This window comes from Protopterus annectens, chromosome 2.part1 (genome assembly GCF_019279795.1).
Source record: "Protopterus annectens isolate FY-2018-M chromosome 2.part1, PAN1.0, whole genome shotgun sequence".
Classification (NCBI taxonomy): domain Eukaryota; kingdom Metazoa; phylum Chordata; order Ceratodontiformes; family Protopteridae; genus Protopterus; species Protopterus annectens.
In genome coordinates, this window is record NC_056729.1 from 464,483,160 (window position 1) to 464,555,248 (window position 72,089).

The following is a 72,089-nucleotide window of genomic DNA, read 5'->3' on the forward strand; positions in this document are numbered from 1 at the left end:
CACACACATGCAACATATGGCAGAAGTACTATAGCAGTACACACATGTTCATAGGTTCATACTAGGCTATCTGCCGAGGGCATTTACAAGCCTAGCCCATCGTTTTGTGGCTTCGCCACCCCTTTAGTATGGGGAACTATACCCATTATTTTGCTGTGCCTCTGTCGAGCAGTGACACTGAGGTAATCCCTGGGGTATATCTGCGATCTCCCATCCATTGGTCAAGATTTCTCTTGAACAAGGCCAGCGAGTGCTCTGCCTCACATATACCGTGATTTTGTTCCACAGCATAGGGAGTCTTTGGGTGATGAATCTATCCCTCCAGCACGTCCTATTAATAGCCGTGTCGAGGTTTAAGTCTCCGCCCTTGTGGCTCTGATGGATCTAGATTTTTTGAGGTGAAGCATATTCATCAAATCTGGGTTTGACATGGCCTTGTATGTTAGGCAAAGGTCACCTCTGAGCAAGCGGTGGCGACTGAATAGAACATACATGGACATGCTGGAGGGCATATTCCTAACCGAGAGGCTCCCTTCACTCTGTAATGAGCTCGAACAGTTGAGAATGAACAGTTCATAGGTTCATACTAGGCTATTTGCCCTAGGGCATTGGTAAGCCTAGTAGAATGTGTTTGTCTTTGCCACCCAATTACAAGTTATGCTGCTATGCCCTTGTCCGACTTTAGTATACTGTGCCTCTGTCTAACAGTGACATAGAAGTGATACCTGGGGTACAACTATGATCTCCATCCACTCATCCAGATTCCTATGGAAGAGAGTCAATGAGGGACTCTGCCTAACCAGTAGTGTGAGCTCATTACAGAGTGAAGGGAGCCTCTCGGTTAGGAATATGCCCCTCCAGCATGTCCATGTATGTCAGTGCTGAGGTCCAGCTCTCCTGAGCATGTGGCTGTATGGGACTCTGATTGCCTGAGGTGCATCACGTTCATTACTGCTAGGTAGGACATGGCTGTATATGGCACGCACAGATTGCCTCTGAACAGGCAGTATGCCACTGAGTCCAGCTGGATTCACTTTACCTGGGCAGCATATGACATCTGTGTGAGCCATTGCATCCCCTTGATGATGTACTGTTGTCCTGTACCAGTTGCTGTAGGTGTCTGGTTAGGTACATCCCAAAAGGTGCATTATGCAATTATAGGCCTGATGATGGATGAGTAAAGAGGCACAATGACCTCCCCTGCCATACATGTGAATCAGTCATGATTAGCTGGGCTATATAACATGTCTGTCAATCCACGTTGGCCATGTGGTAGACAAATGACAGACCGCTACCATGTTTCTTCCCCAGGTCCCCAACTTCGTCTTCAGAACTCTATGGCCTATCACCTATGTTGTACTGTGCCACCAATGTGGGCGTGGGAATCTGCATTGAATACTGATACTCCCCTCCCTTGTTCAAGTGTTGGGGCCGACAAGAATGGTAACAGCTATAGCGTGGTAGTACTGGTGTGCTCCTGTGAAACCTGAAACAGGTTCATGTTACTGCACAGATATCGATGTCCAGAATGCTAGGTAGGGTTTTGAGTGCGTGCATCCTTGGGTCTAGGCGTCCAGTGTTGAGTAGCATCACTCTTACTTCCTCATCCTTTGTGATACAAATGGATGTGGGTTTGCCTTATGAGCCTTGCCTAATACAGGCACTATGGGTGTAGCAGGAGGCTCCGCCAAATGTCAATAGGACTGTGGTGACAGGTGCAAGCTGTCCCTAGCAAAACATACCACCCCAAGATGGCAGGCATTGGCACACCTGTGAATGACACCAGTATGTCAGTCAATTGTTGGAAGGGATCATCGTGCCTTGATATTGTGGCATCGTTCTAGGTGAGGGTAGGATGCTACTCAAGGTCAGGGTCAAACTGTCTCGGGCTACGTGCTCAGAGAGCTCTGTAATGTCTCATGTCATGTAGTCCAGGGAGGAATGTGTCAGGCCATTCACAGCAGCATGGACATTGACTGAGTCATACCTGTACCTGCCTTGGGGTTACCTGAGTGTTTGTGTTATGTGGCAGGTCATAGTGCCTGACAGGCTGCACACCGTGACCCTCACCTCGTTAAGCCTGGTGAGCGTGATGTGAGTGTGCCTGATGATAGAGGCACCTAGTACAGGTGTATGAGGTGTGTTGTTAACTGTTAATGGCTGTGAGTGTTCAGCACATTGGCTTTGTGTGATATGTGTTGCACATGTTCGTTTATGTGGTAGTGGTTGCCTGGATGTCTGCTTAGGAGGTCTCTGCTGCATAGGCAGAGCTGTGGTCTGAGCCTACAAGTATGATCATGTGTGATCATGTGTTAGGTCCGCTGTTGTGGTAGGTCTCGTGAGACTGGAAGTGTAGTGAGTGATCCCCTTTGCCACCTGACTGGTTATGGCGGTATTGAGTAGACAGAGCCTAGCCTCCAGTCTGGTATATGGTTGCATCACTCACATGAGTTTGAATTTGTTGTTAGGAGGAGGGTTGTCTGTGTACATGCATCTGTTCTAACATTGTCTCTGGAGTACCACACTCACCAGCTGGACTGGGGAGGAACTGACAACTGACCTCTGGACATGCTAGAATACTATTGTGAACTCTGTAATCACTAATGATTGAAAACAAGGTCCAGTGGGGAGTGAGGGTGTACTGACATTACCTACAACTGCTGACTGATATAAAAGTGTCAGTGAGCAAATGCCAGGTAACCTAAGTGCAATGTGTCACAATTAAGTAAATGCAACAATGACAAGCAGTCACTTGCTGTCATGTGTAACATGGAAATACGTACAGTAAGCAATGCAGATATCAGTAGTGAGTCACAGATGTGTTGAGAAGATGTGTACTATGTGGAAGTAGCATACCAGTGAAATAACAAGCTAACAGATAACAAGCATATAAACAAAGGTAGATCCAGGAGGCCTGGATGTAGTGTTTGCTACAACAAACAAGGTGTAGCAATGTCAGTAAGATACAGCTCAGATATGCAGGCACTATAAACCTGAAACCAGATGTCCCCAGCTATGAATGGCAGAGTACAGCCTATTGTCACACATGAGTGCAGACCACAAACCTCGTTAATGTTAAATAACTGGCCTGAAGGCCAACTGCCCATACCAGAAGTAATACACTTGTACACTGGGCCCACAATCAGCAGTTCCCAACTTCAATGGATGAAAGATATGTGTCCTGCCACCACAGTGCTTGCCACCAACCTCCCTAATGTAAAACAACTGGTCTGAAGGCCAAGTACTTAGTACAAATGACATAGAATGATAGCTACACTGTAATCAGGTTTTAACCAAGCAGTAATAAGTAGAAGTTAACACTCCCTGTATAGAATGTGTACCATGTATTGTTGAGATACTATGCTGATAACCTGTTTGTGTACCTTTCCAGATAGACATGGCACCAAAAGGAATCCTGCCTACTCTGCTGCAGAGGATGGCGTGATCCACCAGAGCCTGGTGCGTGACTATGCCATCCTGTTCTCACGCACCACCCAGAATCAGCAGGAGAGGTCTGCACTGTGGCAAAACCTCGTTAGCAGGATAAATGATGTTGGCATGCATGATAGGACATATGAGCAGGTGAGACATCACTGCAGTGATTTGATAAGAAATGTCCGCCAGCGTGCTGCAGATATCCGCAGGCAACAGGTTGCCACAGGTGGGGGTGGCCACACATCCCCCTCACCAGACAGGAGGGGCTACTGCTAAGTGTTGTGGATCCAGCCCCAGAACAACAGCAACAATCATGCATCCTGATGGAGGTTGGATCCACACAGCAGCAAGACAGCGGCGTGCAGGTAAGATGCCATATTCATTTATTGTTATTACTTTTACATTTGTTGACCCAGATAGTCTAGCTGGATATAAGTTCATTTTCAGTAGAGGCCTGTGGAGAAAAGCTCCACACATAGCGTAATAAAGGCAGACAGACAAGTTGTTAATACAGACAGCCAACATAATAGAATTGTACACCAGCCTGTTAATTAAATCAACATACATGTAAGGAAGTCAAACAGTTTAGAGTCATACACAATGTACCGTTGGTTTCAAAGCAATCCTACCTAAAGCATAATGGTTATGCAATAAGGCAAAAGCCATATACATAATAGTTAGGGCTCAGAAGGGTAGAGAAGTAGAAGGAGTATGACAGATACAATGATATGGAAGAGGCAGGAGTCAAGAAGGAAGTGAGGAAAAGAAGGAAGACAGTCAAGAGGAGGTGGGAGGGATGGGAGAAGTAGGTCAGAGCATAGAAGGACATCAAGGTGAAAGAAACAGGGTAGAAGCTAGTTTCTATGCACAATGAGGGGTTAAAGGTGAAGAGAGGGTAGGGAGAGGGACGTTAGCCTGGACTCCAAGAAGAACAAAGCCAGTGGTTTTGGAAGTACAGTTTGAGTTGGCGTTTGAAGAGAGGTAAGGGTGAGATTAGTGTTAACTCCTGGTATGTACATATGACTGTTCTGTGCGCTGTTACTTCATGCACGCATAAGGTGTGCATGTGGTATGTATCTGTCATCATGATATATATACAGACATGATGTGCAGCTGATGTGTATAAGGGAACTAGTGTACTACTGTACTGTATCATGTGCAAAGCGAATGGCACACATGTGCCCACTGACATTACTCTCTTCACACTTCCAGGTCCCTCCCATCTAGCAATGAGGCAGGCCATACATGCTGGTGAGTCTTTTTAACATTATCTGTAAAACAATTTATAAAACTAGGAAGAGTAGTGTAACTCTGTAGTAGACATGCTGGTGACTGTGTTCACAATAACTGTAATTGACAGGTAGTAAATTGAGTAGTGTAACACGGTACTGATGTGTGTGTTTACTGTGGGGTGTGCATGTGTGCAAGTGTGCCTGTGCCCAAGTGTGCATGTGTGTTAGTGTCCATGAGTGCATGTGTCCATTTCTGAATGTGTGCATTAGTATTGAAGTGCATCTCTTTCAAATATGTATTGAGACTGTAATCTGTGTTCCATGTTTTCCTCCCGTAGGTTCTGGTGCTGCTCTGGTGACCTGCAGCAGGGAACCTGAATCTTGTGCCCCAGGTACTGATGATGATGAAATGTCTGTAATGGTGCAGGAAGGTGTGTCTGGGTCCGCCATTGGTCAGCCAATTGACAGTACACAGCTTTCAACCCGTCAATGCGCACAGTCATCCTGCCGTTACATCCTTTGTCACCATTGTCCCTAGGTGATGGACAGTCAGCAGTGGGCATAGATCAGGGTAATGTGGTACCTGTGGTACATGCATCCCCACAAGGCAGCCATGAGCAGGGGCCTCCAATGGTACCACGCAGACAGTCGCCCATGGGTTCTCGTGGGGGCATCCGTGGCCGTACTGCCATCACGTGCCCAAGGAGGTATGTCAACCTCCACTATGTTTAGAACTGTCATGCAGGCACAGGCACGTATGGAAAGGTACACCAGACAGGGTCTGAGGGAGCTGAGAGCATGTCGCATAGCCATGACAGGCGGCATGCGTGATGTTGCGAATGCTATCCGTAACTTCACAGATGTCGTTGACAGGCGTTGTGGGGGCATAGAACAGCTGCTCCACAACCAGATGTCCATGGGCCAGGGCGATGGTGTGCGTTTGCGGCGTCGGCGTGGCGTATGCCAGCAAGAGCACCAGCTGGCAGTGGCGCGGGCGACAACAGGCCCACTCGCGCGCCTCAAGTGCCAGCACCAGCCCCAGCAATGCTGGGTCTGTGCTGTCATCCAGGCGCCCCAGGAGACCACGTGCACGTGGCTCTGGACAGTCCCAACAGGGAACTGTGTCCAGTCAACACACCCCTGCTTCCGATGACAGTACCCAGTCTGGGTTAGTACGGATCTGACCCGTAGCACCCTGCCAGGCACAGGTACCGTGTCCGTGCCCACAGACACTGATCTGGATGACCTGACAGGTGCAGTCTGTGGCTGTCCACAAAACCCTGTACATGGCAGCCATTATGTGGGACTGTGTGCGTGCTTACACACATGCAGAAACCTAACACCTAGGGCAAACACATACACACACACACTGCACCAACAACGGTCCACCCTGTACTGCTGCCCCTCACAAACACACATACACACACATGTCAATTGGTGTTACCAGTGGCGGCTTGGGCATACCTAACCCACACCCTGTGCATATGATGACACTGTGCCACCTCCTGCATACTACAACATCGGTGCAGGTAAAGGTAAACACGTTGCTGATGCACAGGGTGACTATAGATGTGTATAAGTAGTAACATGTTGGTAACTGTTGACTGTTGCAGTATAATTGTGTGTATATCCCAGCAGTCCTGCTGCAGTAACTGTATGAATGTCCTCAATTGTTATCTGCACCCATACTACTTAACAAAGTGTACCAGCTGCACACCATCACATGCTAACATTGACTATGGCAATGCGCATCTTGTGCTGTTATGTAGATTCAGCTACATGTATCTGTTCTGTCACACATGCATTTATACACACCCTGCTACCCACACACATGCACACGCTCACCTGCCATTCCCATTATTTATCACCCTACATGAGTAGCTGTTGATACATGACAGGTACACATTTCAGAAGTGCACTATGTTGTTTACTACTGGCATCCCCTTCTCTACCTGTACTCACAGGGTGCAGGCAACCTCATCAGTTGGAAGATGTAATGTGCATCAGGTACTGTAGTACCCTGATTGCCACATCAAACATGTTTCCCATACGGAAATGCACACACAGACACATCCCACATCCACACACTTGCCACATTCAGGCTTCAGAACACTATCTAGGTATATTGGGTACATGTGCGTGTTACAGTAGCATGTAACACTATACTGAGTACTGGCAGTTAGTTGTCTGTTGTCATGTTGTCTGTATAGAATAAAAGAATTGTTTGATTATCCTACTCCGTTTTGTGGACATTACTTGAAGAAGTGTTACCTTACATGTGTTATCAGTACCACCACCTTCTGTTTTGTAGTTTTGTTTGTATAGGGTGCTATCAACATCACTGCTTGTTAAGGGTAATGACCACCCTGCAGTGCATAGCCCCATGTGGCAAAAGCCACATCCCACCCCATCATTGTGCACACACACTAACCCCACCAACAGTAAAACACATACTTTCCATTTGCAAGATTCAAACCCATACCTAACTGTGCAATGACAGTAGAAACAGACACATTAGCAGAGTGTGCTATTTGCAGTAGTTGGAGAAATCTTTACTAATGCTGTACTTAGAGGTGCTGACATCATCTGTGTGTAGGAGGAGGGATGTGCACCCTGTAGTGTGTTCTCTCAGTTGGCAACAGTCAGTTAACACTCGCAGCATAGTGCACACACATAAACCACACTCATACTAACACACATACATTCCCTTTGCAGGATTCAAACCCCTACCTAACTACGTTATGACACTGAAGAAAGGCGCATTAGCAGGCGCTATGCAAATTACTGGAGGACTTTACTACAGGTGATATAGTTATACAGTCCTGACATCATCAGTGTTTCAAAGGGGATCTGCATCCTGTGCGATACTGTCACAGTTGCTAATAGGGACATTTCCACACACACACATCGATGTGTTGGAGGTTTGCATATGTGGGGATCCAGAACTCCAGTGTGATTAGTATATGGTTTGATTGCAACAATGAGGATATACTCCCAGTGGTGAGCAGTTTGTACTCATGTTTGTAAAGATCAGCTCTAGTATATCTGCCCCTCTTGTGGGAAGGTTGGTTACCTGTTCCATAGCCAAAGAATGTCTGATCAATGGGAACCTTAGAGCTTGGGTATTGTGGCTTGTGTAATGTTCACAGTCTATGTTTGGGTAGCTGGCATCACCCAGTATGATGGTGTTTGCAGAGTAATCTAAACTCTCCTGTGTCAGCATGAAGGCTGTGTGGGAGTCCTGAGTTTGAGAGGGTGCTGTAAGAGCTCCTCTGTGTCTCTTTCCATGTGGTCCAGGGAGGTGCGTCTCAGGTTGTTTGCACCAGCATGGACAATGTCTGCCTCATAGCTGTACTTGCTGTGGGTGACCTGTGTGCCTGTGTTATGTGGCACATTCTATCACCCAACAGGTAGCTGACTGTGACCCTCACCTTGCTCTGTCTGGAGGCGGCACGTCTGTCAACAGCTCATGTCAAGCAAGTGCACACCCCTCATAAATGATGTGGAAACCTTCAAAGGCCCAAGGCCTGTTGAAAATATGGACCAGACTGCAGATACCTGTATAGAGGCATTCTGTGGACACATTCAGGAATGCATGGATCATGAAGCCACATATGAAAGCATGACCCAATTCTCCAAAGGCAGATGTCCTGGGCGCCGGACACCAGCCATAAACACACTATACAATAGAAGGATGGCGCCACTACATGATACAACAACCTCCCAAAATGTGAAGGCACCACTGATGAGTATTGGAAGACAACTACAGGCACCCATATGATTGTCTAAGGCCATCTTTGAGAGAGGATTCCACAAGCCACTGAGGATAATCACAAGGCTGCCTGTAGTTATGTTAGTAACCTGGGTGGTACTACCCAGATATGCTCAGAGGTCACACAAAATATAAAACACACAGACATTGCCATCATCCTAGTGGACAGGTTCAATGCTGCCTTCTCTCCCCACCACACCAAAGGGCAAATATGTCTCGCAGCACAGTGCTTCCCCCCCTGACATCACAGATGCTCAGGTAAGAGATGCCCTTCCCAAAGCAATAAACACTGCATCAATGGGACCAGACAGTGTCCCAGGCTGTGTCCTACATGAACCACAAGAAGAGCTACACCCAGACATAACACCACTGTTCAATCCCAGCCTTAATACACGATATGTGGCCAGAGAGTGGCATACAGCAACAGTGGTCCCTCAACATTCAGGTGGTGCCGTCACGGATCCTGGACACTACTCGCCCCATATGTCTGACTAGCTTTGTCTGCAAAGCTATGGCAAGGATCATCATGAACCTCACATATCTAGATATTGTGGACCTACAGACATGTCACCATACACAGTTTGGCTTTGTCAATGGCAAATCCTGCCTATCAAACCTGTTTGATTTCTTTGAAACAGTCACCAAGGCCACTGTCAAGGGGTAGGAGGTCCACACAGCCTACCTGGACCTTGCATAAGCCTTGGATACAATAACCCACTTGTGCATTCTAGGGAAGCTCACCAGTGTACATATTAACCCCTATGTCACTATGGGTATTGCACAGTGGCTCAAGGGCAGAACACACATGGTAGAATTGCTGGAGCCATGTCAGCCTCCAACCTGGTACAAGTGGTGTCCCACAAGGCACAGCCCTAGGAGCTGTCATGTTCATTATATATTTGTCATAGGTACAGGCCAACATGGAAGTACTGTGGCTCAGCAAGTCGCAGGTGACTGCAGACCGAACACCATAATCAACTCACCAGCTAACACCGCATCCTCCAAAGGGACTCTTGCAAACACACGACTTGTGCCACAGCCATGGCCTCAGCGTGAATGACAGAAAGAGTATAGTCATCCCCTTTGTCAAACACTAAGTGACCACAATTACCACATATGTGTTAATCCAGTAAGTGCAGACCAAGGAATTATGGACCTTGGGGTGCGCGGGTTGATAGCATTCTACCATTTGACAACAACATGGACAAAGTGGTTAGGTAAGCATGTTATATGGGCCACATCATCATGGGATCCACATGTAGGCCAGGGGAGGACATTGTGCCCTATTACTCATCCCTCATCATGCCCATAATTGACTATGATGAACCTGTCGGCATGCACCTTACCAGACACCTGCAGCAACTGGAGCTACCACATATGTACCTCGACAAGGGGATCAAAGTGCTCAAACAGATGCCACATACTGACTGGTTAAAGTAGCAGCAGCTCTACTCAGTGACATACTGCCTCTTCATAGGCAATCTGTGCCTGACATAGAAGGCCAGGTCATACCCTCACTTAATGGCCATGCTGCATCTCAGAATATCCAGATCCCACCAGGATACACGCTGGAAATACTTGAACCTCAGGAGTGATATACATAGGACATGGTGGAGGGCACATTCACAACTCAGAGGCTCCCTTCATTCCTGATTATTATCCCAATAGAGGTTAGGCAGACTGACTCAGTGACTATCTTCAAGAGCGATATTAATGACTGGATGTGACATTGTAGGGTTACCCTGGGTATCACTTATGTGTCACTGTGAGAAAGAGGCACAGTATACTAACCTTGGAAAAGGGCATAGCAAGACAGATTCACAATGCATGTTGAAAGGCACACACATTCTGGCTAGGTGGATACATGCCCTGGGCAGATATCCCTGTACGAACCTATGGACCTATGTCTCTTTTTCACCATTGGCCCTATGTGCTGTCAATCACCAATGTAATCTCAATACTCGGATAGCATGTGCAAGGTCAGTTGTCAGTCACCTCTATGGTACAGTTGTGGAATATGTGTGTCATGTAGTAATGTCACAGCTGCCACATGTACACAGTCAACCCTATCCCTACCCATTGATGTACATCACATGTATGAGATGGAAACACATGGCCAAACTGTAACAACAACATACAAGTCAGTCAGATGCATGGACACATATGACTCAGTCATTGTCCATGCCACCACAGCTGATGTGGGATGTAAGCTCACTGGGATACATGATAGGGAACATGGAAGGGATCACTGAGCAAGTGACACAGGCTGGTAGACCCCTGACCTTGGTTGGCATCAGACCCTCACCAGGGATTCCGACAAATTACTGAATGCTAATGAATAAGTGTAGCTACAACACCCTAGCTGAATGGTTCTTAGCATGCAGTCACTGCATTGCTATGGAATACTGTCTTACCACTCCCACAACAGGTGAGAACATGCAGCTCCTGTACATCAACAACATGTAGACTTTATGCCCCAGACCAGGTGTGCATCCCTCACTACTAGGCTGATAGCATCTACATCTCACACTGTATATACACATCCCACATGCAGCATCTGCACAGAAGACCACGGTCATAATGTTACCCTGTGCAAATACCATGTATTCACATGTGGCAGGCATCACACATGGTAACTATTGAAAGTCACAGGTACATATGTGTATTTGGCACACACATACATCATGTGTTCATTGCCATAACCGGTGTAATCAATGTCATGCATTATTGTGAGGGACAACCCACACACATGGGCATTCTGTGTGTGCACAACACACATGGCATGTCTGTAATCAAAAGCCATACATAATTGTGATATCGTTTAGAAAGGGGTATGTGCATCCTGTAGTGTGTTTTCCCAGTTGCCAAAAGGGGGATATCAATCATACACACTTACCCCCCTTCACACACACTTGCCACCTGCTAGATTCAAACCCCTACCTGACTATGTTAAGACACTAGAAATGGATGCATTAGCACAGCGCGTTATTTGCATTACTGGGGGATTTCCTTTCCCCTGATATACTTATAGGGTGCTGACATCATCAGAGTTTAGAAAGTGGAATGATCATCCTGTGGTGTGTTTTCCCAGTTGCCAAAAGGGATGTTTCTTTCATACACACTTACCCCCTTCACACACACTTGCCACCTGCTGGATTCAAACCCCTACCTAACTATGTTATGACACTAGAGGCGGACGCATTAGCACAGCGCTATTCGCATTACTGGGGATTTCCTTTCCCTGATATACTTATAGGGTGCTGACATCATCAGAGTTTAGAAAGTGGAATGATCATCCTGTGGTGTGTTTTCCCAGTTGCCAAAGGGATGTTTCTTTCATACACACTTACCCCCTTCACACACACTTGCCACCTGCTGGATTCAAACCCCTACCTAACTATGTTATGACACTAGAGGCGGACGCATTAGCACAGCGCTATTCGCATTACTGGGGATTTCCTTTCCCTGATATACTTATAGGGTGCTGACATCATCAGAGTTTAGAAAGTGGAATGATCATCCTGTGGTGTGTTTTCCCAGTTGCCAAAGGGATGTTTCTTTCATACACACTTACCCCCTTCACACACACTTGCCACCTGCTGGATTCAAACCCCTACCTAACTATGTTATGACACTAGAGGCGGACGCGTGCATTAGCACAGCTATTCGCATTACTGGGGATTTCCTTTCCCTGATATACTTATAGGGTGCTGACATCATCAGAGTTTAGAAAGTGGAATGATCATCCTGTGGTGTGTTTTCCCAGTTGCCAAAAGGGATGTTTCTTTCATACACACTTACCCCCTTCACACACACTTGCCACCTGCTGGATTCAAACCCCTACCTAACTATGTTATGACACTAGAGGCGGACGCATTAGCACAGCTATTCATTACTGGGGATTTCCTTTCCCTGATATACTTATAGGGTGCTGACATCATCAGAGTTTAGAAAGTGGAATGATCATCCTGTGGTGTGTTTTCCCAGTTGCCAAAGGGATGTTTCTTTCATACACACTTACCCCCTTCACACACACTTGCCACCTGCTGGATTCAAACCCTACCTAACTATGTTATGACACTACAGGCGGACACATTAGCGTGGCGCTATTCGGATTACTGAGAGAATCCTTTTCTCCAATATACTTATAGGGTGCTTACATGATCAGTGTCTAGAAAGGGGATGAGCATCCTCTGGTGTGTTTTCACATTTGCTAGGGGTAACATTTGGACCAAGTGTGTGAGCATGCCCAGTTCAGCCTTCCCATGGCATGTTGTGTGAAAGATGTCTCATTTATCTAAGTGTGTGAGCATGCCCAGTGTGGGCTTTACATATGTTGAACTCTGCAGCCCATCACATTTGTGGATGAGTGTGACCTTCAACAAATACCTCCAGTTTATGGTTGTGTGTTCTGTGCCATGTTGTGTAGTTACTGTCCGAATGCTTTTTGTGTGAACAAAACAGGGAGTATACTGTGCCTGCAGGTTTTGCATGGGATACTTTGCACACAATTGTCAACATCCGTTCATACTGACCTAACACTGTAGCACTGTCTAGTGTAGTGTTTCAGTACTTTCACTGTGGTGGTCAGTATCCTGGGCTTTAGTCCTATCACTGCTTTACATTTCCATAGTGTGCACAACAGCCTGGTTAGGGTCCAGTTGTGCACATCTGCACAAAGGCAGTGCCTCTACAGACCCTGTTAATTGCTGCCCCATAAGCTTAACAAGTGTAGTCTGCAAATCTATGGAGAGGATCATAATTGAGCTCATAAACAAAGATATAGGGGACATGCAGACATTGTACCCATCCCATTTTGGCTTGGTCAGGGGCAGATCATGCCTTTTGTACTGGGTTGACATCTTCAAATTGGTCACTTAGGCCATTGTTGGGGAAAGGCAGTCCATACAGCCTACCTTGGCCTTGCAAACACTTTCAACACAATACCCCACTCAGGTATTGTGGAAAACTAACAACTGAAATGTAAACCCATATGTCACAAGATGGGTTGCAAACTGGCTTAAGGACGGGACCCACAGGGTTAGAGTTGCTGGCACTATGTTAGACTCCAGGCTGGTCACAGGTGGTGTCACACAGGGCTCAGTCCTTGGCCCCATTGTTTGTCATGTACTTCCCAGAAGTACAGGCCAACATGGGAGGACTTTGGATGACAATGTTAGCAGATGACTGCACACTGGGCACCATAGTGGACAGTGCATCACACACAGATATCCTTCAGAAGGGACTCACAGTAACTGATAGCTGGTGCCAGGGCCATGGCCTGAAGTCAAAGTGCACAACATGTGTAGACATACCCTTCAGGAAAAGCAAGGTGACCCCAAGCTACCATATAGGTGGCAATCCTCTAAGCACAGAGGAGGTTATCATGGACCTGGGGACCCAGGTTGACAGTCGCCATTCTTCTGAGACTCACATTGCTAAAGTGGCTAGGAAGACCTTCTACATTGCCCACCTGATCAGGATGGGATTCACATCCAGATCTAGTGGGTCATTGTTCCCCTGTACTCTTCACTTATCAGACCGGTGATCGAGTCGAATGCCCTATTCTGGCTGTATCTCACCCAACATCTGCAGCAATTGGAGACACCCTGACTGTCCCCACCTAAAGGATCAAGGAACCCCAACAGCTGTCATATGCTGCCAGATTGAAGACACTCACACTCTATTCACTCACATACCGTCTGCTTAGAGGTGACATGTGCCTGACATGCGAGGCCATGTCCAAACAGAGATTAATGGACATGCTCCACCTCAGACTCAGAAGATCCACCTGAACCACTAGTGCAGGTGACTTACACCTTAGCAGGGATGTATGTTGGACATGTTGGAGGGATGGAGTTATCACTCGGAGACTCCTATGCTGTGGAATACAATCCTGGTCCATTTGAGGCAGAGCACCTTGCTGGCTGTGTTCAAGAGGTATCTTGACCTAATGCTAGTCGGAGAATGTGTTTGTCCATCAACACATTGTAGCGTAGTTGCCATGTCATATGTCTTGTTTAGTATACTGTGCCTCTGTCTACCTGTGACATAACATTGATACCCAGGGTAAACCTCCCATCTCCCATCCACTCATTAGGATTCCTGTTGAGGGGACTCAACCAGTGTCTCTATGGACAACCTGTACTGGTAGTTTACTCATGTGTGGGGTGGCTTCTGTGTTTTGGATAATGCAGTACAGCCTGTCCTATATATGTCAGTGCTGGGGTTCAGGTCCCTCATGTGCATAGCTCCCTGCCATTCAGATTGTACAAGGTGCAGCATGTGCATTGATTCCAGCTTGGACATGGCTTTCTACATCAGGCACAGCTTGCATCTGGGTGGACAGCATGGCAGTGTGTGGAGCTGCACTCTGTTTAATCAGACTACACATTACATGTGTTCCAGCTCTGTCATACTCCTGGTGAGGTACTGTTGTGGACTTTACAGGTGCTGGATGTGTGTGCATGAGGTACACCCACAGGGGCTGTTGTGGTCATTTCTAATGCTGATGAAAGATAACTGCAGAACCAGAATGACCTCCCCTTAGCTAGATGTCAGACAGCATGGACCATACAATCACAACTGAAAACAGGACCCTCTCCACAAAGGGAAAGTGTCCTGTCTGGTGGACCCCAGCCATAAACAAACTGTATGACAGATGAGGGTTACTAATGCAAGACAGAGCTACATCTCCAAAGGGAAGACAGCTGTGATCAGCACTAGTAGAAAGCTACATTATCTCATAAAGACATGCAAGGTCAACTTGGGGACATAAATCACCAAAGACAATGAAGGTAACCACACTGCTTTCTTCAGTTATGTCAGACACCTGGTTGTGAACCCTCGGATATGCTCAGAGTTGGTACACAACAACATATATTCAGTGACCTGACAGATATTGGCAACATTCCGGCGGACAGCTTCAGTGCGATTTACCCCTCCCTCACCCCAAAACAAGATAGTTATCACTGCTGTATGTAACCTCACTGTCATCTTGGATGTCCATGTGAGAGCCACACTCAGCAAAGACAAGTACACAGCATCCATGGGACCTGCTGGTATCTCCAGTTGCATGCTATGTGAACTCCAGAAGGGGCTGGACCCATATATACAACTGCTATTTAACCTTAGTCTTGCTACAGGATATGTACCTGAACACTGGCATACGGCAACAGTGGTCCCACTCCACAAAGGAGATGCCTCCACAGACCATGGCAACTACCACCACACAAGCTTAACCAGCCTTGTCTGCAAAGATATGGGAGGAGTCATGGAGCTCTTACACAGACACATTACTGACCTCACGGACCCTTGTTCCCACCTAGTTCAGCTTTGTACAGGGCAGATCCTGCCTTTTGCACCTTTGCACCCGAAAAGTACCTACCATGAAGATCAGGGTTCTTCAACACATGTCATATGCTTCCAGAATAGAGGAAGTCCAGCTTTGTTCAGTGTCATACCGCATACTTACAGGTGACCTATGCCTGACATACAAGACCATGTCCAATCAGGATTTGGTGGACATGCTCCACTGCAAGCAATCCAAATCCACCAGAGCCATGAGAGCTGAGTATTTGAACCTCAGCACATACATGTATAGGACATGCTGGAGGGACAGAGTCATAACTCAGAGGCATCTCACACTCTAGCAGAGTATCCCAGTTCATGTTTGACAGAGTCCCTCACTGACTCTCTTCAGGAGACATCTGGACAACTGCATATGAGGCGGAGGCACAGACTAGACAGAGACACAGTCATGTTATTCAATTACGTAAGGGGTCATAATGTGTCACTACTAAGTCAGAGGCACAATATTCAGAATCTATTCTGTACACTTATTACCACTATAAGGGGTGGCAATAGCCACATCACTATGGCTAGGCTTATACATGCACTAGGGCAGATAGCCTAGTAGTACACTATGACACTATGAAACACCGGTGTATGTGTAGCTATTGTCAATCAAACAGTATGATGTGGCTTGGGGGCTTGATATCTCCCTGTATTCCAACATTGTTTTGTCTATTCCTTCTAGCATGTCTAGGGATCAGTTGCTAGTGTCCTCTCCTGCTCAGCTGGTGAACCTGGGAATATTGAGGCACTGTTACACTTGCCTCATGTACACTGACAACCCTCTCCTTCTGCCATAAAACACACATACATGTGAGAGATGCAACTATATAGCCAAAGTGGAGGCTGAGCTCTCTCAACATAGGACTAGCAAGACCAGAGAGAGGTGAAGGTAACCACACACACATCTTTAATCCAGTCTCACATGGCACTGTCACAACTTAAGATCATACACATAGACACACAGAGACACTCTCGGAGGCTCTGATCAGAAGTCTACCAGAATGGCAGTGGCCACCACAGCAGACACTCACACAACTGCCTCCACAGGGCACAGCACATGCAACACATTGACCACAGAGTCGGTGTGCCAAACAGTCACAGCCCTTAAGGCCAAACACAATGCCAGACACACTTGTCATAGGTGACTCCATAGTCAGACACACTGATGTCCCACTCACCAGATCAGGTACAGAGGAGGTCACAGTAAGCTGCCTATCGGGCACTGGAATCCACCACATAATGCAAGCACTCAGGTCACTAAACTGCAAGTACAGGTCTGACCCAGTCATAATCCATGCTGGTGTGAGCGACCTGAGATGTACCTCCCTGGACTACATGCAAAGAGACATAGGGGCTCCCTCTGATTATGTAGGCCCGGCAGGTATGACCCTGACCTTGACAGTATCCTACCTTCACCAAGTATGATGCCACATAAACAGAGACAAGATGATCAGCTGTAGTATTTTGCTTAGACTATGGTGTCATTCTAAGGGGTCCAATGTCTGTCTGCCTGGGATGACATGCTGGACAGGCCACGGTGATTTGCAAGGGCGGCTTGCACCTGTCACCCTGGGCTTCAGTTTCAGATGATGCTCTTGCCACCCCATTGTGCCTTTTTATGCAAGATTCAGATTCTACACCTACCACCCTAGAACACAGTAAAGGAAAGACACTAAGGGTAATGCTGCTCAATGCCCAAGGTCTCAACCTCAAGCTGCACACACTCTATGCCCTTCTCAGTATGTAGCACATTGATGTCTGTGCTGTGCCTGAAACCTGGTTCACAGCTTCTGACAGCACCCGGCACTATCGGGTGTTACCTCATATCATGCATTCCGGCACCAGCATCCCGACAACACCAAGAAGGATGGTGGGTGTCCATATTCATCAAGGACACCCTCACCTCATGGTTGGTGGCAACACACGATGCATCGGAGACCATCCAGGTGCCAGTGACCGTAGGCAAGACTGCTCTGCAGTTTGTAGCATGTTACATGCCACCGCTCAAACTCAGGTACCTCACACAGCTATCCTGCAAACACTGAAGGGGATAAATGTATCTCCAAACACCATCCTACTGGGTGATTCCAACTATCCACATATAGACTGGGATCACTAATCATGCCACAACACTCTAACACAAAGGTTCCAAGAGTTCATACACTGAAATGCCATGGAACAACTGGTCCCAATCCCCTCAAGTGGAGGCAACATTCTAGAACACATCATCACGAACATGGGGTCACACTGTTCAACACCAGTCGTATACCCATCATTGGTGAGATCAGATCATGGACTACTCTCAGTGGGAGTCCACATCCCACCCACACCCCAGATGGGAAAAGAAACAGTGAAGACCTTCTCAAATGCCGACTTCACATTTCTGAGGACTGGTGTGGTCTCTTTCAAGGCCCCAGGCCAGCGGACACCATTACCCAAGCCACTGTATCACTTAGAAATGCCTTCTACCAGCACCTCCAGGACTGCATGGATCAGGCAATCCCAAAAAACGACTCTTTGTACCACAGGCAAGCATCCAGTCTGGTGGACCCTAGCCATAACCAAGCTGTACAACACAAGGAAGGAGCTACTACCAGATAGGCGTAATCCGTGGGGAAGACACCCTGCTCATTGTGAGTAAAACACTGGGTTCCCCATACAATCATCGAGGCATGTTTTGAGAGTAAACCCACTCAGGACTCCAGGGACAATCATGAGGCCTTTTTACCTATGTTTGAAACCTGGGAGGAACTCCCAGATATGCTCAGACTTAGTTCAGAATGATGTTGATATCACTGCACCTACAGACATTGGCAACATACTGGCTGACAGGTTCAGTGCAGATTTCTCCCCTCCCCAACTGGAGGGTATGTACACCAGAGGATTGTAGCCCCCAAACATCTCCACTGCTGGGGTGGGAACTGCTCAATCCAAGGCAGAAAACACTTTATCCATGGGACCAGATGGTGTCCCCAGTTGTGTGCTCCATGAACTCAATGAGTAATTACACCCGCAGTTAGGGCAGCTGTTTAATCTTAGCCTCATCTCAGGATATGTTCCCAAGGAGTGGCATACAGCAATGGTGGACCCACTTCACAAAGGAGGTGCCTCCACCAACCCCAGAAACTACCATCCCATCAGCTTGACAAGCCTGTTCTGCTAAGCTATGGAGAGGATCATAATGGGAATTCTAAATGAAGACATAGGGGACTTGCAGACATTGGATCCAATCCAGTTTGGCTTTGTCAAGGGCAGATCATGCCTTTTAAACTTGGTTGACTTTTCAAAACACTCACCCAGGCCATTGGCGTGGGCAAGGCAGTCCACACAGCCTACCTTGACCTGGCAAAGGCTTTCGACACAATACCCCACTCAGGTATCATTGAAAACATCACCAGCTTAATTGTGAACCCATACATCACAGCATGGGTTGCAAACTGGCTAAGTGACGGAACACACAGGGTCAAAGTTGCTGGTGCCAGTTCACACTCCAGAGCTGTCACAAGTGGTGTCCCACAGGGCTCAGTCCTGGGCCCACATTTGTTCAGTATCTACTTTTCAGAAGTGCGAGCAAACACAGGAGGATTATGGCTGACAAAGTTTGAAGATGACTGCAAACTGGGAAGCATAGTTGGAAACCCATCTGACACAGACATCCTTCAGAAGGGTCTCATAGACACGGATAACTGGTGCCACAGCCATGGCCTTACATTAAACACTAAACAATGCATAGCCATACCCTTCAGGAAGAACAAGGTTACCACTACTTCCCATCTAGGTGGCAATCCTCTAAGCACAATGTAGGTTATCAGGGACCTGGGCACCCAGGTTGACAGTGACCTCTTGTTTGACACTCACATTGCCAGGGTAGTTTGGAAGGCCTTCTACATTGGCCACCTCATCATGCAGTGATTCACATCTAGATCAAGGGAGGTCATTGTTCCCCTGTACTCATCACTCATCAGACCAATGATTGCATACAATGCCCCATTCAGATTGGATGGGCCCACAAATTCCTCGACAGGAGGTGAAAGGGTCTCAAACATATTTCTTATGCTGCCCGACTGAAGGAATTCCAGCTGTATTCAGTAAACTTACTGTCTGCTCAGAGGTGACCTGTGCCTGACATACAAGGCTATGTCCAACCCAGAATTAATGAACATGCTTCACCTCAAGACCTCTACATCCATCAGAACTACAAGGGCAGGAGACCTAAACCTCAACACAGATATTAATAGGATGTGCTGGAGGGACAGATTCATCACCCAGAGAGTCCATATGCTGTGGAACAACATCCTGGTACATGTGAGGCTGAGCACCTCACTGGCTTTGTTCAAGTGAGATCTTGACCAATGGATGGGAGATTGCAGGTATACCCCAGGGATAACCTCAGTATCACTGCTTGACAGAGGCACAGCAAAATAATGGGCATATTATCCATCAACTTGCAGGGGTGGCAGAAGCCACAAAACTCTGGGCTAGGCTTATTAATGCCCTAGGGCAGATAGCCTAGTATGAACCTATGAACCTATGGACATAGGCCTGGGGCAGTTCCTGCTATTAGGACAGTGGTCTGCAGCAAGCTATATAGTAGTAGTCGGTTTTAGCCATTGGTTTTGACCATGGCTATTCCATGTTGCTTCTTGTTGTGGTACAAACATGGGTGTGTGGTTATCCATGCTATTTATTGCTAGTCACCCTCATTTTGTATCTTGTTCCATGTTTTTGCACATGTACATCACTGTATGGCGTGCAGCTGTTTCCGCAGGGTCATATGCGTGGATATGGATGTTAGTTGGGGTCCTCAGGTGTGCATATTGTACATGATATTACATTACTTAACACATGGCATTCATGCCTCAGGTGGTGCTGCAGGGCCACCTCTGTCGGATACACATACTACACTCCCTGTACGTTTGGAAGCAGGTTGTGTCATGTTAGGCATCCCTGTTACTGTATGAGTGAGTCAGGCGGGTATCAGTCCCAGTGTTCCTACTGACCAAGCGTATGTGCTATCGTTGCCTCTTTGCCAAGGCCAGGGCATACTGGGCACGCCTCCTTCTGCCTACTGGGACAAGGTCAGGTTGTTCCTCCTCCGAGTCACCCCTGCCTGTGGTGGCCTTGGCAATGGTGGGGGGATGTTTGGCCAGCCCTGTGCTGGTCCTGCTGCAGCTGTTTCCGCAGGACCATATTATGTAGCATAGCACATATCATGATCATTTGGGTACATGTAGTTCGTGTGTACCGCAAAGCTCCACCAGGCGTGTCCAGACACGGAACCGTGACTTGAGCAGCCCAAACACACGCTCTATGATATTACGTGTTTGTGCGTGTGCCTCATTATGGCGTTCCTGTTCAGGTGTGTGTGCATTTCTGATGGGTGTCATCAGCCACGGCTCAAGTGCATAACCTGCATCCCCACTAGGTGTCCGTGTGGGAAGTCCCCATTGGCAAATGATTGGTACAGCTCGTCAGATGCCAGATGTGGGAATCGTGGTAGCTCCCAGGGCAGCCAGCACACACATTCATTATTATGCCCTGGGCATCACACACGACCTGGCAGTTGATGGAGGGTATCCCTTGCGGTTAATGTAGGCTCTACCCGCTCACCGGCTGGTGCTTTGATGCGTATGTGCGTGCAGTCTATTGCACCCAGCACCTCAGGGTATCCGCTATTTGCTGGAAGAGGCGCATATTGCTGGCCACAACCTCACGGTCATTAGGGACATATATATGATCACTGACATGTGGTGACATGGCATCCAGGAACTGGTGCAGTACCCTGGAGGCTGATGCCTGTGATATCCCCATCATATCGCCAGTTGGTCTCTGGAAGGTACCTGTTGCTAGTATTCTTAGGCCAACACATACCTTGGTTTCCACTGGGATGGGTTCCCCTCTGTTGGTTCTGTGTGTGAGGCGTGGCCTGCACAGCTCAACAATCTGCTGCAGGAGCTCTCTGTCCACTCTATAGCGCTCTACTATCTCCAGCTCATGTAACCCATGGTAGGTGACCCTGGGCCTGTATACTCTTCTCCTTCTCCTCACTCTGGGTTGTCTGTCAGCATCTGCATTGTCACCACCCTCAGCAATTCGCCTATGCCTGACTATAATAGCTATGGCATTTCTGCTCTGAGTTCAGCTTTTTCAGTTTTCAATTCTGATAGCTTAGTTTCTGGCAGTATCTGTTGTGAGAAACAGCCTGCACTGCTCCTTGCAGTGTTTTAAGTGCTGGGTTGGGCTTCTAGTCTGCCTGTGTAATTGCCTGCTTCTAATTGTTTCCACCAATTAACTCCAGTAGTATCCTCTGGCAGTTTACCTGGATTTTAGTTGTTTCCTGTTTCCTCTCTGTTTCCTGAGGGGAGCAATGTGCACACCAGCTTACACAAGCTTACAGTCACTTAAACAGCGCACACATCCTTACGGTGTTACAGCGCACACATCCTTACGGTGTTAGCTAGGCTGATTCATGCTAAAAGCGCACACTGCCTTACACGCGTGCGCCAGCGCAAACCGTTGTAAACAGTTTGCAACACGCTCCCACATGTTGAACCTGCCTTGCAGCACGCGCGCATGCGTATATCAAGAAACTTTGAGTGTAGGGATGGCGTATACCCTCAATTTCTTGACTTTCCTAGTGTTCTGTTGGGACACACCTCCCTCCCTGATGTCTGTCTGTCATCTGTTACCTTACATTGCCCTCCAATCTGGTACATTTATTACTATCCTTCCCCGTGATGTCACCTACCTCTTACTCTGTTCCTCCCCTTCTCTAACTCTTACACTTCTCAGAAAGTGCTCATTACCTATGTGGCAGTGTGATTCAGTTTTGTAACCCTCATTTACATAGGATTGCCTTGTAATGCTTAGTTACATGTCTTACAGGAGCTTCCCCTTGACAACCACTAAGCGGAGGCCATATTGTTTTGGTCTGCAAGTCCCTCCATTGACAATTCATGTAATACATAAATCCCACAATTGTGGGTTTATAAGCTTCGGTTTTCAGTTTTAGGTAGCGCACCCGTTTGCGGGTGTGCTGCAGTTAAACACAAAATCCCGTGAAAAAAAAAGTTATATAACTTATTTTTGCAACACTTTTTCATGCCAATGGCCACATATTTGGCCATTGGCATGTAATAAACATATGCACCCTTTATTTGGAGCTGACATAGCTCCGTTTTAATTTTGCAGAAATGTACTCAGTTGTCAGCTGAGTACATTTCTGCAACTACGTCCGTTACACGGACTGGTTTCTGCTTCGTGGATCGCTCAAATACCTCATTTGCATATCTTTGAGCTGCAAATGAGGTATTGAGCATTTCCACGCCCAGTCCGTGTAAGAGACGTGTTAGCTGTCTCTTACACGGAGATTTGGGCTGTTCCTGAATCAGGAGGCTTACACGGAGGCTTACACTACTCTTGAACTCCGTGTAAGCCTTCCTGAATCTGGCCCATAGTCTAGCAAGAAAAATACATGAATGTTACAAACTACACCTAACTGCATCATTTATGTAATTTTGGAGGATCCTAGGTCCTTCTTCTTTGACACAATTGCATGCTAATGTGCCTCTGGTTTGTTTCATGCTGCATGTATGCACTTATGTTGAATTATTACTGTCACTTCTTCCCATTATTGTTAATGATAGAGCAAGAAACCCAAACCTTTTGTTAAGAAAAAAAACAATACTTCCTAATGTGTATGCAGTGTCTTTTAGTGATTAAATTCCCCATTTGTATGTAAGCTTCCATGTATATGTAAACATTAATTCACTCACACTGCCTAGCAGGCCAGTGCGCAAATAAAAAAAAATGATCAGAGCAAAACTGTAAGTAAAATGAATCAACAACCAATACAATTTGTTGCCAGTAAAAGCATTGCTTCATTAAGCAGTGTTTTCACCTGTTGGGGATTTTTTTTCCTGAAGTGTTTTCTGTTTCACTTGAAATTCCTATGTGCATTTAAATTATGTTGAAGGAATACTTTTTGTTTGTTTTGACTGGCATTCTGGGAGGTGTGAAATGTGACTATCAGCAGACAGACTAATCAAAAGAATCCCTTTCATGTTACAGCTTGGCAAAAGTCCTCAAAGCGTAAAACATCAGCACCTTCATGCTTTATAAATGTAAAATATTAGATCCATCCACCAATTGCATTTTAGTTCTCCATGGTAAAATTGCATATTTTATTTTAAGCAGTATAAATAATATTGTAGATATAAGCAAAAACAGGATTGAAATAAACTGCAGAGTACACATTGCAGGAAACTTAAATAAAATTCATTCTTCACGTCCTTGTCCTATTTTTCACAGTATCATTTTTCAGATTTGCCTATCTAAAGTAAACATTTCAACAAATGTATCAATCTAAAACAATAAAACTATTATAAAATATTTTAACGCATGCATAATGCATATATAGTTGCTCTTGTGTTACATTTAGCACACTGTTTCTCAAGACTGTTGCTAGCATAACTATTTTAGTAATAACCAACAACTTGATGGTAATGAAGTGATCAAACTAGTAAAACTAGCCATGGGTAAACCAGCAGTACCTATACAAAGTAGTTGATTATTGTTATTATGCAGTGCCATTATTAAGGGGAAACGCTTACCTTTTTTAAATAACAATACTATATCCTTGAATTTCTTGCTACTTTAGGGTTTTTGTACCATGGGGTGTCTTCATAATGCACTGTGGATTCATGGTACATTTACATGCTGATGCTTGTGCAGTGCATTGTGGTAAATACAGTTTTCTTTTTTAAGAACTTACGAGTATTTATGCATATCACTGTTTACATGAAGATGCTTGTGCACTCCAGATATCAGTAGCAATTTCAGAGTCATTTTTTAAATTTTTTTCATGGTTTTCTTCTTTATGTGTATTTGGAGAGTATGGAAATGTGTCTTTCACCCTGTTAGTAGTTCCATTTCTTTTCTTCCCACTTAGCAGAAGGAGAAAATGGCAGCTGTAGCTTTTGTTCCCAACAGCTAGAGCCACAGGGATTACAGTTGTGGATGATGTTGGATTAAAACATTTACTGACTCCAAATTTAGAACCAGTAATTTAATCCCAAATGTGATGCACAAACAGCAACAAGTGCTTTCATCACAAGGTACATTTGATACTGTGACGACCGTGTCCTGGCCCAGCAATCAAGGAGCCTCAATCCTCACCACTAACATCAGGGAGGGCATCTAATATAAGAGGAAAGGATAACAAATACACACAGTAAAGTGTAATTTCCCTTAAGTGCACACAGAGATCACAGTCAGTCTGGGGCTGGTTGCTCCCTTGCTCTCCAGGTCCCCAGTAAGACTCCCCACTGGCACAACTATAGGGTCCAGATCACAGCCTAGCTGGCAAGCTAACCTCTATTACCCTCTCTGTCCCACCAATGTTTTGTGTCCCTGCCCAGGTAGCTGACATACCACACACACTTTGAGATAAGTATTTATACAACTTCACAGACACTCCTGGGAAAGGCTGACACAGATTCTCCAGCTGTGGCCCTTTACCCAGACTATACAGTAGTAATTTCTGCCACCACCAGATAATACTTATCAGCTACCCAAAGGCCCTTAAAAGGGTGTCCAATTATTACTGTGCAATATTATTATCCAATTGGTAATGTAACTATTCAGTCTAAGGCTTATTAGAGTGGCTTATTACAATAAACTCTATAAATATGCAATGTAATCTAGAGCTTACTTATCTCTACACAAATCAGCCACAGGTAAAGGTTTTTAAAATATTTGATAATAAATAATTAAAAACACAAGAAAATACTACTACACCACAGAGATATCTAAGAGTTCAGATATCGCACAGAAACGTAAAGCAATAAAGTAGGACAGTTCAGATATAACAGAAAAACACTTGTCTAACTTTCTTCTAAGTTCCTAGCTATTACTACAAGAAAACATATTTCTAAGACACTACTTACATAAGACAACAGGCAGAGTGCTGATAAGTTAGATATCAAGATCAAAATGCTCACAGTCTCTCTCTGAACAATAGTTTTTAAACTCACTAACAAACATCTTTGTCATGCCCTCCCAAATTACATCATTTTGACACTTAGGTTTTCCTAGTATACACAATACATCATTTCAACACTTAGTCTGGAGTTTCCAGGCCAACAAACTGCATTATTTAGGTAATCTAACACCTGCTCAGGAAACTACAACAATAAAAGACATTTCACATGTACACTCAATTATTCCTTAAGTTAAGACAATAGAAAGAATGTGTTCAGCCAGCCACTTCGGCACCACTATTTAGATAATTTTACTTCAAAGAACATTTGAAATGTTTGGCTTAGTTTTCCTTACAGCAAATGGCAATATTGCTACAATCCTGAAGTTCACATTTTACAGTGCTTTCTTTCATTTGAGAATACAAGCCTGTATTTTACATTTATATATACAAATGATAGAATTATGTATCAAATTCTATTTGACTAGGCTGGCAGCCTTCGCCTATCTTTCCCCAATCTTCACATCCCCCACCGGAGAACTCAACCTAGTTTTTCAAGTGACCCTTGAGAAATGCCACTTGAGAGGGTTAGGTCTATCTGGGTGTACCTCACCCCATTCCCTGTCTTGAGAGCCCATCTGCATTAGCATTGCTACTCCCATTGCGGTGCTGCACTGACATATCATATGCCTGCAACCCCAGACTCCATCTTAGCAACTTGGCATTCTGCTGACTGGCTCTGTTCAACCATGTTAGAGGGTTGTGATCTGTCATTACAGTGAATTTTATTCCATACAGATAAGGCTGAAGTTTTTGCAGTGCCCACACTATGGCTAGACATTCCTTTATTACAGCTGCATAGCATTCCTCTCTGGGTTGGAGGCTATGACTGAGATAAACCAATGGGTGCTCTTCCCCCTCTGAAGAAATCTGGCTAAGCACAGCCCTCACTCCATGGTTCGAAGCATCCACCTGTACAACAACTTCTTTGCTATAATCTGGACTGGCTAACACAGGGGATCCTCCCAAAGCTTCTTTAAGCTTTTGAAATTCCTGTTCACATGCTGGGGTCCACACTACCTTATCTGGCCTGTTCTTCCTTGTCAGGTCTGTGAGGAGAGCAGCTATGGTACTATAACTAGGGACAAACTTTCTGTAGTACCCTGCTGTCCCTAAGAATGCCCTCACCTGCTTTTTGGTAACAGGTGCAGGCCATGCCTGAATAGCTTCCACTTTGACAGGTTCTGGCCTTATCTTCCCACTCCCCACTCTATGTCCTAGGTAGGAGACCTCTGCCATATCCACCTGACATTTGCTCGGCTTAATGGTCAACTCTGCCCTCTGTAGTCTGCCCAGCATCTCCCTGACATGCTGAAGGTGCTCTGGCCAGGAATGGTTGTAGATGGCAATATCATCTAGGTATGCAAGAGCAGACCCTCCTGCTCCTGCTAGGATATTATCCACCAGCCTCTAGAAAGTCGCTGGGGCATTCTTCATCCCAAAGGGCATCTTTGTGAACTCATACCAGCCAAAAGGAGTCACAAAGGCTGACTTCTCTCTAGCACTGGGAGTCAAAGGCACTTGCCAGTAACCCTTGGTAAGATTAATGGCTGTAAGATACTTAGCACCACCCAGCTGCTCTAGGGCCTCATCTGTCCTAGGCATAGGGTAAGCATCTGACTCTATGTGACTATTTAATTTCCTGTAATCCACACAGAACCTGGTGCTGCCATCCTTCTTTGGCACCAACACCACTGGCGAGGCCCAGGGACTGTTGGACTCTTGAATCACCCCTAGTTCCAACATCTCCTGTACCTCCTCCCTCAGAGTCTGTCTGACTCTCTCAGGCACCCTATAAGGGGCCTGCCTAATAGGCATTTGGGGTCCTGTATCCACCTGGTGCTGCACCAGGTAGGTGCTCCCTGGTTTCCCAGCGAACATGTCCCCAAATTCCTAAAACATTGCTCGGATTTCTCAAACCTGGGTAGGAGATAGCTGTTAGGGCATTGCTACCCCTTCCACTGAGGTGTCAGCCCAAGCTTCACTGAGGAGATCAGTCTCCAGATCTCCTTCAGACTCTTCCTGCAATCCACTGCAAATGCTCAGCACAAGGGCCTCCCTATCATGGTAAAGTTTCATCATGTTAACATGGTACAATTTGTGCCCCGACTGTCTGCCTAGCAGTTCCACCATGTAGTTAACATCACTTACCTTTCTTACCACCTTGTAGGGTCCCTCCCAAGCTGCTTGCAGCTTGTTGTGTCTGACAGGAATGAGAGCCATTACCTGCTGCCCCACAGCATTCCTGTCATACCACACTTTTTTCTGTTGCTGGGCTTCTGCCAGGTTCTCCTGGGACAAGCCCATGAGTTTCCTGAGCCTTGTCCTGAGGTTTAGGAAGTATGCCACAACAGACTCCTTGTGAGACTCACACTCACCTTCCCACTCATCTCAAATTAAATCTAGAGGTCCCCTCACCCTATGCCCATACAGCAACTCAAAGGGTGAAAAACCTGTGGATTCCTGGGAACCTCTCTGTAAGCAAACAACAGATGGGGCAAATAGTTGTCCCACTCCCTCTTAAACTGATCTGCAAATGCCTGTAGCATGGACTTGAGTGTAGAGTTTAACCTCTCAACAAGACCATTAGTCTGGAGATGGTAAGGGGTGGTCTTCACGTGCTTCATCCCACAGGACTTCCACAGACAAGCCAGCAGGTCTGACATGAAACTGGCACCTCGGTCAGTCAGTATTTCTTTTGGGAAACCTACCCTGCTGAAAATCTCTAACAAAGCATTTCCACCTTCTCTGCCTCAATGGAGGACAAAGCCACTGCTTCAGGGTATTGTGTAGCATAATCCACTACCACTAGGATATACTTTTTCCCTGTGGAACTTGGGACCCACAATATCCATAGCTACTACCTCAGAAATGGCTCCTTAATCACAGGCAAAGGCATCAAAGGAGCTCTCACCTTGTCTCCTGCCTTGCCTACCTTTTGGCACTGCTCACAGGTGCTGCAGTACCCTGTTACATCTCTGGAAATTCCAGGCCAATAGAAGTTCTGCATAATATGCCTCTTTGTACGTTTTATGCCCATATGACCTGCAAAGGAAATATCATGAGCTATGGCTAGAAGCGCCAGATGGTAGGCTCTAGGCACTACCAACTGCTGTACTCTCTCACCTTCTTGCCCTCCCTCAAGGGTCCACTCTCTGTATAGTAGCCCTTTGTCCCAGTAAACAGATTCCCCCTTTCCTTGAGAATCAGGTTCCTCCCTAGATACCTGCCTCAGGTCTTGCAATGTAGGGTCTGAGAGCTGAGCCTGTCTCAACTCTCTCCTTGTAACCCTTCCCAGCTCCCTTTCCACAGGAAGTCTGGCATCCTCTGACAGTGGTGCCCCACTGTCAGCCATGGTACTACTACTCGCCTCTACCTTTGCAGTTACCCTGTCCAAGGGAACATCAGTACCAACAAGCAGCTGTGGCTCACATTTAGTCTCACTGCTACAGCATAGCTCACTCCCTGAAGTAACCACCTCACCAGTCCTGGCTGCAAGTATGCAGTCTGTCTGGGTCTCCCCCAAGCTACCAGACCCACATGCTTGTCTCCTAGCCTCACTGTGTATAACTGCATAAGTACATGGTACTGCCTCATCCAAATCCTTCCCTCTCAGGACATCTGCAGGATGGTAGTTCCATACCCCAGTTGTCTCAAGACAACCCACTATTGGCATTTTGCCTTTCCCACTTACTGGCTCCCTCACCTTTGGTTCCCTACCTTGCCTCCATGGACACCTGTATGCCACATGGCCCCACTGGTTGCATTCAAAACATTTCACCTTAGATCCTGGAGTGTACCTGGACTAGTGGCTTCCCCTGCTACTGGCAGATTCTGTTGGGGCAGTCTGTGCTGCCCACCATGGGTTCCTTTAAACCCATGAGCATACTGGGAGTCCCCTTCCTGTGCAGGGCTGCCCTGCTAGCCAGGTATAGGTCTCCCTTCTTCCCCAACTCATCTGAAGTAGCACATTGTCTATCAGCTAACCAGATCCTCGTGTCCTCAGGCAAAGTGTGAAGGGCTTATTCCCTCACCAAAAGGTCTGCCAGCCCTTCAAAAGTGGTGACCTGACATCCACTCACCCAGCTATGAAAATAAGTGCTCAGTTCAGCAACATATTCACATATATTTTCATCTGTCTTGCGTCTATGCTCGCGAAACTTTTTCCTATACATTTCAGGTGTTAGCTTAAAACATCAAAACAGACAGAGTCAGGCATTTGTGATATACAAGTTACAGCTTTCCCATGGAGTAAGGGGGTCAGGAACCATACCCAGAACCTTTGGTCAACACTATACTGTTTGCATACCCTTTCAAACATGTGAATAAAACTATCAAAATTATCCCCCTCTTTAAATTGCAGAAGAAATTTACTGACCTGCTGTGCTTTTGGGGTCCAGTTATTCCCTTCTCCATTACCTGCATGACTCTGGAGAAGAATCAGCATTTCCCTCTCATGCTTCCTCTGATGCTCCTTTTCTTCAGCTTCTATCTCCAAACGCCTGGCCTCCAACTCAAATATCTTTAGCTCCAGCTGGATTTTTAAGTCCAGTGCAGAAAGGTTGAGCTGTCCATTCTCTGAGGATATTGTATCTCCACTGCCAGTATGATTGTCCTTCACAGAAAGGTTGAGCTGTCCATTTTCCGAGGCTATTTTATCTCCACTGCCAGTCTGATTGTCTTCCCGGATGCTGTTTTCCTGATGCAGATGTAACCAAGGCTGCAATCAGGTCTGCCTCAGTCAGGTTTCCATGCACCAGTCCCCTAGCCTGGCACATCTCCACTAGCTGGCTTCTTGTCAGCTTTCCATACTCCTGCACTGACATGCTGCCTGCTCACCCTGATTAACTAAGCTAACAAAAGAAATAAAACAATTGTGATCTGAACTCTGAGTATACACTACGTGGCTGATTTAGAGTACAAAACACCTTCCAGAGATCACTGTACATAAGCTACAGCATTCACTCTACCCACACCACTGCAAACCACAAGTGAGGATATCTTATCCTAACCACTGTGAACCACAAATGTGAGGATATCTTCTCCCAACCACTGCCACCAGAAATGTGAGGATATCTTATCCCAACCACTGCCACCAGACTGACTGTGATCTCTGTGTGCACTTAAGTGAAATTGTACTTTACTGTGTGTATTTGTTATCCTTTCCTCTTATATGAGACACCCTCCCTGGTGTTAGTGGTGAGGATTGAGGCTCCTTGATTGCTGGGCCAGGGCACGGTCATCACAGATATCATCAGATTTTTTTACCATTACAAAAAACATTTATATAGCAAAACAAGACCTAGGTATTATTTGTACTTCCCATGTTTTCACAAAAAAGAAAAACAAACATGTTGAAAAAATAAAATAAGTATTAAAAATAAGTTTGAAAAGAATCAGTTTTGTTCAAAATGCTCAGATGTACTTTAAATTCTTATCTCTTAAGACATATTTAAAATTCAACACCTCATTAAGCCCAGGGTAATGAGTGGCATCCAACAGCACTTGCTAGCAGAACTCCTTCACTTGTAATTTATTTTCTCTGTCTCTACCCCAACAGGCAGTTGTGGAACAAAGTGCATTTATTTCATGTCCTACAGAACTGTATTTTCAAACACATTCAAACAAGGTGAGAATAAATAATAAGGTATTTCTTGTGGTGGCAAAATAGCAAAAATCACCAATAATAGTAGGAAGAGACTAGACACTGTTTTAAAATTCATTTTAACATATCTGTAATAACATTTGAAGAAACAAATCAGGCAATTTCAGGTTCTAATATTCTCCCCATTGTGTTACATTCCTGTAAGATCCACAAAGAACTGGAAAGCTATTTCATCAAATTAAAAAGGATTCAGTAGGATGTGAATTTCTTTAGACAGAGTATAGTTAACAATACAATTCCATTTGGGTTAAGAATTATCAAATTTCTCACTGGTACCAACTTTAATGATTTTTTTGAAGAACTGGAAGGACTTAAATCACAAAATTGGATTAAGTTATTTAGAGTTACTGTGAGATTATCAACAAGTAGATTTGTAAGTTCTCCATAATAAAATTGATTTTACTTTCAACAAATTAAATTTGGTTTGTCCCAAAATAAAGACACTTAGATTTTTGGATGACATCAAGGTTATGACAGAGAAAAAGGGGCAGAAACTTATGACAATAACACTCATGAAGTTGGTAAGAGACTACAGTGACTACAAAAATGGTAATATTTATACTGTGGGAAACAGTAAATGAAAGATATATTCCAGAGACCAGCAAAGGTCGTGGAGTACCAAAAATCATCCAATGAGGGACAATTCACCTCCAAAATCAAATGGATGCTTTTTAAGAAATCACACCCAATGCAAAGTCTTCAGAGACATAGAGACCTACCCAAGAAGATCACAATGGTTGCAAGGGAAATCATTCAGTATTGAAAACAAGCAGCTGAATGCAGGGGTCTGAATCATACAAACATCTATCAAAGAAGGATGGAGAAAAATCTTCAACCAATCCAAGTAAACCAACAGAGCAACAACACTTCCCCTTTTACATAGGACTATTAAACCATTGCCTCAATGAGTTCAAGGTCTTTGGAACAATTTGTATTTATTATTTATTCCATTATAAAATGTATAACATTCATCTCTTTTTTATAAGATTGATGAGTTAAAGGTTTTTCTAAAGTGGTTTCACATGTACATCCATAGCTTGGACCAAGTTAGGGGAAATGTTTTTTGAACTCATGTCTTTTATCCATACCCTGAATTGTAAACTATTTTTATAGTAAAGAAGGTATTGAATAAAGTCCCACTTTAAAAAGCCTAGTGAATTTATGACATTGTATCCAGTAATTTTAACATTTGAAAAATTGTATGAAGAAGAGTTCAGAGCACTTTTATATAGTAGACCAAAAACAGATTTTTTTAAATTTGTCTCCAACTCAAAGGGTACTGGTACACAATACAAAAAACTCAGACAGACATATCATGAAGACTGATAAAGATGGAGGACAGGTCATTGTTAGCAGTAATTGTGAGAGTTAAATGCATTTAACTAGTGATGAGAAGTTTTATACCAGGGTTAATAAAACTATAATTGATAGGGTATCTAGGTATAGCAATAACTGAACTGTGGGAAATGGTTTAATTATCCCTGAATAAAAGAGGCATTGAACAGTCAAAAAATACTTGCCAGTTATTTTTGCCGTGCCAACAGAACACAAACTGAGTTAGACCCACACCTGAGACCAATTGTTTCAGGAGCAGACTACAAAATAAAGCCTTCATGGATTTATTGGGGAGTAGATGTGGCTTCTCTTGCAGACTCGCATGTCAATGAGACAAAACATTGTACCGATAACATTTTGTATATTAAAGCCAGTTGTAATGATTTACTGGTTTCAATCACCATCTAATCACTGTACAGTATAATTCCACTTTAGATTGGTCTTGAATGCGTGAACAACACACTACTAGGGATCTCATTCAAGAATTTTAGGGTGGTTTCTGAAATTTTGAATACTGTTTTGATGAATTTTATTATTTTTGTTTTCTCCCTAAGTGGGATACTAGTGGGTGCAGCTGAGGTACCAAGGTATGCAAATTCGATGTTAACTCAATGGAAAAGGGGTTTGTGTACACCCATAGTTCTTAGAACCAGAGTAGATGTTGATTTCAGTTTATTGATGGCATATTTTTTCATCAGGAGTGAATATGAATGCAACTTGGATATTTTTATTAAATATGTAAATGATTCTACAGAAGTTTTAATGTTAACACCAAGCATAAGCAGACTGTCTTTTTTGGTTTAGATCTGATTATATACAAAGATAAGATATTGAGGTCTTTAACTACTATGGTTAACTACAAAGATATACCCAACAATAATTTCCTGCATTTGGTAGTATGCATCACAAGAGTTTGAAGAATAATATTGTAACTAAACAAATAACCAGCTTTCTTATTTAAAAAAAATGAAACAGCTTTGGTCAAAAAGGAATCCAATGTTTTGAAGGAAAGACTCGTATGTAGTGGTTAGCCCAAGGCTTTACTTACAGAAGCCATTAAAAGCACAGAGAATAAAGTAGCCAGGATTGATTAGGTTACACATAATAAAATAACACTACTTGTTAATTTTGCATGGCAGTTAAACATACATTTGAAATCTATGGCATTAACACTATTGTTGCTTACTTCTTTGGGTACTCGCGCAAACAAACTTGGGGTTAATCCATTTTTGTTACCAAAAGGTATGACAATTAACAAAAGAGGTGCCTACAAATGTGAACATTACAATCAGTGTAGAATTGAAGCACAAAGTCTGTTTTATTACAGTTCAACACTTGGAAGATGTTATGATCCAGCTGGTTATTTCAACTGCATAAGCAACTTTATTGTTTATATTGTCAAATGTAGTGGTTGTACAGTATTCTACACTGATAAACCTACATACAAGCAGAGCCTATGATATCAAAATGAAGAATACAATGAATGCATTATATTGACATACATTGGAATGTTCAGCATACAAGTCATTTATGTTTCATATTGTGGATATTCAGATTAAAGGCTTTGGGGTTTGGGACAGAAAAAAATCAATTAAAAGTGAAACAGTTTGAATGGAAAGTGCTTTTGGATGCCACTAGCTACCCCCAGCGTTAACATGACACTGCATTTTAAGTGAATCTTAAGAGATTAGAATTTGAATAAGGTTTGAGCATTTTAAACAAAAGTGAATTTTGGAACATCAAAGCAAATTAAATTAACGGTAAATCGAAGCACAACTCTAAATACCATTCGGTTTGTTTGTTTGTGTCTTTCGGCTTTTCCCGGTTAGGGGTTGGGCAATAAATAAATAAAAACGTTTTATTATTAAGTTAGCGCTTTCACCACTAGTGTGGCTTCATCAGACCATTTGCATAAACAAGAACAAAAAACTAAAAACAACTTTTATATCACTTAGGTACTTACATAAAACTCTCAACTTTCAAATTGTAGACCATTCACTGTTAAACTAGCTGTGCGTAAGCGCATACAATGAATCAAATCAGCTGTACTAGAATGATTTAAAGACATAGTACATCATTCAGATCCCTTTTTTCTATTTACTTTAAATATTCATTCAACAATTCAATATTGTCTACAATTGTAAAATATATGTTATATCTAATCAACATAACATATATATAAAATACATTAAAATACATTAAAATATCAATGTAAAATGGATTATTCATCTAGACAAATAATGCATACTGTACTACTCACTCGCTCGTACATAGCATTCAATGACTAACCCCAGAATACAACTACGGAAGTTAAATAAATTTGAATCCTGTTATATATTTCAAAATCATACGCAAAATTATTCCTGCTTATGACAGCCTAAGGCATTCTACAATCACATGGTCATTTTTTAAGGAAGCCCTAATTAACACAAATATTTTTAAAAAAATACGTATTAGTACTCTTAATGCAAGAACTCTTTCAAAACATAGCAATTTGTATGTCACATTCAAATCCGTATTGAATTGTTGAATGAGTATTTAAAGTAAATAGAAGTAAGGGATCTGAATGATGCACTGTGTATTTAAATCATTCAACTAGTACAGCTGATTTGATTCATTGTACGTGCTTACGCACAGCTAGTTTAATAGTGAATGGTCTACAATTTGAAAGTTGAGAGTTTTATGTAAGTACCTAAATGATATATAAGTTGTTTTTAGTTTTTGTTCTTGTTTATGCAAATGGTCTTATGAAGCCACTCTAGTGGTGAAAGCGCTAACCTAATAATAAAACGTTTTTATTTATTTATCGCACTGAATGGTATTTAGAGTTGTGCTTTGATTTTTAGTTTGTTTAATTTGTTCTGCTGTTTGTCTTTTACACCGGTTTTCATTTACCTGCTGGGGAGTACTCTACTCTGTTTTACAAATTAATTTTGGAACATATTTTTAATACTCCTTTTATTTAAAAGATTATTTTTTGTGTGTAAAAGTATGGGGTGGGTGTCCATGTGTTACTTGGGTCATATTATTGCAGATATATATTTTTTTTACTATATAAATACTTATTTTTTATCATGGTTAACAGTCTGGTGACATTAAAGTCTTTTATAGACATGATGAAAACTTGTACCGTTACTTGTTCATCAAGGTTTTGATTAAATTAGTGGCTCTATATGTGCTGGTGGCAGAGTTTTGTTTATTTGTGGGGGATTTGGTTACAAACCAGCTCTTCTTCACTTTTACCATCTTATTTTGTTTGGTAATGTTAGATTTACAATGGGCACACTGATTATTTTAGCCAGTCAGTGTGCATGTTGTTGAATATTAATAAGTTATTATTGTATAATAAGACTGAAAGAAAAGTGATACATATTTGCTTACTGAAATGGGTTGGACAGTCACTGGTGCTTTTACATTTTTTTTTTCGTGTTCCAAAGCCCTATCATTAAGTGTAATGAGGTTATTAACAGCAATGAATGGGAAAGCATGTTTTACAGAGAAAAACTGGAAGTAAAATCAGCACCATATTCTTCCTGGTTTGTTTTTGTCAAGCACACAGTGCTATATGTTGCTTTCCCCAAAATCATTTTCAGTGTTGCATACAGTTATCCTGTGATCATAAATGTTGTTTTTTTTTACTTGTGATCATTTTAAAAATGTTGTGTGTTGATTTTACACAAGCATTGCCATCACGTTTCTATTATAGCAAAGGTAACACTTTCCTCACCATCGCTAAGTTTTTCTGCATAGCTGCCTAGCTTGAGCATTTTCTGGCTTGTTAAACTTGATTTCTGTATTAGTAGCTGTATTTAGAGCACAACCAAAAGCTGTTTGCTGAATTTCCTGTTTGCACTTAATTTTAAATCGTTTTTTTCTTAAAACTTGCATATTTTCTGTCCTTGACCTAGCACTCTTGTGTGGGGTCATTTACTGCACTGTTATAACTTGATATTACTTGTGAACCTCTGCTATCTCTGTAAAAAACAAAAACAAAAAAAAAAATCTTGCTTTTTTCCCACTTTTCTGAGAGTTAAAAAAGTTCAGTTACAGGCTTGCTGTTCCTGAACTGTTTGAAAGTTTCTGTGAGGCCATTTTTGCTTGGGCTGAAGGAGGGTCTCTCTGTTCGTCAGTGGCAGTGACTAACATTGAGCAGCTTCCCTGCCCCCCGTAGAGGTGGTTACTGACTTGAAACTCCTTCATCTTCCTCTCTTAAAACCTAGTTGCCTCGTGGTTTGAGCGTCTTTTCAGGCTTGTTGGCTGTTGGTGAAGCACCCTCCAAGAGGAAAAAACGCTGAGAGAAGGGAGCCACTTTTGAGATTTTAAGTATTTTTTCGCTGTTTATTTGCTAAGTTTTTCTGCATAGCTGCCTAGCTTGAGCATTTTCTGGCTTGTTAAACTTGATTTCTGTATTAGTAGCTGTATTTAGAGCACAACCAAAAGCTGTTTGCTGAATTTCCTGTTTGCACTTAATTTTAAATCGTTTTTTTCTTAAAACTTGCATATTTTCTGTCCTTGACCTAGCACTCTTGTGTGGGGTCATTTACTGCACTGTTATAACTTGATATTACTTGTGAACCTCTGCTATCTCTGTAAAAAACAAAACAAAAAAAAATCTTGCTTTTTTCCCACTTTTCTGAGAGTTAAAAAAGTTCAGTTACAGGCTTGCTGTTCCTGATCTGTTTGAAAGTTTCTGTGAGGCCATTTTTACTTGGGCTGAAGGAGGGTCTCTGTGATCAATAGAGGCAGTGACTATCATTGAGCAGCTTCCTGCCCCGTAGAGGTGGTTACTGACTTGAAACTGTAGTTTTATTGGCCACTAGGGGTCATTTCCATAACTCCTTCATCTTCCTCTCTTAAAACCTAGTTGCCTCGTGGTTTGAGCGTCTTTTCAGGCTTGTTGGCTGTTGGTGAAGCACCCTCCAAGAGGAAAAATGCTGAGAGAAGAAGGGAGCCACTTTTGATATTTTAAGTATTTTTCTCTGTTTATTTGCTAAGTTTTTCTGCATAGCTGCCTAGCTTGAGCATTTTCTGGCTTGTTAAACTTGATTTCTGTATTAGTAGCTGTATTTAGAGCACAACCAAAAGCTGTTTGCTGAATTTCCTGTTTGCACTTAATTTTAAATCGTTTTTTTCTTAAAACTTGCATATTTTCTGTCCTTGACCTAGCACTCTTGTGTGGGGTCATTTACTGCACTGTTATAACTTGATATTACTTGTGAACCTCTGCTATCTCTGTAAAAACAAAAAAAAAAAATCTTGCTTTTTTCCCACTTTTCTGAGAGTTAAAAAAGTTCAGTTACAGGCTTGCTGTTCCTGAACTGTTTGAAAGTTTCTGTGAGGCCATTTTGCTTGGGCTGAAGGAGGGTCTCTCTGTTCATCAGTGGCAGTGACTAACATTGAGCAGCTTCCCTGCCCCCCGTAGAGGTGGTTACTGACTTGAAACTGTAGTTTTATTTTCCCTTTTGGGTCTATTCCTGCTTCTTTCCAGCCCCTGCTATCAAGCACGCTTTAACGTGCTTTAGCGCGATTTAGCGCGGAGTTGCCACTAGAGCAGCATCGGGCAGCACCGGTTAAACAAGGTTAAACTCTTTCTGGCTCCAGAAAGTCTGTTCTTCAATTTTTCCCTTAGAACTGCTCTGTTAGGAACCTAAACAGTTTACACCTACACTAAAAAGTGCAGCACTTGTTCCAAATAGCTTTTTCTTCTCAAAAAGCTCAGCACTTGTCTTATAAGCATATCCCTTGTCTTATAAGCATTCTCTTTGCAGGTCAAGCACTCCTATATTATACAAATCTCTCACTGGCAAACCCCCCCAGGAGTGCCCACTTCCCTGCTAAGCCCACTACTTTTCTTTCTCATACCAACTCATAATTCTTTCTAGCATGTCGAAGGGTCAGATGCTGGCGTCCTCTCCTGCCCATTTGGTGAATCTGGGAATTCTGAGACAATGTTACAATTGCCTCATGTACACGGACAACCATCTCCTCCTCCCATGTAACACTAACACTTGTGAGAGATGCAGCTATTTAGCCAGACTGGAGGCTGAGCTCTCTCAACTCAGGACTGGCAAGACCAGGCAGGAGGAGAAGGCAACTACACACACCACAATACCAGTCTCACATAACTCAACCACACCACTGAATCAAACACATAAACACACTAAGACATACTCGGAGGCTCTGAGTAAAAATTTACCTAAACAGCAGAGGCCTCCAAAGCAGACACCCAAGCAACTGCAAACTCAATACACCACACAAACAACACATAAACAAGAAAATCAGTGTGCAAAGCAGTCACTGCCCTTAAGGCCAAATACAACACCAAACATACTTGTCATGGGTGACTCCATAGTCAGACACACTGACATCCCGCTCACCAGACTGAGTAAGGAGAAGGTCACAGTAAGCTGCCTGTCGGGCGCTAGAGTCCGCCACATAACACAAGCACTCAGGTCTCTCAACAGCAGGTACAAGTATGACTCAGTTATTGTCCACGCTGGTGTCAACGACCTGAGACGTACCTCCTTGGACTACATGAAAAGAGACATTGAGGAGCTCTCTGATTATGTAGCCCAGGCAGGTATGACCCTGACCTTGAGCAGTATCCTACCTTCACCTAGAATGATGCCACAATACAGTGATAAGATGATCAGCTTTAATAATTGGCTTAAATTCTGGTGTCATTCAAAGGGGATCCATTGTCTGTCTGCCTGGGATGACATGCTGGGCAAGCCACGCTGCTTCGCAAGGGACGGCTTGCACCTGTCACCCCTAGGCTTCCGGATATTGGCAAAGGCTCTTGCCACCCCCATAGTGCCTTTTTTAGGCAAGGCTCAAATTCTAAACCTACCACCCTAGAACACAAAAAAGTAAAAAAACTAAGGGTAATGCTGCTCAATGCCAGAAGTCTCAATCTCAAGATGCACGCACTCGAGGCCCTTTATGGAGAACATCGATGTCTGTGCTGTGACAGAAACCTGGTTCAAGGCTCCTGAGAGCACCCCAGCACTAGCAGGTTTCACCTCGTATCATGCGTTCCGGCCCCAAAATCCGGACAACACCAAGAAAGGAGGGGGGGTGTCCATATTCATAAAGGACACCCACACCTCAAGGTTGGTGGCAATGCACGATGCATCGGAGACCATCCAGGTGCAATTAACCATAGGCAAGACTGCTCTGCAATTTGTAGCATGTTACAGGCCACCCTCTCAAACTCAGGAACCTCACATGGCCTTCCTGAAAACAATGGAGGGGATAAATGTGTCTCCAAACACCATCATACTAGGTGACTTCAACTACCCTAATATAGACTGGGAACACTACTCAAGCCCAAACACTCTAGCCCAAAGGTTCCTGGAGTTCATAAACTCAAATGCCATGGAACAACTAGTCACCATCCCCACAAGAGGAGAAAACATACTTGATCTCATCATCACGAACATGGGATCACAATGTTCAACACCGGAAGTATACCCCTCACTGGTGAGATCAAATCATAAACTAATCTCGCTGGAGGTCCTCATCCCGCCCCCACCTGAAACAAAAAAGACCACAGTGAAAAACTTCTCAAAAGCTGACTTCACACTTCTAAAAACTAGTGTGGTCTCCTTTAAGGCCCCTGAGCCAGTGGTAAACATTACTCAAACCGCTGAATCACTTACAAATGCCTTCTACCAGCACCTACAGGACTGCATGGATCAGGCAATCCCAAACAAAACTAAGACTCTTTGTACCAAAGGCAAGCGTCCAGTCTGGTGAACCCCAGCCATAAACAAGCTCTACAACAAAAGGAGGAAGCTACTACAAGATAGAGCAAAATCCTTGAAAGGTAAGACACCCTTGATCATTATAAGTAAAAAACTAAGAGCTCTCATAAAATCATCCAAGGCAAATTTTGAGAGAAAAATCGCCAAGGATTCAAAAGACAATCATAAGGCTTTCTTTAGCTATGTTAGAAACCTAGGAGGAAACTCCCAGATATGCTCAGAATTAGTTCAAAATGATGTGAAGATTACTGAACCTACACACATTGCCAACATACTGGCTGACAGGTTCAGTGCAAACTTCTCCCCCCCCCTCCCCCCAAAAGGAGAGATATCTATACCAGAGGATTGTAGCCCCCCAAACATCTCCAACGCCCAGGTGAGAACTGCTATCTCCAAAGCAAAAACACAGCATCCATGGGACCGGATGGTGTCCCCGGCTGTGTGCTCCATGAACTCAATGAGGAATTAAACCCGCAGTTAGGACAGCTGTTTAATCTTAGCCTCACCTCAGGATACGTACCCAAGGAGTGGCGACGGCGACTGTGGTCCCACTTCACAAGGGCGGTGCCTCCACCAACCCTGGAAATTACCGTCCCATTAGCTTGACAAGCCTTATCTGCAAAGCCATGGAGAGGATCATAATGGAACTCATAAATAAAGACATAGGGAACTTGCAGACTTTGGATCCAACCCAGTTTAGCTTTGTCAAAGGCAGATCATGCCTTTTAAACTTGGTTGACTTTTTCGAGACAGTCACCAAGGCCATTGATGAGGGAAAGGCAGTCCATACAGCCTACCTTGACCTGGCAAAGGCCTTCGACACAATACCCCACTCAGGTATCATCAAAAAACTCATCAGCTTGAATGTAAACCCATACATCACAAGATGGGTTGCAAACTGGCTAAGTGACAGAATCCACAGGGTCAGAGTTGCTGGAGCCATGTCAGACTCAAAGCCTGTCACAAGTGGTGTCCCACAGGGCTCAGTCCTGGGTCCACTCTTGTTCGGCATCTACTTTTCTGAAGTACAAGCAAACACAGGAGGGTTATGGCTGACAAAGTTTGCAGATGACTGCAAACTGGGTGCCATAGTTGAAAACACATCTGACATAGATATCCTTCAGAAGGGCCTCACAGAAACGGATAACTGGTGCCAGAGCCATGGCCTAAAGTTAAATGCCAAGAAATGCATAGTCATACCCTTCGGGAAAAACAAGGTTACCCCTAGCTACCATATAGGTGGCAATCCACTGAGCACAGAAGAAGTCATCAGGGATCTGGGGACCCAGGTTGACAGTAGCCTTACGTTTGACACTCATGTTGCTAAAGTAGTTAGGAAAACCTTCTACATTGCCCACCTGATCATGAAGGGATTCACATCTAGATCAAGGGAGGTCATCACCCCCCTGTACTCATCACTCATTAGACCTATGATTGAGTACAATGCCCCATTCGGAATGTATCTGACCAGACACCTGCAGCAGCTGGAAAGGTCCCAAAAGTTCCTCACCAAAAGGATAAAGGGTCTCAAAAATATGTCTTATGCTGCCCGACTGAAAGAACTCCAGCTCTATTCAGTCTCATACCGCTTGCTCAGAGGTGACCTGTGCCTGACATATAAGGCCATGTCAAACCCTGATTTGATGAATATGCTTCACCTCAAAAATTCTAGATCCCTCAGAACCACAAGGGCGGAGACTTAAACCTTGACACGGTTATTAATAGAACATGCTGGAGGGACAGATTCATCACCTAGAGACTCCCTATGCTGTGGAACAAAATCCCGGTACATGTGAGGCAGAGCACCTCGCTGGCCTTGTTCAAGAGGAATCTTGACCAATGGATGGGGGATCGCAGATATACCCCAGGGATTACTTCAGTGTCACTGCTTGACAGAGGCACAGCAAAATAATAGGCATAGTTTTATTCAAACTAAAGGGGTGGCGAAAGCCAAATAACTATGGGCTAGGCTTATAAATGCCCTTGGGCAGATAGCCTAGTATGAACCTATGAACCTATGAACCTATGAACTCACACTGAGCAGACAACCTGTAAATGTTCATTAGAAAGCATACAATTTTGGAACAAAGACCAAGGGCAACTAAGTCTTTGAGACATCAATGGCAAAAATTCACTTTAAGAGTGAATCTTGGTGAATTTGACATCCATGTCAAAAACACATAATGCTGGTGATGATGGAAAACCTGATCATAATTCTTGGTATTGCACAGAGCTTTACTGCTCCATGTACTACTAGTTAGAGCAAAATGTTTTGGAGCAAAACCTGTTTCACTGGCTTTCAAAGCCTTTGATAGTTGGTAAAGCACTTAACACTGTCAGACAGACACCAGGCAAAAATATCCCTCTAAAGAAGTGCATTTGAAGCTGTTAGACACTTCATTCTGCCACAAGGTTTGTTTGTAAGTATGGCAGAGCAAATCATCTAATAGTTTCAAGTGTTTTATTACATTCTGCCACGATTCTTTGCCTGGTGACCCTGCCCACTGTTAGCTGCTAGCAGAAATCTGATATTACCAGCACTTATGTCCCCTTGATAACTTTTTATTACACATCCCTAAGTAGTGTTAAGATTGGGTCTCATAACAGGAATTAAGAAGTTTATTTTTTTTTCTGATTTCAGAACATAAACGTGGCACTCCATGCACTACAAGTAAATGTTGTCCCCTGCCTTAGACTAAACTTTCCTTGTAGCTCAGAGTCAGTGTCCGGCTATATTCAGTTTGTATTACACAACTTATATTCTGTGCTAAGTATGAGAGTTGGTAAAATAAGCCATTCATTGGGTGCACCATTTATCAAGAGGCCCTTCCAGTGAAATAGTAGCAAGGAAATGCTTTACTGATATCCTTCCCAGAAATCATGTTTCTACTCCAGTTTTTTTTCATTTTTTTATATAATAATGCAAATGTCACTCTTTCTGCAACTCTCCTGAATTTTGTAAGGTTTGTTATGATAAGACATAACTCTCAACTTTCATGGATTTGTAAAACATCCCTAATTTTGCTTGATATTTTGCCCTGTCCCTCATAACATGTGTTGATTTTTCTGGTAAGTCACTAAAAATTAGTCAATCAATATTTCTAGACATTGGAGATCTATATTTATTGTTCATAAAATACATGTTGATGCAAAATCTGTTGTTCTATTAACTTTTCACCTGAATTAGCTTACTATCTAAAAATTGTAATCTGATTTTTAACTTCCCACACACACATATTTCTTGACTTTGTCCCTAACTCTTGGCCTAAGAACTTGATGGCTATGTGATGAAAATGTTTTTCTTTATGCATGTATCAGACTGTCTTCCTTTGAGGTTTATTAATTGTTACTTACAGTTTTGGCACATGGGTAAAACAATAAACTGATCGGATTCTGCCAACAAATTGTCACTGTTACAGGTCTGTGAATACATTTGTACCTTACACACACCTATTGCTCCTGTTAGAGGCTATACCTTTATAACTTTACTAATATAGGAAGCTTGTAAGTACTATGATGGTTTTTGTATAGAGAATTTGTATATTGTTTTACAAACTCTTCTACCATTTTTGCTTTTCTTAGTGCCACTTAAATGTAGGCATTTTCTACTTGTAATGTTACTGTTAAATTACTGAGGATTTATTCCTACTCCATCCACTCCTTTTCCTACACCACATATACTGTTTACACTTAACAGGCAGATAAAAGCAGCTAGGAGGTTTATATGAGCATTGAAATGGAGCTGTTTGAATTGCTACTAAGATCTCTCCTACTCTCTGATGTATTAGTTTACTCTTCTAATTTTTGAGCATAAACAGTTAGAATTTTATTTTTCTTGTATAGTATCACAGACCCACAAATTGGGCCTTTTTCATAGCAAATCTTTACTAGATCACTTGGGTACCCCCCCCCCTTCTCTTTTAACCACTTCTGCAGTTCATCTAATCATGATGGCTATTAGAAATGTGCTCTAAGCATGCATTTAAGTAACATTATAGGAAATTCTGCTTACCCTGGTAGCAGCATGCAGACTTTTTCTCTGACCAGCAGTTTTTTCTGAAGTTTGAAAAATAAAAGGCAAGTCAATAGCTCTAGTTGTAATTTCATAAGACTTGTCAGGCCATGGACACAGTTTCTTTCCTGTTTGTTTCTCCAGGTTAGGACCTTCCTCACTTCCCCTACACCAAAAGGAAGACCTACAGCTGATTCTTTAAGTATAAAATTTTAGAGCAATGATGTCCAAGAGCAATTGCTTTTTCTTAGCATTCTTTTCATACTGTAACACTATAAGGTTTATATTACATTTGATTTTTTTTTTAACTGCAGGCAAAGTTTTGTATGGCTTGTGTTCCTTGCAAAACACTGCCCCTTCCCCTATTGTGCCCCATCCCACTAGCATACCTACAATTCAGTCTCATTGTAGGGATTATTTGCAGTCAGATTGATTCCCTTGATGTGTGGAAGACAGATGCTAGATCAACAAATAGATGTTGCACTGTTGCCCCTACTTCATATTAAGGGTGGCATTCATAGCGAAGTGGAAATTTGCATGGAGACCTGGTTGAAGACCACTAAGAGCACCCTATATGTGCAGGGTTTCAACACCTAATACACATTCAAGCCCACTGCACTAGATGAATGCACTAAAGGTTGTGGCATTTCCATATCTGTAAAAAAAAAAAAAAAACACTTCACCTCCAGACAGGATAGCAATCAGGAACTCCTCCACATCCAACTTTCTATTAACAAGACTTCTTATCACATCATGGCTAGCTATAGAACTGCTCTATGTCCCTCTCAGCCCATACCTTGTATCTAACTAGTATGGAGTCCCTATATGTTAAGCCAAACACCATTCTCCTTAGGGACTTTAACTATACCTACATTAACAAGGAGATGTATGCATCCTCTTACATGTATGCCCAGTGATTAATGGACTTCTTCTGTACAAACTATCTGGACCAATTAGCCTGCATCCCAATCAGGAGAGAGAGAAAATCCTGGACCTGGTCCTCAAATATATTGGACAGACTTGCTCTCTAACAATTGTAAATCCCTCCCTGGTCAAGCTGGACCACAAATCAGTCATATTCATCATAAGACTGAAGCCAAAAGCATCTTCCAATACCTCAGTATGACAAGATTATGCCAAGGCTAATCTCCTTAACATGAGTGATGACCTGACTAAATTCAGCATCCTCTTCCAACTCAATGACACTACTGTTTAAGCAGACTCCTTCACAGCTAAAGTCTATGCACATGTGAGTAGCTGCATAGATGCATGTGCCCCCCCTCTGTAGTAAATGCAATGCCAAATTCAAAAATAAATCCCTACAGAAGAACACAAATATAAACAACTTTATAATAAAAGAAAAATTCCACATAAAAGTAAATGTAGCTCTCAAGATGTAAAAAAAAGCTCTTGCTAAACTTATCAGTGAACTCCAAATCCTGATCCAATCGACAAAAGCCAGATTTGAGCAAACATTGCCACCCAGGTAAAGGACAACCATAAAGCCATTTTTAAATAAGTTGAAAACCTTAGAAGCAATGCCCAGTACTATGCAAAGCTAATAGTAAATTATATGGCATGCTCAGACCCAGAGGACATAGGCAATCTACTTGTAGATAAATTTAGCTTTAACTTCAGCCCCTCTCCCCTCCTACATTCTCCAGTTCTCAATCCCACATTTACACCTTCCCCCAAATATCCCATAAAGAAGCCCTCAAGACATTATCCTAGGCCAAGAACACAACTTCTGTGAGGCCAGATAACACACTGGGTTGCTTACTGGCCCAACAACATTATCATAAGCAAAGAACACAACTTCTGTGAGACCAGATATCATACCAGGCTGCTTACTGCCCCCAAGGTGTTATCCTAAGCCAAGAATACAACTTATGTGCAGCCAGATAACATACCAAGCTGCTTACTGGCCCCAAGACATTATCCTAGGCCAAGAACAAAACTTCTGTGGGGCTGAATAACATACTGGGCTGCTGACTGGCCCCAAGGCATTATCCTAGGCCAAGAACGCCACTTCTGTGAGGCTGGATTAATGGTCAGCCTGAAACAGGACTTCTCAGACACCTTACAATGGCTATTCAATGTCAGCTTCTAAATAGGCTTTGTGCCAGATGAATGGAGGACAACAACTCTCACCCCCTTGCACAAAGGCAGGGCAGTAAAACACCCAGGAAATAATACACCCATAAGTCTGACCAGCCTCATCTGTAAGGCTATGAAAAGGATCATTGTGGAATTAATAAATAAGAGCATAGGTAACCTACAAACTCTTCAGCAAATCCAGTTTAGATTTGCTCAGGGCAGATCCTGCCTACTTATCTTGATTAATGTCTTTGAGAAGGTTACTAAAGCTATGAATGAGGGAAAATTCATGCATACTGCAAATTGAGATCCCACAAAGGTGTTCAACACCATCCTACATTTTCAATAAACTACCCCAGCTAAATGTTAATCCCAATGTAGTTCATTGGATAACACAGAACCCAGAAAATTAATGTAGGCATCTCTACCCCTCCAAAAGACCTGTCACTAGTGATACACCCAGGGTTCAGTCCTCAGGCCTTTTACTTCTCAGAGGTCAAAGCTACTGTTAAGGGTTTATGGCTGACCAAGTTCTATCATAAACTCCCCAGAGTACACCAAGATCCTCCAAGAGACCTTTTTCCAAACCAATAGCCAGTGCAAAAATGTAAACTAAAACTGAATGCCAGGAAATAGATAACAGTATTGATTGGCACACAAGAAGTTCCTTCTAGCTATCCCATTGACAACATATCCTTGAAAACTGATCCAATGGTTGGGAACTTGGGAACCTCTATAGACACAAAGCTGTCCTTCATTCACCATGTACCAATTATATCAGAAAGTGCATTTTCATTGCACATCCTATCACTAAAGGTATGGTGTCCAGGTCTAGGGATGTGGTCATTTTTCTGTATACTGCACTCATCAGGCTGATCGATGAGTATAATATCCCATTTGACATGTCCCTGTCCAAACATTTGATACAAATTGCATTCACACTGCACATTTCTGCCAAGAAAATTAAGGGCTTAAATCAGAAAAGCTATGGAGACTATATGAAAGCTTTGTCCCTCTTCCTGGTGTCATACAGACTACTGAGCAATGGTCTCTGCCTAGTCTACACAGCCTCAACAGACCTTATCCTTCCAGACCTACTGTGTATTCACAAGTCCAGTGGGGACATAAATACCCACTCAAGAGATCTAAATCTCTTCTATAATATAAATAGAGCATGTTGGAGGGATAGAGTTGTATCACACATAATACCACTTCCTTGGCAAAGTACACCATTCAAATGTAGTCTGGATGAATGGATGGGTAACTGCAAATTCACCCCTGGTTTAGCACCATTGTCACTCATGGATAGGAGCAACAAGTAAATGTTCTACTCGTCTCTGTGTTGTTGGTCCTTAAAATATAAGGGCTAAAAACTTCATGGGGACATATGGTTAGGCTTCTAAAGATCCTCATGGATCAACATCCTAGTAAGTACCTGTGAACCTATTAACAAGATCAAGCAAGGTGCAGTTCAGAGACATAAGCTGTGCTTAAGTTCAAGAGTCCAAGAGTCGGAAAATGATTCAGAAATGTTTTTTGTAAATGAGGAAATAATGCAATGCAAATATGAAAGGTGCTAAAAGTCTGTGAGTTACTTATGTAAATAAAGCTCCTTTACAATTCATAGTTGATTTTTGATGCAAATTTGTGCTGTTTGTAGATGGTGTATAAAAATCATATGAGCTTTTTACAGTCACTCTGAATCTGATAAAGATGCTCAGCTTTGCTACAATCCTGTTTTCCACTTTGAGCTGCTTGTCTCTGCCATGCTGAAACCCAAAGCACTGAGAAACACTTGTCGGTCCAGAAGAAGGTATAGGGAAAGAATAACTCACATGAACTCTATTGAACAGCAGTTGATGGACAGATTCACAGTAAGCAGGATTATAATAAGGGCTTTGGTGAGTTTGTACAGCCCTCAAACAGGAACTAGAGAAATGTCAGTCTTTCCTGTACCTGTGAATACCAATGTATGTATAGCCCTCACTATACTTGCCATGGGGGCCTTTCAGAGACAAACTTGAGGCATGTTGGATATATCAAAGGCTTCTGCTTCAAGGATACTGCAGCAGTTCCTCAATATACTCTTGACATATGTGGATGAACATATCAATGTCCCAGTGTCACCATAAGGACCCCCATCTGGACTATGTGGGGAGAGATACCACAACAGGAAAGGCTACAACATCATCAAGCACTAAGTAGTGTGTGAAGGACAGAGGTGCCTCATAAACCTATTGGTAGTATCCTGGCAGTGCCATGATTCTCATTTATGGCGCACAAGTTCACTGTACCACCACTTCCTACGTGGTTGGATTCCTCATGGTCAGCTAGATGGTAAGTGCAAAGTATTAATAATGTCATTAACCATAGTTATTTCTCTACCTATATAGTGATATAGGTAGCATTAAGTAATCCACCATTTTTGTTATATGTACCCTCCCTGCTTTGTTTTCCAGGTGACACAAGCTGTCTACAATGTCACTAGTCTGGAACTCACACAGAGCTCTTGAGGAGCACTTTAACACAACTGTGTCCCAAACATGGCTATTGAGTGAGTGTTTGTCCTCTTCAAAGCCTATTTCCATTACTTGAACAAAGCAGGGGGCCTTCAGTATGACTCTGCTACTGCATGCAAAAGTTTTACCCCCTGATGCATTCTGCATAATGGGATCATGCATCAGTTTAGTGCGCAACTGACACAGCCAGCCACTAAATGTGGTAGTACAGCTCCCTCTATTGTTTGCCCCACCAGTTAGGATAGTAATGGTGGGCATCTAGCAGTAGACATACAGCAACTCCTCCAGCAGGCTCATGCATGGTAAACAGCAGTCAGGTGATGACAGTCACTATATGACAGTGTAATGTTGCAAAGATAATACTTGGTGCGTGCAGTGTTATTTGTGGGCTATGCTGAGTGGTACGTGATCTACTTACACTGTACATCAGACACATCTCCTCATATCGTACAGAAATTGTGTGTCGATGTTATCATCATCATCTTTGTATACGTTTAGTGTCACAAGTGTTAGTTATACTGGCTGACATGAACTGTAAAAGAACAGGTGTGATAGGAACAGTATGAGTAATTGATTGATATCTTACTGATATTACATTTACTTGCTAAAGGAAATGTGTTTTGCCTTTGTATCATGAAATGTGTTCTTGCTGCAGATTTTTTTTTTCTTTTTGTCTTTGTCATTTCTTTCAGGAACAAGAAGTAACTGTGGCTTTTCTCATGTACAGCAAATGTAATGTGATGTCATATATACTTGTTAGTAAATTGTTTTCATGCTGAGTAACGTCTGTGTCACAACTATTCAAAATTTCAGTTACATTTAGAAAATGCCTTACACAATGTCCCCCAAAGAAAGTGTTGGTGATCTCTCAGAGAGCTTGAGCAAGTGGTAATATGTAACTTTGATGCTGAATTGCTCTGATGATGGGATCTACTGGATGCAGTGGAACTTCTTGATATTGACCTAACAGTGAAGCAGGACCTGGACTTTGACTGAGAGGTTCAACTAAATGATGTGGAAGTGGATGTCTGATGAGATCTAACTGCCTTCTTCTTGTAGGAATCCACAAGAATGCCTGCAGCACTTTCTTGGGACACATGTAGTATCCAGACTACTCATCTACCATACCTGTGGGGTTTCCCTTGTTCAATCCAGTGTTGTCCCAGTGTGTGACTGGTAAGTCCTTATTAGTGGAGGTATGGAAGCTGAGATGGGCACTGTGTGCGCAGCAGTACTGGTGAATTTTATGTGCAGTAGTGGTTTAAGAATTTCTGCCTGACTCTCAGAGGCAGTAGCCTGGCCCTGAACTATGTCAAGGTACATTTGCTACTAGGCAGGCAAGGTCTTGCATACCTCCGGAGATAGCTGTGAGAGATACCTTCATCTGACACCCTTCTTTTGAGGCATAACAGTGGGTAGTGGCACCTCAGAAATGTTTTTTTATTTATCCTGGGGTTCAGGCTGTGTACAAGACACAGGTGTTGTGCTATGTGCCCCCCCTATTTTTTAATTTCTTCATTTTGCTGTGTACAAGCCTCTGTCACTGACTATGAGATATCCATTGGCTGTGGGGTAGGGGGGCCTTACCAGTACACTTTGTCATTGTCTTAAGACTGCATCATAAGAATGAAAGTAATGGCATCATCACTGACAGACATTATGCTGCTAACATCAACCATCTGTGGTGCAGCAGAGCATGCATTGTTTTCTGCTGGTAACCCTGCTAGTAAATACATAATGGCATCATCACTGACAGACATTATGCTGCTAACATCAGCCATCTGTGGTGCAGCAGAGCATGCATTGTTTTCTGCTGATAACCCTGCTAGTAAATACATAATGGCATCATCACTGACAGACATTATGCTGCTAACATCAACCATCTGTGATGTAGCAGAGCATGCATTGTTTTCTGTTGGTAACCCTGCTAGTAAATACATAATGGCATGGTTAATGTAACCTGTGACAGTTATGTGACTTTGTAATAAAGTTACGATATCCGTACTTACCAAGTGCTGAATATAGAGGTGGTGATACAGCTGTTGATGGAGTATCTAATGAGGAAACATGTAACAGTTATATGTACAGAGTTGCAAAGCACAAATTTTTCTGCACTTTCTGGGTGTGGATTTTGGATGTGCCTGAAAGGACTAGTGTCAATGCCACATGAACCAGTGAGCCACTCCCTCAGCCCTTAAAGTAAAAAAAAAAGAACTTCCCTAGAATAAGCCATAATTTATTAGCTTATTACAGTTATAGGTTCATAGGTTCATAGGCTTATACTAGGCTATCTGCCCTAGGGCATTTATAAGCCTAGCCAGAGTGTGTTTGGCTTTCGCTACCTATTTAAATGAATTTTGCTATGCCCTTTTTCGAGGTTAGTATACTGTGCCTCTGTCTAACAGTGACACAGAAGTGATACCCGGGGTAAACCTACGATCTCCCATCCACTCATCAAGATTCCTCTTGAAGAGAGTCAATGAGGGAATCTGCCTAACCTGGACTGGATTTTATTCCAGAGTGGAGGGAGCCTCTGGGTTATGAATCTGTCCCTCCAGCATGTCCTATTTATTTCAGTGCTGAGGTTCAAGTCTCTTGAGCGTGTAGCTCGATGGGATTTGGATTTTCTGAGGTGCAGCATGTCCATTAATTCTGGGTTGGACATGGCTTTATACTTCATGCACAGATCGCCTCTGAGCAGGCGGTATGCCACTGAGTAGAGCTGGAGTTTCTTTAACCGGGCAGCATATGGCATCTGTTTGAGCCCTTTGATCCTCTTGGTGAGGTACTTTTGGGGTCTTTCCAATTGCTGCAGGTGTCTGGTAAGGTACATCCCAAAAGGGGCATTGTACTCAATTATGGGCCTGATGAGGGATGAGTAAAGAGGCACGATGACCTCCCCTGATCTAGATGTGAATCCCTTCATGATTAGGTGGGCTATATAAAATGTTTTTCTAACCACTTTGGCTACGTGGTTTTCAAATGAGAGATTGCTTTGCACATCACACACATCTCCCAGAAAAATAATGGACATTCCTTCTACTGACACACCAACCACGTGGCCACATGTATGACACACACACACACACACACACTCACACACACACACACACACACACACACACACACACACACACACACACACACACACACACACACACACACACACACACTCTTCAGTCCCAGCCATTCAGATCCCATTTCTTTGCCCTGCCCCCAACCATCCTTTAGCATATTTTATTTAAAAAAAGCATTTCTTCTTTTGCATTATAAACCAAAATGAAAATAAAAACTGCTCAAAAAAAACTTAAGGCAAGGTTCATCCAGAAATATTTTATCCAGAGTCAGACAGGCCTATACATTATAGGAAACAGTTGCTACAGTTTATATCTGCCTGCATGAAGCATTTTAGTGCTTATGATTTCATTAAAAATCATTTAAACTGTAGCAAACTACTTGCTAAAAAAGTAACAAAGAGTTGCTACAGTTTATACCCTGCCTGTATGGAGTGCTACAGCACTCAGGTTATAGATAAGAAACAATAAAATATTTTTTTGCACTTTTAAATGGAAGCAAATTGTTTGCTACAATTTATTAAGCAATTGCTACAGATTAGACCACACATGGAGCGCTACAGCACTCAGGTTTCACTGCAAATGCAGTACTGGCTGATTGCTCCAACACTTTGCACACAAGACTGTTGCCCCTCTCACCCTGCCCTAGCTACGCTACTGACCTCAAATTATTTCTGCACCCTCCTCCTCTGCATCAGAGTCATTGTCCTTCAAAGATAGCTGGTATTCCCCATCAGGTATTAAAGGCTGGACAGTGGAAGGCCCACCCTGATGCTTCTGCAGACATTCACATTCTGTCTAGCCTTTCTGCTTATGTGGCCCACCATGTCATTAGTTTTTTTCCCTATATTGTGCTAAGGCATGGTTCCTTCATCCTATATCATTTATGTTACCTATGACTTGATTTCATGTCCTTGCTCATTCTGCCTGCTTTCTCCCTTTTCCAAAAATATGTTATCCATACATATTATGGTTTCCTCAGTAGTGGCATTGTCTCTCCTCTTCTTTGCTCCCTGATGCTGTAAATTCTTTCCCCTAGAAATACAAGTTTGTAAAATCATTATATACACCTCTCCTGCAAGAGTGTAATCAATCCTGTGGCATGCATTTGACTGAGGAATTGAACAACAGCAAAACAACAACACATATTACTTATGTACATGACAGCTTTGCTAACTCCATTTCAGTGTTATGATTTTTTTCAATCTTCTCATCTGTGTTTATGCCTTGATCACGTCTTATTTGTAAGAATGTGTACACTTCAATATAGGTCCATGAGGCAATGTTGGGAGGGTGGGGTAATAGCATGAGAAGCAAATTTTCAGTTGTCTATTCCATCAATAGCAGTAAATTTGCCTGAACTTTCGTCCTGAGTATTTCTATTGCCAGAAACCACAGTCTGCAGTAAGGAACTTTATACAAGCTAGAGGACTGAACACAGAGCTTGATATGATACTTTTACATGGCCAAACCAATGTCATGTATAGCTTCAGCACAATAATATGATCTGACACTTTACCAGTAAGTCAGAGGCTAGTACTGAAGATGTCACAGTAAAATGCAGTGATACTTGCCTATTACAATAACTGTATCCTAAGCATGTTAGTTTTATACTTTTTTATTTAAGTTGTACTTTCTGTATACTTTCATGTAAATGCAGAGTCCATCAGAGGTCAAAATGACAAATTATAAACAGTTTGGCAACATTTTGTCGAATTTAGGAAGTTCTTTTCAAACTAGGCATTTTGACACTCAGCTGTATGAATAATACCATGGCACACACATATATAACTGCATTTTTTGGTGTAGTTGGGATCCTGTTTCTATGAGTGAGCTGCAAAGTACTCAAGCACATACATGACAACTATCTAAGCCACAGCTTAATGGCACAATGCAGATGTATGTGCAACTAGTTTTAAAATGCACCTGCTCTTCTCTGCCCAGAGAATACCAGTGCAAGATGCATGGGTGGCAGATAGAGTGATATCCCACCTCAGTGAGTGTGATTCATACTCTAGTAGTGTGACTTTCATACTCTGGGAAGGCTCAGAGTCATAACCCAAATGAGACAGCAAAGGAGTCCAAAGATCTCCTTCACCTTCCTCAGGTCTTTTACCTGCAAAACATGAAAGTGTGGCCAGTGGCACTTGGAAAAAGACTGATATGTGAACGAAGCTGCAGGAGGAAATTACATCCCTTACTGGTATCCCCCATTTAAGACATCAATGCAGACACAGGGGAGGATGACCCGCAGAAGTTGAGGGAAAAACAGATGGCATAGGAGTGGCACTGATCCAGGAACAGAGGCCACAGTTCTATGGTAAGTATTACATTTCTATTGCAATACTATGTACATATTTGATATACATGGACATATACAGTGCATATATTTATTAAACGGTTCTGCAGAGCTTATTTAAGAATAATGTATTTATGTCAACTAGGGTAAATAGATTGTGTCATGGTCATCGCTATTGGAAACTTTTGAACATGTATTGAGGGACTACTCACTGACATTTCATTTTAATATAAATCATACAGGTTTATTGTACTATAATAGTGGCTGCACTTCAGTAATAACCATTCAATGCTACTGTTGCTTGTTGCTGATGTTGTTACCTGTGCTGTATTAGCATGGTCATATCTCAGTTTGTCTGATGAAATTTGCAATCAGACATGTGTTTACTTAACTGATTACTTACGTGTTGCACTAACAAGGACCATTGCAGCACCTTTCTATGTGGCATGTAAAATGTTATTGGTAATGTATTGGAAATTTCAAGAGCTTTTCTCATCTTCTACAAATAATACATTCAGATGCATCAGGCAACTCATGGAGGGAGGGGAACATATTGAACTGCATATTGCTCATGTGGTTGCATTGAGACTCTGATCAAAGGCACATTTTTTCAGATTTGTCTACTGATCAAAATATCATTGGAATATTATGCAAACAGTACCAATACAACATACACACATTAAAATGCAAATGGGAATAATTCAATTAAACTTATACAGAGCACTTGTAGCAAATCCTGCAGGACTCTGGCTTTCCTGAAAATGAGTATCTGCAAAGTTGCCATAGCAACAAACTTTTCACCAATAAGCATATTAATACCTCAGTCACCCCCCCCCCCAGCAAAGGTATTTGGTGCATCTAAATCCATCCACTTGAAAAAGGTAAATATGGTCTGTAACCATGTCTTTTCATTTGCAAATCATTCCATCCTTTTGCTATAAATATACATTTTTTTGCAGAATGGATACCTTACCTACTGACTAGGAAGGCATTTGACATAACTATTTTCCATTGTCCCTGCCGTAGAAGATTTATGACATTTATAGACACATGCTTCACTTGCTAATATAGAAGCTATGGAGGGCAAGATAAGGAGGGTTACAAAGCAGAAAGTATACAGGTATTTTGTCTAACCAAACATATCTGAGGAATGTCGATACAAATAGTAGAAAGTATTATAGTTGCACTTATTTGAAGTACACTAAACACACAATAATTGATCAGTGTCTGTAATCCCTTCTTTTTCCTCATTTTCCCGACCCCAAGATTAAGTGACTTATCAATTGTGCAAACTACTTGAGGAGACGAGTGGTCCCCCAAACCCATAATTATGGTTTACAATCAACAAAAAATATGCAAAAGTATAAATGAAATAGAATAAAAATAAATGGAAGAATTATTTAACCACAGATTGCAAGCTAATATTACTACGGTTATATCACATCATTCCAAAAATGTATTTAGTTTTTCAGTCATGGTAAAGGAAATTCAGTATTGCAAGAATTAATCATTTTGAAGTGCTAACAGGCCTGAAACTGAACTAGCTGTTGTCACTGTTTGCTGTTAAAGTAATTATTTTTAGTGATGTATCTCCTTAGTGATGTCTTAATATTCCTGAATAAAGATATTACTGCTCTGAGTTTTGTCATTAAAATACGGGCATTTACTATTAAACAAGAGTCACTTCATTGTCTGCACTTCTCTCTCTAGCTCCCTCTCTCTCACTCTCTGATTTTCTCTTTTTTGTTCTTTTTTTCTGCAGGCCCAATAGAACTTGGGGCACCTCAACCTCAGTCAAACAAGGTACAGGATAGATTGCCCACATCCCTCATTCACCAAGGGATTACTTCACAGGGTAGGACTAGAGGCTTCATTCCTGTGGGCACTCTGAGGTGTAAGCCTAAAATGCCAACACCCTAAGGATCAGGGCCTGTTGGAGGTGGCAGTTGAGAGTGTGGTGAAGAGGTGGTGAGGCCAATATGAACATCACCTCTAGCAGATGCAAAACTCTTTGTCTTAGTCAACTCTGATCACCAAGCCACTGGAGGCCTCGATCCCCTCACTATCAGAGTTGCCCCAGCCAGGCCCATCACAGTAGGGTAATCAAGAGGACATCTGAACTGGAATGGTGCTCTGCATGAACAGCCTTAGCCATCTGTCCCCCCTTCTACCTTTCAGCCCAGCATAATACTCATGTCTGTCTTGTCTGTGTTTATGTTACTGCCTTAACTCTCTCCTAACCCTCCTTCCTGCACAGTGTGTCATTCTTCCTTCCCCATCATCCCTTATCAGCATACATATGTTTGAAAAAATGGGGGTCTGTCCTCATCAAAAAAATATTCCCCATCATCTCCCACCTCCTCTAGCACAATCCTTTCAACGTGTTCCTTTTGTGTTTTTCTTGTATGTTCTTTCCCCTTTTTTCTGGCTGTCCTATCTTCGCCCTTTCCAAACATATAAAAGCCAGAACTAACTTTCTTTGTAAGAACACCATCAGAATATATTCACATCTTTAAAAACATTTTGGTAAGCTCCTAGATGATGGTGCTGGGTCACAACCTGCTCAAATTCTTGTGGAAAGTTCTTGTCAGGCTATTACAACTCATGAATTTACATACCTGCACAGCATGTGCATAACATTTGGGACATTTTCATGTGTACTAAACACACTCTTCACATCAATTTACACGGTTACAGGGAAGCGAGGCTCTGCTGGGCATTCCATCACAAGTTGAGAAAGTACAGTTTTGTACCTACCATAAATGTAGATGTTCAAGTGTTCACACTGCTGCAGTCATCACACTTGGGTTATCCTGCCATCAGGCGGTCCCACAGTCGGCCAGAGTTCCAAAGTCTTGGTCTGGCGTCAGTTGCTGTCGCTTCTTTCCTGATGTCAGTGTGCCAGGGGGTATATAAGATGCATCCAACGCCATTTTCTTCAGTTTTTCTTGCCCCAGATGTCAGGTGCTCCCAAGTAGGTAGGCAGTACATATTGCTAATCAAAAATATACATATAAAGTAAAAACAATACCTTCAGTTACCAGCAAATACACCCCAAAGGTTGTATAGGATAGAAAGGTATAGATAAGTCCAGCTATTTCAGAGGGGATGGAGGGAGGGTAACCTGGACTGCAGCAGTGTGAACACTCGAACATCTACATTTATGGTGGGTACAATACTGTACTATGTTCATCGTTTTACACTGCTGCAGTCATCACACTTGGGTAGAATCCCAAAGCTAAGGCTGGCTGGCTGGTCTATAAAGAGTTAGGATTGGCTATGAGGCCCTGCAGAACTGCAGTGGCAAATCCTGCTCTGGATTTAGAGTAAAGAGGCAGGTGGTAATGCTTGGTAAAGGTGTGCACTGAACTCCAAGTTGCAGCCTCCAAAATTTCCTTGGTAGGTACTCCTCTGAGAAAGGCTGTTGAAGTGGCTGTTGCCCTGGTGGAATGTGGTTTAATGTTATTTGGGACTGATTTTCCATGCTGTGTGTAGCAGTACCAAATAGTGTCCTATCCATTTGGATATAGTCTGCTTTGAGATAGCCTTGCCCTGTGATCCTGCAGCATATGCCACAAACAGTTGCTCAGTTTTCCTGAAAGCTTTTGTTTTGTCCAAGTAGAAGCATAGCTGCCTGTGCATGTCCAAAGAATGCAGACGTTTCTCCCCTTTATTCTGGGGGTTTGGATATAAGGTTGGCAAATGGATGGTTTGGTTAAGAGCCACACTAGATACCACCTTTGGCATAAAGGTAGGGTTTGTCCTTAAAGATACCCTGTCCTGATGAAAAATTATAAAAGGTTCCACTGCCATTAATGCCTGTAGCTCTGAGACTCTTCGTGCTGAAGTTACTGCCAGGAGCAGAGCTGTTTTCCATGATAAAAATTTTAGATTGGCTGTATTGGCTGGCTCAAAAGGTGGTAGGGTCAGTTTTTCCAAAACAAAATTGAGGTCCCAAGTTGGTGTTGGTGCTCTCTGGGCTGGTCTTATGTTTTTAGCCCCTCTGAGGTACTGCTTTAGCAAGGGATGAGAGAATAAAGGAGGATCTGTGTTGTAATGTGCTGAAATGGCAGAGGCATGGATCTTAATTGATGAGAAGGATAGGTCTCTGTCCAGCATCTCAGTTAAGTATTGTAAAATCTGAGGAATGTTTAGAACAAAAGGGTCAAGGCTTTGAGCCTGGTTCCAGGCGCAGAATCTCTTCCATTTTTCTGAGTAAGCTTTCCTGGTGCTAGGCCTCCTGGCCTCCAAAATGACATCCATAACAGCTTTAGAGAGAGGTGTTGCCTGTTTGGCTAATGCATCTGCCATGCAGCCAGGTTTAGGATTTTGAGCTGACTGTGCAGGATCTGATTGTTTTGTTGAGTCAGAAGGTGTGGAATTTGAGGCAAAATCCATGGTGGGCCCTGAGCCAAGTTCCTTAAGATAAGGTACCAGTGCTGGCATGGCCAGTCTGGAGCAATCAGGATCATTTGTGGTTTTTCTTGTCTGGCTTTTAGGAGTACCTTTGAAAGGAGAGGCAGTGGTGGGAAGGCATAAACTTTTAGGTTTTTCCAGCTGAACAGAAGAGCATCCACTTTCCATGCTTGTCTGTGATAAGTCCTTGTGCAGAATTTTTGTAGTTGGCAATTCACTGGGGAGGCAAAAAGATCTATGTCTGGGCATCCCCATTTTTGCGTTACCATGCTGAAGATTTGCGGATTCAATTTCCATTCGTGAGGGTCCATGATATTTCTGCTTAGATCGTCTGCCAGAGTATTTTTCTTTCCTGGCAGGAATTGTGCTTGCAGGTGAACTTGGTACGTTTGAGCTGTGTTCCACAAGGTCATGGCTTGCCTGCATAGGGGATAAGAATGAGTGCCCCCTTGCTTGTTTATGTACCACATTACTGTAGTGTTGTCTGTCTTTAGTAATAGTTGTCCTGGATGTAGAAGGTCCTTGAAAGCTGTTAGGGCATTTTGAACAGCCAACATCTTTTTTTGATTGATGTGAAGATGCATCTGGTCTGTGGTCCACTTGCCCTGAATGCATTTTCCTGCCATGTGTGCTCCCCAGGCGTAATCCGAAGCATCTGTTGTTAGTTTGCCTGGCTGTGGGTTGGGTAAAAGACTGACCCTTGTTTAGGTGACATGCCTGTGCCCACCATCGAAACTCCTGTCATAGGCAGGGAATCATTGGTATTACTGCTTCTAAACTGTGAGAGTGTTGAGTCCAAAAACTTTTTAGGTACCATTGTAATTTCCTCATATGCAGTCTGGCATATGGTATTAGTAGTATGCAGGATGCCATGAATCCCAGGGCCTGCAGAATTTTTCTTGCAGGGAGATGGGACTTTTTTGCCAGTAATTGAAAATATTGAGTTAGTTGAACTTGTTTGTCTGGCGTGAGGTAAGCCATCTGGGCCATTGTATTTAAGCTGGCACCCAGGAATATAATCTGTTGCGAGGGCACTAGTTTTGACTTCTTTTCATTTACTGTGTACCCTAGAGAAATTAGCAACCTTTTTACAAACGCCAGATGCTGTAGAAGAATGTCCTTTATCTCTGCTTGAATGAGACAGTCATCCAGGTATGGGTATATTTGAATTCCTTTTTGTCTGCAAAATGCAATTACTGGTGGGCACTTTGTGAAGACCCTGGGCGCAGTAGATAAGCCAAAGGGCAGTGCAGAGAATTGGTAGTGCATTGTACCAGCTTTGAATCTGAGGTATCTTCTGCAATTTTGTCTGATAGGGACATGCAGGTATGCCTCTTTGAGTTCCAGAGTAACAAGCCAAGCCTTCTTGCCCAGCATGGGTAGAAGCTGCTGTAATGTCAACATTTTGAATTTCGGAATATCCAGGTAAGTATTCAGAATTGAAAGGTCTAGTATGGGCCTCCAGGCCTTGTCCTTTCTGGGGACCAGGAAGAGCCTTGAGTAAAATCCTTGTCCTTGTTCCTGTTGTGGTACCTTTTGAATAGCTCTCATGTCCATGAGGGCTGAAATTTGTTTTTGTGCCTCTGCCCATTGATTTTGTGGCAGGTCTGGCATTCCTTTTAGCCTTGGTAAAGTATGAAAGTGGAATCTGTAACATTGAGACACAATATTCAGAACCCATTTGTCTTGGGTGATTGTTTGCCAGTTTTGAGAAAAAAGTGCTAGTTTTCCCCCTAAGGGGGCTTCCAAAAGGGACGTGCTTGGTGTACAAAGAGGAAAGTCATTGTGACTGTTTCCTGTAAGGTTGAGACTTGTCCTCACCTCCTTTTGGGGTTGAGGTGCCCCACTGTCGTTGTCTGTTTGAGCCTTGGGGTTGAGATCTGCCTCTTGGGCGTCTGTATCTGCCTCTCTGTGGCCTGTCTGACACTGGAAAGGACCAATTCTTTGTTGGCCAATTTCTACTAAAGCAAGGTGGCTGTACCTGTAAATAATCCTTGACTGTTTGCATAGATTTAGCTTTATCCTCCATTTTCTTTAACACCTCTTCTGCCTTAACACCAAACAAGGTATCATGCTGTAAAGGAGCATCCAATAATTTTGCCTTAACATGATCAGGTAAACTCTGTTCTTTTAACCAACCATGTCTTCAAATAACAGAACCTGTAACTGTGGCTCTACAAGAGGCCTCTAAAGAATCAAAACCACATTGCAGAGTATGTTTTCCCACCTGCTCAACTGCATGCAATAAATCCTGCATTTCTTTACAATCAGGAGCTTCTGAGCTTGCAAGCATTTTCTGTTTTAACTGAGCCATTAAATATTGTTGGTACTTAAGCATGTGAAACTGGCAATTTGAAGCTCTTACTGCTAAAGTTTCAGACGTGTATACTTTCTTCCCCCATCTATCCAAAGCTCTGGAATCTCTGTCAGAGGGTACTGGATTTTTTGCAATGGAAGTCTTAAAACCTTTTGGACCCTGGGAACTAGTTTCTGGATCAGCAGAAGGGTTTTTGTAAAGAAACTTGTGAGAGTCAGGGACTCTATGGCTGGAGCAGGGGGCAAAGAGTCAGGAGATAGGCTGGATTCAGAGCACACATCATCCACAATATCTAGCACAGGTGGAATAGCCAGGGGCCTGTGCTGAGGCAATAAGAGGAAATCCCTGAGCCTTTTCTTGGATTCTGAGTAATCCTGACTTTCCCAATGGAAATGCTCCCTCATGGTATGTAAAGTTTCCCCAAAAGAATAATCCTCAGGAGGAGAGGCTGAAGGGATAGATTCTTCAGCATCGGAGTCCTCATAGGGGGGGTAGAGAGTATCCCTGGTCTGAAGAGGAATCAGAGGAAATGGAAACCTGATCAGAGGAGTCATAGTCTGTATCCTGCCTAGGTCTTTTCTCAGGAGGGGGATGGGAACCCCTGATTGGAGTAATGAGGTTTTCGGCCATTTTAAGCATCTGTTTCTTAGGCATGGAGGACTATCCAGAAGAATGCTGTACTTGTTTCTTTGTCTTTAATGGTACCTTTGTCTTGGCTGTTGTTTTAATGGTAAGTTGTGAAGGTCTGAAAACACCCTCAGAAGTCGATGCCTGCTCAGCGGCTCTGGACCCATCTGAGGGATTAGTTTCCGTAGGCCCAATACCTTGAGTTTCCAGAGGCCTAGCTGTCTCCACGGGGGAGTCTGAAGCGGCCTGTGGCTCTGAGGTAGTGGGTGTCAGGGGCTGCGAAAACGCCTCACTGAGAACCGGTGACTGGCCTAGATGAGGTTTTGTCGTCTGTTTTGGACCTCGGATGCCTGTCTTTATCCTTGTCTTTGTGTTTTTTCGGTATTGAGGTCATCGGCTGATCCGACGGCATAGTATAATTGAACCTTCGTCCAAAGTAGTGTAAAGCAAAATCAAAACGTCTTTTTATAGTGCGTTTTGTTAAATCTAGCACAAAACCGACAACTAGTGACGTCGTGATCAGGGCCTAGGCATGGAATACAGTAAGAGTGGAAGTCCTTATGAGGTATTTGCTTCCCACAAGAAATACAATTATTAACTTTTTCTGACATCGGTCTGAGGCAAGAAAAAGTTTCCCCAACGGGGTACTTAGCTTTATTGAAGACTTCGGATCTGAAATTCGACTTCGAAAATCTCAGGAGTCGGCCGACTGGCACTTGTGAACTGCTTCTGCTTCGGGCACCGCGCGGCAAGAAAGACTCAAGAAAATGGTGTCGGATGCATCTTATATACCCCTGGCGCACTGACGTCAGGGAAGAAGTGACAGCAACCGACGCCGGACCAAGACTTAACTCTGGTCGACTGTGGGACCGCCTGATGGCAGAATAACCCAAGTGTGATGACTGCAGCAGTGTAACACGATGAATATCTTGTAAATCCAGAGCTACTTGTGTGCTGTTTGCTTACTTGCATAAAGGAGTAGCAGCACTCTTTGCACATTCACTTTATGTGTTTGTGGAACTGTGAAAACCACTCTTAATCCAGTGCCTAAAGAAGGCTGGAAACTATGAGTAGAAAGAAAGTATTTTTACGTCATAATGGAGTGTTTGCAAACACTTTATGCAGGTGCTTAAAATTGTTCCCCACCACATATAAGGTACAGTCCAGTTCATTATGTCAGCCTTTTCCAGGTCCCCTTGCACTTCCCCTTTTGTTACCTTTATAGAACTCTTACACCACTCAAGCTGTCTGCCTTTAATGATATCTCAACTTAATTTAAAATTTAACATATGTTACTCTTACAATTATTGCATTAATAGCTACATTAGAACTAATGTGCACCTAAAATGAGTTATATTTTAGCTCTGCTTACACATTTAATTGTTTCAGAATACTTTTGCTGCCAACTACAGTCTACAATTACTAAGAAAAACTATTTGACTTCCTCACTAAGCTTCCATGGCTCTAAAGTTCATGTCTGTTTAAAACTTTTAATTATACAACCACACAGAAATTACTTCACTAACCCACTCATTTCACCTAAATGTTTAACGTAACCCCTCTCTTAAAACTAACTGCATATACACACATTTACATTACTGCCTTCAACCCAACTGGCATTCTTAATTCAGCTGAACTCTAACCTATAGTCTCACAAACTTAACATTTTTAAGATGTCAGTACCACTATCTTAAGAAACACAACTGCAGCAGTGGCAAAGATGAACAATCAAGAAATAAAAAACAATGCTTCCAAGAAAACACTTTCAGAAGTCACCACAACACCCAGCAATAGAAATAAATACACTGATCCAATAGTTAAGCACTATCGTTCATGACCGAACTTCTTCAGAACTAAAATAAATTATTTTCAACGTCCTTTTATATGTCATGCAAACCAATTAAAATACTTAATTGAATAAAATCACTTAAAGCAATGTCACCCAACAGTACATTAGGAAAGTTGTTGCATTATACCACCTAAAGTATAAAAATGTCCACATTAATATAAAAATACACAATAACATCCACTGAGCCTTAATAAATTGTAAATACATACCAAAAAGTACAAAAGTGTGGTGGATTCTGATACATGAATAACAATTTTATAATTATGCTGACCTTAATTTTAAAGTTGGGACAATGAAAATGATCTCATTTAAACCAGGAAATCTGTTGGCTTGTAAATACAATTGCCAATAAAGTTCACAATAAGGTCCTTCCATTGTCCTCCCCTTGGATTTTTATAAACTTGTCCTAGTACAAAAAATTTAAAGCTACTATTATCACATTCTCTGTAGTGTGGTGCTTCACTATAGAATTAGTGTCAACCCCGTGCTTAATATCATACGTATTCATAAATGTGCTTTTTTAGTGTTCTTTCAATTTTTCCGATGTAGAAAGCACCATAGTGACATATACAAATATAAACAACCCCCCCATATTACAATTATAATAATGATGTGATATTAACTCTTTTCCCCAAATGGACAAATAGATCTCCTTGTTACTGATCTGAGCACATTGCTTACAACTACCACATTTGAACGTTCCTACCTTCTTTATTCCTGGTATTCCTTTACTATTCCCAACTTTGTAAGATTCATAGTAATTCTTTAAGTAGGCTCCTTTTTTATAAACAAACTTCAAATTATTTTTGAAAATATCAAGGGTATCTGTCATCTTACTGAAAAGGTTCCAGTATTTTGAATAATGCCCTTGATAATAAAAAAATCCTTGTTATACTCCAAACACAAAGCAGAACTATAATTATCCTGTTCTTTTTTGTCCATTTTTGTTCACAAATTATGATTATCACTTGGCTCAGATCCTAAAATAGGTTTGTATCTAATACCCCACCCATATTTACTTCTGATATGATGTTCATTAAAAAACTGTTAGGGTAACCTCTCTGACTAAAGGAAGTTCTCAAATATTCACATTCTGTAATAAAATCCTCATATGTCATATTCATACATGCAGCCTGTACTGATTGGCCCTTAACTATATTTCTCTTCTGAGAAAGTGGCTGCTCACTGGTGAAATGTAAAAACAAGTTACAACAGGTTGGTTTTCTATAGATCTCAGACAAAAACGTCTTCAAATGTTTATCTTTGTATACTGTGGTGTCTAAATAATTAAATTATTCAGTAGTTATATTAGAAGTGAATCTCAAAACCTCAGTAGTAGTGGGTAACTATCCTATAAAATCAACCAAAGTTTCCCTACTTCCATTCCAAATTATACATATGTCATCCAAAAATCTAGTATAAAGGAGACAGTGTTGGTGAAACTCAGTATTAAGGATGAATCTTTTCTCCCATTCAAACAATACCATATTAACAAATATAGGGGTACATAAAACACCCATTGCTACCCTGATATTTGTTGAAAGATGTCACATTTGAAATAAATATAATTGTATTTTAACACTAATTCTATTAAATCCACTACATTTCAATGTTCATCCATAGTGAGAAAATTTAGGGTAGACACCACTTCTTCAAACCACTCCAAGCCTAATCAATTATATTTATTTTGAAGGTGACATCTTTCAACAAGATCTCTTGAAGGCTTGAAAGCTGAGACACTAAGTGTTTTTTCCTGGCCATTTTTATCATTTGTTGTATTTAGTTATATTTTTCTTTTGTGATATTTTGTTACTGGGGATGCTGCATGCTAATGTGGCTGTCCACAGAGTGTCTAATGCTAATTAGCCATGTGCTTTCCCTTAGAAATGGCTGTGGTTCCTGAAGAAAGAATCACTCTTCCAGTTTCATTTTTTTCTCTATCTATTAAGAAAAATTAACCATCTTTTGGTAGCATTCACCTATTCATTCCCGTGGCAATAGTTGTACGGGTAAATAGAGTGGATATTTAGCCATGTGTGTGTGTGTGTGTGTATATATATATATATATATATATATATATATATATATATATATATATATATATATATATATATACACACACATGTGTATGTGTATGTTGGAGCATGTGTCTGAAATGTGTGTCAGTTTTCAGTGAGTATGAGGAAATATGTGGGGGAGCTTGTTTGTGGATGCTTGAATGTGGGGGTTGGGAATGTCTGGAAGTGTGTAAATGTGTGTATACACATGAGTGTATGTGTATGTTGGAGCATGTGTCTGGAATGTGTGTCAGTTTTCAGTGAGTATGAGAAAATATGTGGGGGAGCTTGTTTGTGGATGCTTGAATGTGGGGGGTGGGAATGTCTGGAAGTGTGTAAATGTGTGTGTGCACATGATTGTATGTGTATGTTGGAGCATGTTGGAGCATGTATCTGGTATGTGCGTCAGTTTTCAGTGAGTATGAGGAAGTATGTGGGGGTGCTTGCTTGTGGATGCAAATGGGTGGTGGGAATGTCTGTAAGTTCATAAGTGTGTGTGTGTGTGTGTGTGTGTGTGTGTGTGTGTGTGTGTGTGTGTGTGTGTGTGTGTGTGTGTGTGAGAGCATTTCTGGATGTGTGTGTGTGTACACACATAATTGTATGATATGTTAGAGCATGTATCTGGTATGTGTGTCAGTTTTCAGTGAGTATGAGGAAGTATGTAGGGGGGCTTGTTTGTGGATGCTTGGAAATGGGGGGTGGGAATGTCTGGAAGTGCGTAAGTATGTGTGTGTGTGTGTGTGTGTGTGTGTGTATGCATTTCTGGATGTGTGTGTATGTATATGTGTGTGTGTGTGTGTGTGTGTGTGTGTGTGTGTGTGTGTGTGTGTGTGTGTGTGTGTGTGTCTGTCTATATGTAAGTGTGCTCATGTGGCGGGTATCTATACTGCTGTGACAAGTGGTCCAGTATAGAAAGAAGTAGCGTGGGTAGATTTGACAGCATATTGGAGACAAGGTAATCAGCCACTAATGAGATGTTTCTCTGTGGGGCTTTACCATGTCTATGAATTGTAACGTCTCTCTACTGCACTTGTTAATCAACCCAATTTGGCCAATTAGCACCTGTAGAGAGATGCTTTCTGAATCAACCAATGCTGTGTTGGTGTTTTGCAGATCATGTTTTTGGCCCATGTGCATGTAAAAACAAACATGCAGCCACATACTTTCCTTTATAATTGTCAGTTTTTAAACCTTAACTAGTAAATGAAGCCCATCACAAAATTAAAGGGACAGGACATGCTACACTCAGTCTAAGATTTTGTTCAACCCATGAAGCAGATAAACATGTGCTTGCACTGCTAATAAAATTAAACTCTATAATACCTCTTTTTATGATTCTACTGAATCAAAATTATTTTCTGCTCTGTTGTTGCTTTTTAATTTGTATGCTGGCAACTCTGCATGAAATAACAATGGTTAAGGTGTTCTAGCAATGTCAATGATTTTTGTAGCACTCCAACCAAATGTTAAGATGAGTATTTCTTTAGCTGCTAAACCTACACATAATCTTGATACGATGCAGAAATGCAAATAACACTATGACAACATACAGAAAATCAATATAATTTCTTAAACTCTTTCTTATCTGTAATGATGACTCCTGAACATAGTTTAATGCTAAGATACTATCTTATAACATTCTGCTATGAAATTTTTCAGTGCCCTCTGAGAACACAGATATTACAGGAAAACCATACTCTACAGTGTGACTGGATATTTCATATCAATATATTTTTGAATATCCATTAGATACATCATTTTAAAATTTCCATAGTACATTTTCAGAATACTAGTTGAATCACTGAAACTAAACAATTTGTGAAAATGATACTTGAATAAAACTGTTAAATATAAAAACAAATGTTGTTTGTCCACCCAAAGCTACCCTTATCCCTATGCTGGGGAGCCCCCTCCCAGCACTTAACTTTTTAGTATAATCAGCTGGGACATTACTAGATCACAGGGGGGGGGGAGTTATTCCTCTAATGTGTTAAATTCAAAGACAAATGTTTTTACTAATTCATGTTTACCAAATTGTTGAATCATTCCACTCTGTCTCAAGAAAAACAACCCCCACAATTTAGATCTTTATGGCTAAACAACCACCACAATTTAGATCTTTATAGCTTAACTCTTTCCCACCAATGGAGCTCAGGAAGCTTACACTTTAACTTCCAATGGGCAGAGCCTAAGCTTTTGGACAGAAACAAATTATGTCCTCAGATTTCAAACAAATGTTCAATTTGTCCAAAAAATGCTCAATGGAACCATAAGCATTACTAAAGAAATGTAACTGGTAAACTCTTCAGCACAAACTGTATTTATAGTTCTAGCATTCTTTAGGTTCTAGATCTTAAACTAGATTTTATAAGTCACAATAAACATATTAAGTTTGTAATATTTTATAAACAACTTAAAATATTTCAGCAACCACTCAAGTTACATGTCAGCAGCATTTTGTTAGTCAAGCAGATAGCTTTCATGTGGGGCTAAGCAGTTCTTTCTGAGCTATATGGTTGTTGAGATATTTAAAAAAAACATTAAATGTGTAACAATATTAAAACATATGAACAGCAATTAATATATCTTTATCTGCACTAGACAAAGGGCAAATATCAGTACTGTTGTGTTTTCCATTGTGTAAGCTTTACAATGAAATATTTTAATACTTTGTATGTAGCATGTTTTTAAAAATATTAATACAAATATGAACAAGCATTATTTGACACCTTGTGTCATCATTAGGATGTAACTGCAGAAACACCAAGAGGCATCACTCGGCTGTAATGAGTTAATGCAGATTATTACTTTTATGTAAAATACCTAGTTTGCAGGTCACACAGCATGTAGAAAATAAAATAATTTTCTAATCCGATAACATTATTAGACATATAGGCTATGCAATGCTCTTTTAAAATTTCTGAAATGCATTTGTTCAGAAGCACTTCCATTCTGACTAAATATTCCATTATATTTTGTCCATCTCTCATGATAACACATCACTAAAATGATGCATAATCTAGTGTGTGACGGAAAGAAAGTTGTTGTTGTTGTATCTTTCAGCTTTTCCCAGTTAGGGGTCGCCACAGCGCAACTCCAGTTCGCTAATGATTGTCAGTAGATTTTTACGTACCGAGTCGCCAGCCCTGACGCACAACCTTCAACGAAGGTACGCCCATTCACGCATGTCTCCACACAGAAGACGCTTTAGCTGAGAATCAAACAGGACAGCGTCTTACTGTGAGGTGGCAATGCTACCGCAGCACCACCACTGCAGCATTTGTATATGCTTACCATTAGGTGTAGATGTTCGAGTGTATTCAAGGACTTCCATGGTGGGAAATCCCACGTGTTAGGACTGCAATAGTGAACATGAAGAACATCAGTATACATTTAATATATGAAATATTAGGGTGTGTCAGTTTAGATCAGTAATTGTATGCATGGCAGAGTGGTATCCAACCTGATTAGCTGTATCAGATTAAAAAAAAAATTGCTGTTTCACAAAAGCGTTTACTTTCTCTAAGCAATGGCTACTGTATTGCTAACATAAGCAACATTTTTTTGAATTACCCTTAATGCATTTGTTATTCTTTGAGGATACATCTGTAGATTCAGTGTTTTCAGTCTAACCATCAGCAGACATTTAAGGAAAGTTTAAGCTGTCAGTCTTAAAAGTAGGTATTTCTCAGAGCAAACAGTACTGTAAAATCAAATAGGTTAATAATTTTGAAAACCAAATCTAGAAAAAAATGTTGCCTTTAATAAAGAATCATGACCACAATGATGTGGATACAAATGTACTCTTATTTTTCCTACTTGATTCATGTCTGTGAGCCTGCTGAAAATGATGGGAAGAAAGGTTGTATAAACAGTAGTGGTGACCTTAAACAAACAGATTATAGGATACCACTTGAAAAACAGCACTTTGTTGATGTTATGGTAACTGAGACAGCTAAAACTGGTGAATATTTTCATTTGGGTTTCCTTCCTTTTTAACTGTCAGCCTGTTTATATTTATACAAAGGGATTTCATTAGCAGCAACATTACTTCAGACAGTGTCAATGTCAAACTAAGCACATGAAACACTGAATGAAAAAACGAGCAGAGTCACTGTATTATATCAGGATAGAGTGTAGTAAATTCATTAATGGTGATACAAAAAATAAGAACAGGTGGATTTTTACTCAACACAGATGTAATAAATGATTTATAAAATATGGTACCGAGTATCATAGTGTTTCTACATGCAGTTTAGCTATAAATAGGAAAATAACATTTTCAGCTATGGCTGCCCTAACATCACCTAAGATAAATAAAAATGCTTACCAAAAAATATAAATTGGGGGAGGACCCATTGCTACATTCATCATGGAAGAAAATGAGAGCCAAGGAACATGATCTAGGTCATATACTATGCAATGAAAGCTGATGGATTTTCCATTATATCTAAACAACAATACTGCACTACTTTGCCTATTTCCATATATAATAAACAACATTTTACACATAAATAATGGAGCACTGAGGGATGTTGTGAGGCCCAACAGTGCAGGCATAGAGCCTCTCTACTCCTGGAAGGACTGTTATTTCCCTATAGTGTTCATTCTGTCAGGCATGACAGTAGTTAAAAAACAGCTTCAACTATTTCCTTTTTTTATTGTTTTATATTTTAGTTTGCTTCTTGGTGATTTAAAGAGTGGTCCCCCTTCTTGTTTGTTTAAAGTGGAATATTTGTATTGTACTACTAGAAAAGGCTAAATAATAGACAATGAATATATCAGCCTGTCTGCAAATGTGTGTGTGTGTTGTACAGAGCATGTGTTTCAGTGTGTGTCTGTGTGAGTTTGTAAGTCTGTGTTTAGCTGTGTGTGTGTGTGTGTATATTCTACATGTGAGCATGTATTTCAGTGTGCGTCTGTGTGAGTCTGTAAGTCTGTCTAGCTGTGTGTGTATACGTGCGCTAGTGGGTGCATATGTCTGCACATATTTGCTGAAAATTGAAAAAAAACAATAACTGAGGTACTTATTTGTAAGCTGTCAGGACAGCTGTCAAGTTGTAATTTGTTATTTATACAAATGATTGCTCACAGTAAACCAATGGCAGTTTGATATCCATTCAGACAGTTGTATAACTATAGGAGGCAGATTATTGTTCTTTATCTCAGCTTTGCACTGCCATGCTTTGGTAACTAGTCTGACAGGTATCAGATAAAGTAATATATTCACAAAGCAGCACTGGTATGTGGATTGATGCTAGAAATTACTGGTCCAGAATATCCAAAGTGTTGTCACACGTGCTTTTTGACAGATAAGTATTAAAGCATGTAAGAACTTTCTGGTTGTTAATCACCATTTCCGAAATCAGTATCTCTAATAGCTTTCAAAATTGTAACAGTTCAAAATCAAACACAAGTACAGTCCAGTATGTTACTCAGATGTTATCAACATGAAAACACAATATTAGCTCTTGGTTGGGACTCAAACCCAAGACCACCAGCATTCTGTAGTGGTATCTCAGTGGATCAGAGGCAGTAAGAAGCTTTACAGCAACATGATTTGATTTTGTAAGTGGTGTGTGTTGTGCATTCCTGTTTTCTATCAGGCATTAGGTAATACTATCAGCCTAATGTTTCTCTGGTTTGATTATGCCAATAAAATGTTTATATTTCTGAAGACTATTTCTGACGCACACATACAATTGAACATACACACACACAAAATCATACGCACATACATGCACACACATGCATTTATCTATAGATATAGATATTGAGAGAGAATATGGCTTTCCCTTGTGCCATATGTAGTATTTCTGTTCTACATTACCACGTTGCATAAAACTCAAGCGAAAAGTTCATCTTGGTTAAGAAAACATTACCAAAATAATATATGTAAATAAAAGAACTTTCCACATTAATCCTCAAGCTGATGTAAATTAACAAAAGCAGTGTATTTTCATTTGTCTCAGTAACAATATTGTAGTCTGAGACTGTCTAAAACTGAGAAAAAATAATTTTAAGTTGAGTATAATAAGATTTTTGTATTTGAATCAAAGCATCTTGAACATGACATCTTTTCAAGGATAACTTGCCATTTTGACAGTCACCTAAATTACTGCTGGTCTGAGACTCCCATCTCACCATACAGTGGCGCCCTTTCCTTCACTGTCTTCAGGAAATATGCAGCTGCTGGCTCACAGTTCTGAAGTTCAGACACAA